Raw genomic sequence first — 72,089 nt, 5'->3', positions numbered from 1 at the left:
ATGGGATGGGTTGGGATCCCTGGGATGGGATGGTATCCCTGGGATGGGATGTGTTCCCTGGGATGGGATGGGATCCATGGAATGGGATGGGTTGGGATCCCTGGGATGGGATGGTATCCCTGGGATGGGATGTGTTCATTGGGATGGGATGGGATCACTGGAATGGGATGGGATGGGATTCCTGGGTTAAGATGGGATGGGATCCCTGGAATGGGATCCCTGGGATAGTATGGGATCCCTGGGTTGGGATCGAAGCCCTGGGATGGCATCCGTGAGATGGGATGGGATCTCTGACATGGTATCCCTGGGATGGGATGTGATCCCTGGGATGGGAGGGGATGGGATCCCTGGGATTGGATCTCTGGGATGGGATGGGATCCCTGGGATGTTATCCCTGGGATGGGATGGGATCCCTGGGATGGGATGGGAAGGGATGGGATGGGAGGGGATGGGATCCCTGGGATTGGATCTCTGGGATGAGATGGGATCCCTGGGTTGGGATCCCTGAGATGGGATGTGATGGGATCCCTGGGATGGGATGGAATGGGATGGGATCCCTGGGATGGGATGGGATGGGATCCATGGGATGGGATGGGTTGGGATTGGACGGGACAGGATGGGATGGGATGGGATCCCTCAGATGGAATGGGATCCCTGGGATGGGATGGGATGGGATGGGATGGGATGGGATGGGATGGGAAGGGATGGGATGGGAGGGGATGGGATCCCTGGGATTGGATCCCTGCGATGAGATGGGATCCCTGGGTTGGGATCCCTGAGATGGGATGGGATGGGATAGGATGGGATCCCCGGACTGGGATGGAATGGGATGGGATCCCTGGGATGGGATGGGATGGGATCCCTGGGATGGGATCCCTGGGATGGTATCCATGGGATGGGATGGGTTGGGATGGATTGGGAACCGTTGGATGGGATCTTATGGGATCCCTGGGATGAGATGGGATGGGATTGGATCCCTGGGATGGGATGAGATGGGATCCTAGGGATGGGATCCCTGGAATGTGATCCCGGGGATGGGATGGGATCCCTGGGATGGGATGGAATCCCTGGGATGGGATCCCGGGGATGGGATCCCTGGGATGGGATGGGATGGGATGGGATGGGATGGGATGGGATGGGATGGGATGGGATGGGATCCCCGGGATGGGATGGGATGGGATGGGTTGGGCTGGGATGGGATCTCTGGGATGGGATGGGATGGGATGGGATGGGTCGGGATGGGATGGGATGGGATCCCTCAGATGGGATGGGATCCCTGGAATGGGATCCCTGGGATGGGATGTGATCCCTGGGATGTTATTCCTGGGATGGGATGGGATCCCTGGGATGGGATGGGATGGGATGGGATGGGATGGGATGGGATGGGATGGGATGGGATGGGATGGCATGGGATGGCATGGGATGGGATGGGATGGGATGGGATGGGATGGCATGGGATGGGATGGAATGGGATGGGATGGGATGGTATGGTTTGGGATGGGATGGGATGGGATCCCTGGGTTGGGATGGATTCCATGGGATGGGATTTTTGGGATGGGATCCCTGTGTTGGGATGGATTCCATGGGATGGGATTTTTGGGATGGGATCCCTGGGATGGGATGGGATGGGATGGGATGGGATGGGATGGGATTGCTGGGATTGGATACCTGGGATGAGATGGGATCCCGGGGATGGGATCCCTGGGATGGGATGGGTTGGGATGGGATGGAATGGGATGGGATGGGATGTGATGGGATGGGATCCCTGGGATGGGATGGGTTCCCTGGGATGGGATCCGTGGGATGGGATGGGATCCATGGGATGGGATGGGTTGGGATTGGACGGGACGGGATGGGATGGGATCCCTGGAATGGGATCCCTGGGATGGGATGTGATCCCTGGGATGTTATCCCTGGGATGGGATGGGATCTATGGGATGGGATGTGATACCTGGGATGGGATGCGATCCCTGGCATGGGATGGAATCCCTGGGATGGGATACCGGGGATGGGATGGGATCCCTGGAATGGGATCCCTGGGATCGGATGGGATGGGATGGGATGGGATGGGATGGGATGGGATGGGATGGAATGGGATGGGATCCCTGGGATGGGATGGGATCCCTGGGATGTTATCCCTGGGATGGGATGGGATACCTGGGATGGGATGGGATGGGATGGGAAGGGATGGGATGGGAGGCGATGGGATCCCTGGGATTGGATCCCTGGGATGAGATGGGATCCCTGGGATGTTATCCCTGGGATGGGATGGGATACCTGGGATGGGATGGGATGGGATGGGATGGGATGGGATGGGATGGGATGGGATGGGATGGGACAGGACGGGATGGGATGGGATGGGATGGGATCCCTCAGATGGGATGGGATCCCTGGAATGGGATTCCTGGGATGGGATGTGATCCCTGGGATGTTGTTCCTGGGATGGGATGGGATCCCTGGGATGGGATGGGATGGGATGGGATGGGTTCCATGGGATGGGATCGCTGGGATGGGATCTTTGGGATGGGATACCTGGGATGGGATCGGATGGAATTGGATTGGATGGGCTGGGATCCCTGGGATGGGATGGGATGGGATGGGATGTGAAGGGATGGTATCCCTGCGATGGGATGGGTTGGGATGGGATGGGATGGAATGGGATGGGATGGGATGTGATGGGACGGGATCCCTGGGATGGGATGGGATGGGTTCCCTGGGATGGGATGGGTTCCCTCGGATGGGATCCGTGGGATGGGATGGGATCCATGGGATGGGATGGGTTGGGATTGGACGGGACGGAATGGGATGGGATGGGATCCCTCAGATGGGATGGGATCCCTGGAATGGGATCCCTGGGATGGGATGGGATACCTGGGATGGGATGGGATGGGATGGGATGGGATGGGAAGGGATGGGATGGGAGGGGATGGGATCCCTGGGATTGGATCCCTGGGATGAGATGGGATCCCTGGGTTGGGATCCCTGGGATGGGATGGAATGGAATGGGATCCCTGGGATGGGATGGAATGGGATCCCTTGGATGGGATGGGATCCCTGGGATGGGATCCCTGGGATGGGATGTGATCCCTGGGGTGGGATGGGATCCCTGGCATGGGATGGAATCCCTGGGATGGGATCCCGGGGATGGGATGGGATCCCTGGGATGGGGTCCCGGGGATGGGATGGGATGGGATGGGATGGGATGGGATGGGATGGGATGGGATGGGATGGAATGGGATGGCATGGGATGGTTTGGGATGGGATGGGATCCCTGGGTTGGGATGGATTCCATGGGATGGGATTTTTGGGATGGGATCCCTGGGATGGGATGGGATGGGATGGGATGGGATGGGATGGGATGGGATGGGATAGTATCGCTGGGATTGGATCCCTGGGATGAGATGGGATCCCGGGGATGGGATCCCTGGGATGGGATGGGTTGGGATGGGATGGAATGGGATGGGATGTGATGGGATCCCTTGGATGGGATGGGATGGGATGGGATGGGATCCCTGGGATGGGATCCCTGGGATGGGATGGGATGGGATCCCTGGGATGGGATGGGATGGGATGGAATGGGATGGGATCCCTGGGATGGGATGGGATCCCTGGGATGTTCTCCATGGGATGGGATGGGATACCTGGGATGGGATGGGAGGGGATGGGATCCCTGGGATGGGATGGAATGGGATGGGATCCCTGGGATGGGATGGGATGGGATCCCTGGGATGGGATGGGATCCCTGGGATGGGATCCCTGGGATGGGATGCATGGGATGGGATGGTTTGGGATGGATTGGGAACCGTTGGATGGGATCTTATGGGATCCCTGGGATGAGATGGGATGGGATTGGATCCCTGGGATGGGATGAGATGGGATCCTAGGGATTGGATCCCTGGAATGTGATCCCGGGGATGGGATGGGATCCCTGGGATGGGATGGAATCCCTGGGATGGGATCCCGGGGATGGGATCCCGGGGATGGGATCCCTGGGATGGGATGGGATGGGATGGGATGGGATGGGATGGGATTGGATCCCCGGGATGGGATGGGATGGGATGGGTTGGGCTGGGATGGGATCTCTGGGATGGGATGGGATGGGATGGGACGGGACGGGATGGGATGGGATGGGATGGGATCCCTCAGATGGGATGGGATCCCTGGAATGGGATCCCTGGGATGGGATGTGATCCCTGGGATGTTATTCCTGGGATGGGATGGGATGGGATGGGATGGGATGGGATGGGATGGGATGGGATGTGATGGGTTCCATGGGATGGGATCGCTGGGATGGGATGGCATGGGATGGGATGGGATGAGATAGGATCGATGGGATTGGATCTCTGGGATGAGATGGGATCCCTGGGATGGGATCTTTGGGATGGGATGTGGATCCCTGGGATGTTATGGGATCCGTGGGATGTGATGGGATGGGATTCCTGGGATGGGATGGGATGGGGTGGGATGGGATGCCTGCTATGGGATGGGATGGGATCCCTGCCCTGGGATGGGATGGGATGGGATGGGATCCCTGGGATGGGATGGGATGGGATGGGTTGGGCTGGGATGGGATCTCTGGGATGGGATGGGATGGGATGGGATGGGTTCCATGGGATGGGATCCCTGGGTTGGAATGGCATGGGATGGGATGGGATGGGATGGGATGGGATGGGACGGGATGGGATCCCTGCTATGGGATGGGATGGGATCCCTGCGCTGGGATGGGATGGGATGGTATCCCTGGGATGGGATACCTGGGATGGGATGGGATCCCAGGTATGGGATCCCTGGGATGGGATGGGATGGGATCCCTGGGATGGGATGGGATCCCTGGGATCTTATCCCTGGGATGGGATGGGATCCCTGGGATGGGATGGGATGGGGTGGGAAGGGATGGGATCGGAGGGGATGGTATCCCTGGGATTGGATGCCTGGGATGAGATGGGATCCCTGGGATGGGATGGGATGGGGTGGGAAGGGATGGGATGGGATCCCTGGGATGGCTTGGGATCCCTGGGATGGGATCACTGGTATGTGATGGGATGGGATGGGATGGGATGGGATGGAATGGAATGGAATGGAATGGGATCCCTGGGATGGGATGGATTCCCTGCGATGGGATGGGATCCCTGGGATGGGATGGGATCCCTGGGATGGGATCACTGGGATGGGATGTGATCCCTTGAATGGGATGGGATTCCTGGGATGGGATCGGATGGGATGGGATGGGATCCCTGGGATGGGATCCCTGGGATGGGATGGGATGGGATGGGATGGGATGGGATGGGATGGGATGGGATGGGATGGGATGCGATGGGATAGGTTGGGATGGGATGGGATCCGTGGGAAGGGATGGGATGGGATGGGATGGGATCCCTGGGATGGGATGCCTGGGATGGGATCCCTGGGATGGGATGGGATGGGATCCCTGGGATGGGATCCCTGGAATGAGATGTGATCCCGGGGATGGCATGGGATTCCTGGGATGGGAATGGATGGGATGGGATGGGATGGGATGGGATGGGATGGGATGGGATGGGATGGGATGGGAAGGGATGGGATGGGATGGGAGGGGATGGGATCCCTGGGATTGGATCCCTGGGATGAGATGGGATCCATGGGATGGGATCCCTGAGATGGGATCCATGGGATGGGATGGGTTGGGATGTGTTGGGAACCGTTGGATGGGATCTTATGGGATCCCTGGGATGAGATGGGATGGGATTGGATCCCTGGGATGGGATGGATTCCCTGGGATGAGATGGGATGGGATGGAATGGGATGGGATCCCTGGGATGGGATGGGATCCCTGGGATGTTACCCTGGGATGGGTTGGGATCCCTGGGATGTGCTGGGATGGGATGGGAAGGGATGGGATGGGAGGGGATGGGATCCCTGGGATGGGATGGGATGGGATTCCTGGGATGGGATGGGATGGGGTGGGATGGGATGCCTGCTATGGGATGGGATGGGATCCCTGCCCTGGGATGGGATGGGATGGGATGGGATCCCTGGGATGGGATGGGATGGGATGGGATCTCTGGGATGGGATGGGATGGGATGGGATGGGATAGGTTCCATGGGATGGGATCCCTGGGTTGGAATGGCATGGGATGGGATGGGATGAGATAGGATGGCTGGGATTGGATCTCTGGGATGAGATGGGATCCCTGGGATGTGATCCCTGGAATGGGATGGGATCCCTGGGATGTTATGGGATGGGATGGGATGGGATGGGACGGGATGGGATCCCTGCTATGGGATGGGATGGGATCCCTGCGCTGGGATGGGATGGGATGGTATCCCTGGGATGGTATACCTGGGATGGGATGGGATCCCAGGTATGGGATCCCTGGGATGGGATGGGATGGGATCCCTGGGATGGGATGGGATCCCTGGGATGTTATCCCTGGGATGGGATGGGATCCCTGGGATGGGATGGGATGGGGTGGGAAGGGATGGGATCGGAGGGGATGGTATCCCTGGGATTGGATGCCTGGGATGAGATGGGATCCCTGGGATGGGATGGGATGGGATGGGGTGGGAAGGGATGGGATGGGATCCCTGGGATGGCTTGGGATCCCTGGGATGGGATCACTGGTATGTGATGGGATGGGATGGGATGGGATGGAATGGAATGGAATGGAATGGGATCCCTGGGATGGGATGGATTCCCTGCGATGGGATGGGATCCCTGGGATGGGATGGGATCCCTGGGATGGGATCACTGGGATGGGATGTGATCCCTTGAATGGGATGGGATTCCTGGGATGGGATCGGATGGGATGGGATGGGATCCCTGGGATGGGATCCCTGGGATGGGATGGGATCCCTGGAATGGGATGGGATGGGATGGGATGGGATGGGATGGGATGGGATGGGATGGGATGGGATGCGATGGGATAGGTTGGGATGGGATGGGATCCGTGGGAAGGGATGGGATGGTATGGGATGGGTTTTGGTCCCTGGGATGGGATGGGATCCCTGCGATGGGATGGGATGGGATGGGATGGGATGGGATGGGATCAGTGGGATGGGATGGGAAGGGATGGGATGGGATCCCTGGGATGGGATGCCTGGGATGGGATCCCTGGGATGGGATGGGATGGGATCCCTGGGATGGGATCCCTGGAATGAGATGTGATCCCTGGGATGGGATGGGATTCCTGGGATGGGAATGGATGGGATGGGATGGGATGGGATGGGATGGGATGGGATGGGATGGGATCCCTGGGATGGGATGAGATCCCTGGGATGGGATCCTTCGGATTGGATCGCTCAGATGGCATGGGATGGGATGGGATCCCTGGGATGGGATCCCTGGGATAGGATGGGATCCCTGGGATGGGATGGGATCCCTGGTATGGGATGGGATGGGATGGGATGGGATGGGATGGGATGCGATGGGAAGGGGTGGGATGGGATGCGTTGGGATGGGATGGGATCCATGGGATGGGATGGGATGGGATCCCTGAGATGGGATGGGATCCCTGGGATTGGATCCCTGCGATGGGATGGGAACCCTGGGATGGGATCCCTGCGATGGGATGGGATCCCTGCGATGGGATGGGATGGGATGGTATCCCTGGGATTGGATCGATGGGATGGGATGGGATGGGATGGGATCCCTCTCGATGGGATGGGATGCGATCCCTGGGATGAGATGGGATGGGATGGGATCACTGGGATGGGATGGGATGGGATGGGATGGGATGGGATGGGATGGGATGGGATGCCTGAGATGGGAAGGGATCCCTGGGATGGGATCACTGGTATGTGATGGGATGGGATGGAATGGGATGGGATGGGATGGGATGGGATGGGATGGGATCCCTGGGATGGGATGGGATCCCTGGGATAGGATGGGATCCCAGGGTTGGGATCGGATCCCTGGGATGGGATTCCTGGGATGGGATGGGATGGGATGGGATCCCTGGGATGTGATGGAATCCCTGGGATGAGATCGCTGTGATGGGATCCCTGGGATGGGATCCCTTGGATGGGTTACCTGGGATGGGTTACCTGGGATGGGATGGGATCCCTGGGATGGGAGAGGATGGGATGGGATGGGATGCGATGGGATGGGATGGGATGGGATCCCTGGGATGGGATGGGATGGGATGGGATGGGATGGGATGGGACGGGATCCCTGGAATTGGATCCCTGGAATGGGATCCCTGGGATGGGATGGGATCCCTGGGATGGGATGGGATGGCATCCGTGAGATGGGATGGGATCACTGACATGGGATCCCTGGGATGAGATGGGATGGGATGGAATGGGATGGGATCCCTGGGATGGGATGGGATCCCTGGGATGTTATCCCTGGGATGGGTTGGGATCCCTGGGATGGGCTGGGATGGGAAGGGATGGGATGGGAGAGGATGGGATCCCTGGGATTGGATCCCTGAGATGTGATGAGATTGGATGGGATGGGATCCCTGGGATGGGATCCATGGGATGGGATCCATGGGATGGGATGGGTTGGGATGTGTTGGGAACCGTTGGATGGGATCTTATGGGATCCCTGGGATGAGATGGGATGGGATTGGATCCCTGGGATGGGATGGGATGGGATGGAATGGAATGGGATCCCTGGGATGGCATGGGATCCCTGGGATGGCATGGGATGGGATGGGATGGGATGGGATGGGATGGGATGGGATGGAATGGGATGGGATGGGATGGGATGGGATGGGATGGGATGGGATGGGATGGGATGGAATGGGGTGGGATGGGGTGGGATGGGATTGGTTGGGATGGGATGCGATCCCTGGGATGGGATGGGATGGGATCCCTGGGATGGGATGGGATCCCTGGGATGGGATGGGATCCCTGGGATTGGATCCCTGGGATGAGACGGGATCCCTGGGATGGGATCCCTGAGATGTGATGGGATGGGATGGGATGGGATCCCTGGGATGGGATGGGATGGAATGGGATCCCTGGGATGGGATGGGATCCCTGGGATGGGATGGAATCCGTGGGATGGGATCCCAGGGATGGGATGGGATCCCTGGGATGGGATGGGATGGGGTGGGAAGGGATGGGATCGGAGGGGATGGTATCCCTGGGATTGGATGCCTGGGATGAGATGGGATCCCTGGGATGGGATGGGATGGGGTGGGAAGGGATGGGATGGGATCCCTGGGATGGCTTGGGATCCCTGGGATGGGATCACTGGTATGTGATGGGATGGGATGGGATGGGATGGGATGGGATGGAATGGAATGGAATGGAATGGGATCCCTGGGATGGGATGGATTCCCTGCGATGGGATGGGATCCCTGGGATGGGATGGGATCCCTGGGATGGGATCCCTGGGATGGGATGTGATCCCTTGAATGGGATGGGATTCCTGGGATGGGATCGGATGGGATGGGATGGGATCCCTGGGATGGGATCCCTGGGATGGGATGGGATGGGATGGGATGGGATGGGATGGGATGGGATGGGATGGGATGGGATGCGATGGGATAGGTTGGGATGGGATGGGATCCGTGGGAAGGGATGGGATGGGATGGGATGGGATGGGTTTTGGTCCCTGGGATGGGATGGGATCCCTGCGATGGGATGGGATGGGATGGGATGGGATGGGATGGGATGGGATGGGATGGGATGGGATGGGATCCCTGGGATGGGATGCCTGGGATGGGATCCCTGGGATGGGATGGGATGGGATCCCTGGGATGGGATCCCTGGAATGAGATGTGATCCCGGGGATGGCATGGGATTCCTGGGATGGGAATGGATGGGATGGGATGGGATGGGATGGGATGGGATGGGATGGGATGGGATGGGATGGGATGGGATGGGATGGGATGGGAAGGGATGGGATGGGATGGGAGGGGATGGGATCCCTGGGATTGGATCCCTGGGATGAGATGGGATCCCTGGGATGGGATCCCTGAGATGGGATCCATGGGATGGGATGGGTTGGGATGTGTTGGGAACCGTTGGATGGGATCTTATGGGATCCCTGGGATGAGATGGGATGGGATTGGATCCCTGGGATGGGATGGATTCCCTGGGATGAGATGGGATGGGATGGAATGGGATGGGATCCCTGGGATGGGATGGGATCCCTGGGATGTTATCCCTGGGATGGGTTGGGATCCCTGGGATGTGCTGGGATGGGATGGGAAGGGATGGGATGGGAGGGGATGGGATCCCTGGGATGGGATGGGATGGGATTCCTGGGATGGGATGGGATGGGATCCCTGCCCTGGGATGGGATGGGATGGGATGGGATCCCTGGGATGGGATGGGATGGGATGGGATCTCTGGGATGGGATGGGATGGGATGGGATGGGATAGGTTCCATGGGATGGGATCCCTGGGTTGGAATGGCATGGGATGGGATGGGATGAGATAGGATGGCTGGGATTGGATCTCTGGGATGAGATGGGATCCCTGGGATGTGATCCCTGGAATGGGATGGGATCCCTGGGATGTTATGGGATGGGATGGGATGGGATGGGATGGGACGGGATGGGATCCCTGCTATGGGATGGGATGGGATCCCTGCACTGGGATGGGATGGGATGGTATCCCTGGGATGGTATACCTGGGATGGGATGGGATCCCAGGTATGGGATCCCTGGGATGGGATGGGATGGGATCCCTGGGATGGGATGGGATCCCTGGGATGTTATCCCTGGGATGGGATGGGATCCCTGGGATGGGATGGGATGGGGTGGGAAGGGATGGGATCGGAGGGGATGGTATCCCTGGGATTGGATGCCTGGGATGAGATGGGATCCCTGGGATGGGATGGGATGGGATGGGATGGGATGGGGTGGGAAGGGATGGGATGGGATCCCTGGGATGGCTTGGGATCCCTGGGATGGGATCACTGGTATGTGATGGGATGGGATGGGATGGGATGGGATGGAATGGAATGGAATGGAATGGGATCCCTGGAATGGGATGGATTCCCTGCGATGGGATGGGATCCCTGGGATGGGATGGGATCCCTGGGATGGGATCCCTGGGATGGGATGTGATCCCTTGAATGGGATGGGATTCCTGGGATGGGATCGGATGGGATGGGATGGGATCCCTGGGATGGGATCCCTGGGATGGGATGGGATCCCTGGAATGGGATGGGATGGGATGGGATGGGATGGGATGGGATGGGATGGGATGGGATGGGATGGGATGGGATGGGATGGGATGGGATGCGATGGGATAGGTTGGGATGGGATGGGATCCGTGGGAAGGGATGGGATGGTATGGGATGGGTTTTGGTCCCTGGGATGGGATGGGATCCCTGCGATGGGATGGGATGGGATGGGATGGGATGGGATGGGATCAGTGGGATGGGATGGGAAGGGATGGGATGGGATCCCTGGGATGGGATGCCTGGGATGGGATCCCTGGGATGGGATGGGATGGGATCCCTGGGATGGGATCCCTGGAATGAGATGTGATCCCTGGGATGGGATGGGATTCCTGGGATGGGAATGGATGGGATGGGATGGGATGGGATGGGATGGGATGGGATGGGATCCCTGGGATGGGATGAGATCCCTGGGATGGGATCCTTCGGATTGGATCGCTCAGATGGCATGGGATGGGATGGGATCCCTGGGATGGGATCCCTGGGATAGGATGGGATCCCTGGGATGGGATGGGATCCCTGGTATGGGATGGGATGGGATGGGATGGGATGGGATGGGATGGGATGCGATGGGAAGGGGTGGGATGGGATGCGTTGGGATGGGATGGGATCCATGGGATGGGATGGGATGGGATCCCTGAGATGGGATGGGATCCCTGGGATTGGATCCCTGCGATGGGATGGGAACCCTGGGATGGGATCCCTGCGATGGGATGGGATCCCTGCGATGGGATGGGATGGGATGGTATCCCTGGGATTGGATCGATGGGATGGGATGGGATGGGATGGGATCCCTCTCGATGGGATGGGATGCGATCCCTGGGATGAGATGGGATGGGATGGGATCACTGGGATGGGATGGGATGGGATGGGATGGGATGGGATGGGATGGGATGGGATGGGATGGGATGGGATGCCTGAGATGGGAAGGGATCCCTGGGATGGGATCACTGGTATGTGATGGGATGGGATGGAATGGGATGGGATGGGATGGGATGGGATGGGATGGGATCCCTGGGATGGGATGGGATCCCTGGGATAGGATGGGATCCCAGGGTTGGGATCGGATCCCTGGGATGGGATTCCTGGGATGGGATGGGATGGGATGGGATCCCTGGGATGTGATGGAATCCCTGGGATGAGATCGCTGTGATGGGATCCCTGGGATGGGATCCCTTGGATGGGTTACCTGGGATGGGTTACCTGGGATGGGATGGGATCCCTGGGATGGGAGAGGATGGGATGGGATGGGATGCGATGGGATGGGATGGGATGGGATCCCTGGGATGGGATGGGATGGGATGGGATGGGATGGGACGGGATCCCTGGAATTGGATCCCTGGAATGGGATCCCTGGGATGGGATGGGATCCCTGGGATGGGATGGGATGGCATCCGTGAGATGGGATGGGATCACTGACATGGGATCCCTGGGATGAGATGGGATGGGATGGAATGGGATGGGATCCCTGGGATGGGATGGGATCCCTGGGATGTTATCCCTGGGATGGGTTGGGATCCCTGGGATGGGCTGGGATGGGAAGGGATGGGATGGGAGAGGATGGGATCCCTGGGATTGGATCCCTGAGATGTGATGAGATTGGATGGGATGGGATCCCTGCGATGGGATCCATGGGATGGGATCCATGGGATGGGATGGGTTGGGATGTGTTGGGAACCGTTGGATGGGATCTTATGGGATCCCTGGGATGAGATGGGATGGGATTGGATCCCTGGGATGGGATGGGATGGGATGGAATGGAATGGGATCCCTGGGATGGCATGGGATCCCTGGGATGGCATGGGATGGGATGGGATGGGATGGGATGGGATGGGATGGGATGGGATGGAATGGGATGGGATGGGATGGGATGGGATGGGATGGGATGGGATGGGATGGGATGGAATGGGGTGGGATGGGGTGGGATGGGATTGGTTGGGATGGGATGCGATCCCTGGGATGGGATGGGATGGGATCCCTGGGATGGGATGGGATCCCTGGGATGGGATGGGATCCCTGGGATTGGATCCCTGGGATGAGACGGGATCCCTGGGATGGGATCCCTGAGATGTGATGGGATGGGATGGGATGGGATCCCTGGGATGGGATGGGATGGAATGGGATCCCTGGGATGGGATGGGATCCCTGGGATGGGATGGAATCCGTGGGATGGGATCCCAGGGTTGGGATCCCTGCGATGAGATCCCTGGGATAGGATGGGATGGGATGGGATGGGATGGGAAGGGATGGGATGGGATCCCTGGGATGGCATGGGATCCCAGGGATGGGATCACTGGTATGTGATGGGATGGGATGGGATGGAATGGAATGGAATGGGATCCCTGGGATGGGATGTGATCCCTTGAATGGGATGGGATTCCTGGGATGGGATCGGATGGGATGGGATGGGATCCCTGGGATGGGATGGGATGGGATGGAATGGGATGGGATCCCTGGGATGGGATGGGATCCCTGGGATGTTATCCCTGGGATGGGTTGGGATCCCTGGGATGTGCTGGGATGGGATGGGATGGGAAGGGATGGGATGGGAGGGGATGGGATCCCTGGGATTGGATCCCTGGGATGGGATCCCTGAGATGTGATGGGATGGGATGGGATCCCTGGGATGGGATGGGATGGAATGGGATCCCTGGGATGGGATCCCTGGGATGGGATCCCTGGGATGGGATGGGTTGGGATGGGATGGGATGGGATGGGAAGGGATGGGATGGGATGGGATCCCTGGGATGGCATGGGATCCCTGGGATGGGATCACTGGTATGTGATGGGATGGGATGGGATGGAATGGAATGGGATGGGATCCCTGGGATGGGATGGATTCCCTGCGATGGGATGGGATCCCTGGGATGGGATGGGATCCCTGGGATGGGATCCCTGGGATGGGATGAGATCCCTTGAATGGGATGGGATTCCTGGGATGGGATGGGATCCCTGGGATGGGATCCCTGGGATGGGATGGGATCCCTGGAATGGGATGGGATGGGATGGGATGGGATGGGATGGGATGGGATGGGATGGGATGGGATGGGATCCGTGGGAAGGGATGGGATGGTATGGGATGGGTTTTGGTCCCTGGGATGGGATGGGATCCCTGCGATGGGATGGGATGGGATGGGATGGGATGGGATGGGATGGGATGGGATGGGATGGGATGGGATCCCTGGGATGGGATGCCTGGGATGGGATCCCTGGGATGGGATGGGATGGGATTCCTGGGATGGGAATGGATGGGATGGGATGGGATGGGATGGGATGGGATGGGATGGGATCCCTGGGATGGGATGAGATCCCTGGAATGGGATCCTTCGGATTGGATCGCTCAGATGGCATGGGATGGGATGGGATCCCTGGGATGGGATCCCTGGGATAGGATGGGATCCCTGGGATGGGATGGGATCCCTGGTATGGGATAGGATCGCTGGTATTGGATCCCTGGGGTGGGATCGGATCCCAGGGATGGGATGGGTTGGGATGGGAACCCTGGGATGGGATGGGATGGGATGGGATGCGATGGGAAGGGGTGGGATGGGATGCGTTGGGATGGGATGGGATCCATGGGATGGGATGGGATCCCTGAGATGGGATGGGATCCCTGGGATGGGATCACTGGTATGTGATGGGATGGGATGGGATGGGATGGGATGGGATGGGATGGGATGGGATGGGATGGAATGGGATGGAATGGGATCCCTGGGATGGGATCACTGGTATGTGATGGGATGGGATGGGATGGGATGGAATGGGATGGGATGGGATGGGATCCCTGGGATGGGATGGATTCCCTGCGATGGGATGGGATCGCTGGGATGGGATGGGATCCCTGGGATGGGATCCTTGGGATTGGGATCCCTGCGATGGGATGGGATGTGATGGGATGGGATGGGATGTCATCCCTGTGATAGGACGGGATCCCTGCGATGGGATCGGATCCCTGGGGTGGCATCCCTGGGATGGGTTGTGATCCCTGGGATGGGATCCCTGGGATGGGATGGAATCCCTGGGATGGGATCCCTGGAATGAGATGTGATCCCTGGGATGGGATGGGATTCCTGGGATGGGAATGGATGGGATGGGATGGGATGGGATGGGATGGGATGGGATGGGATGGGATGGGCTGGGATCCCTGGGATGGGATGAGATCCCTGGGATGGGATCCTTCAGATTGGATTCCTCAGATGGGATCCTTCGGATTGGATCCCTGGGATGGGATGGGATGTGATGGGATCCCTGGGATGGGATCCCTGGGATGGGATGGGATCCCTGCTATGGGATAGGATCGCTGGTATTGGATCCCTGGGGTGGGATCGGATCCCTGGGATAGGATGGGTTGGGATGGGATGGGAACCCTGGGATGGGATAGCATGGGATGGGGTGGGATCGCATGGGATGGCATGGGATCGCATGGGATGGCATGGGATCCCTGGGATGGGATCTCTGGGATGGGATGGGATCCATGGGATGGGATGGGATGGGATGGGATGGGATGGGATGGGTTGGGATGGGATGGGATGGGATGGGATGGGATGGGATGGGATGGGATGGGAGGGGATGGGATCCCTGGGATGGGAGGGGATGGGATCCCTGGGATGGGATGGGTTCCCTGGGATGGGATCCCTGGGATGGGATGGGTTGGGATGGGATGGAATGGGATGGGATGGGATGTGATGGGATGGGATCCCTGGGATGGGATGGGTTCCCTGGGATGGGATCCGTGGGATGGGATGGGATCCATGGGATGGGATGGGTTGGGATGGGTTGGGAAACCTGGGATGGGATGTTGTGGGATCCCTGGGATGAGATTGGATGGGATTGGATCCCTGGGATGGGATGAGATGGGATCCCAGGGATGGGATCCCGGGGATGTGATCCCTCGTATGGGATGGAATCCCTGGGATGGGATGGAATCCCTGGGATGGGGTCCCAGGGATGGGACGGGATCCCTGGCATGGGATCCCTGGGATGGGATCCCTGGGATGGGATGGGATGGGTTGGGATGGGATGGGATAGGATCGGTGGGATTGGATCCCTTGGATGAGATGGGATTCCTGGGATGGGATCCCTGGGATGGGATGGGATGGAATGGGATGGGATGGGATCCCTGGGATGGGTTGGGTTCCCTGGGATGGGATCCGTGGGATGGGATGGGTTGGGATGGGTTGGGAAACCTGGGATGGGATGTTATGGGATCCCTGGGATGAGATGGGATGGGATTGGATCCCTGGGATGGGATGAGATGGGATCCCAGGGATGGGATCCCTGGGATGTGATCCCTCGTATGGGATGGAATCCCTGGGATGGGATGGAATCCCTGGGATGGGGTACCGGGGATGGGATGGGGTGGGATGGGACGGGATGGGATGGGGTGGGAAGGGATGGGATGGGGTGGGAAGGGATGGGATGGGCTACAATGGGATGGGATGGGATGGGATGGGATGGGATGGGATGGGATGGGATGGGATGGGATGGGATGGGATGGGATGGGATGGGATGGGATGGGATGGGTTGGGATGGGTTGGGGTGGGATGGGATCCCTTGGATGGGATGGGATCCCTTGGATGAGATAGGTTGCCTGGGATGGGAACAGATGGGACGGCATGGAATGCGATCAGATGGGATGGGATCTCTGGGTTCGGATGGGACCCCTGGGATGCATGGGATGGGATGGGATGGCATTGGAAGGGATGGGATGGGATGTGATGGGACGGGATGGGATGGGATGGGATGGGATGGCATGGGATGGAATGGGATGGGTTGGGATGGTTTGGGATGGGATGGGAACCCTGGGTTGGGATGGATTCCATGGGATGGGATTTTTGGGATGGGATCCCTGCGATGGGATGGGATGGGATGGGATGGGATGGGATGGGATGGGATGGGCTACGATCGCTGGGATTGGATCCCTGGGATGAGATGGTATCCCTGGGATGGGATGGCACCCTTGAGATGTTATCCCTGAGATGGAATGGGATCCATGGGATGGGATGGGATGGGATGGGATGGGATGGGATGGGATGGGATGGGATGGGATGGGATGGGATGGGATGGAATGGTATGGGATGGGATGGTTTGGGATGGGATGGGATGGGATCCCTGGGTTGGGATGGATTCCATGGGATGGGATTTTTGGGATGGGATCCCTGGGATGGGATGGGATAGGATCGCTGGGATTGGATCCCTGGGATGAGATGGGATCCCGGGGATGGGATCCCTGTGATGGGATGGGTTGGGATGGGATGGAATGGGATGGGATGGGATGGGATCCCTGGGATGGGATGGGTTCCCTGGGATGGGATCCGTGGCATGGGATGGGATCCATGGGATGGGATGGGTTGGGATGGGTTGGGAAACCTGGGATGGGATGTTGTGGGATCCCTGGGATGGGATGGGATGGGATTGGATCCCTGGGATGGGATGAGATGGGATCCCAGGGATGGGATCCCTGGGATGTGATCCCTCGTATGGGATGGAATCCCTGGGATGGGATGGAATCCCTGGGATGGGGTCCCGGGGATGGGATGGGATCCCTGGGATGGGATCCCAGGGATTGATGGGATGGGATGGGATGGGATCCCTGGGATTGATGGGATGGGATGGGATGGGATGGGATGGGATGGGATGGGATGGGATGGGATCCCTGGGATGGGATGGGATGGGATGGGATGGGATGGGATGGGATGGGATGGGATCCCTGGGATGGGATGGGATGGCATCCCTGGGGAGGGATGAGATGGTATGGGATGGGTTTTGGTCCCTGGGATGGGATGGGATTCCTGGGATGGGATGGGATGGGATGGGATCAGTGGGATGGGATGGGATGGGATCCCTGGGAAGGGATCCCTGGGATGGGATCCCTGGGATGGGATGGGATGGGATCCCTGGGATAGGATGGGATCCCAGGGTTGGGATCGGATCCCTGGGATAAGATTCCTGGGATGGGATGCGATCCCTGGGATGGGATCCCTGGAATAAGATGTGATCCCTGGGATGGGATGGGATGGGATGGGATGGGATGGGATGGGATGGGATGGGATGGGATGGGATGGGATGGGATGGAATGGGATGGGATGGGATGGATGGGATGGGATGGGATGGAATGGGATGGGATGGGATGGATGGGATGGGATGGGATGGGATGGGATGGGATGGGATGGGATGGGATGGGATGGGATGGGTTGGGATGGGATGGGATCGGATGGGATGGGTTGGGATGGGATGGGATCCTTGGGATGGGATGGGATGGGATGGGATGGTATCCCTGGGATGGGATCCCTGGGATGGGATGAGATCCCTGGGATGGGATCCCTGGAATGTGATCCCTCGTATGGGATGGGATGCCTGGGATGGGATGGAATCCCTGGGATGGGATCCCTGGGGTTGATGGGATGGGATGGGATGGGATGGGATCCCTGGGATGGGAGGGGATCCCTGGGATGGGGTGGGATGGGATGGGATCCCTGGGATGGGATGGGATGGGATGGGATGGGATGGGATGGGATGGGATCCCTGGGAAGGGATGGGATGGTATGGGATGGGTTTTGGTCCCTGGGATGGGATCCCTGGGATGGGATGGGATTGGATGGGATGGGATCAGTGGGATGGGATGGGATGGGATGGGATGGGATCTCTGGGATGGGATCCCTGGGATGGGATGGGATGGGATCCCTGGGATAGGATGGGATCCCAGGGTTGGGATCGGATCCCTGGGATGGGATTCCTGGGATGGGATGCGATCTCTGGGATGGGATCCCTGGAATGACATGTGATCCCTGGGATGGGATGGGATCCCTGGGGTGGGCGGGGATCCCTGGGATGGGATCCGATGGGATGGGATGGGATGGGATGGGATGGGATGGGATGGGATGGGATGGGATGGGATGGGATGGAATGGGATGGGATGGGATGGATGGGATGGGATGGGATGGGATGGGATGGGATGGGATCCCTGGGTTGGGATGGGATGAATGGGATGGGATGGGATGGGATGGTATCCCTGAGATTGGATGGGATACCTGGGATTGGATCCCTGCGATGGGATGGGATCCCTGGGATGGGATCCCTGCGATGGGATGGGATCCCTGCGATGGGATGGGATCCCTGCGATGGGATGGGATGGGATGGTATCCCTGGGATTGGATCCCTCGGATGGGATGGGATGGGATGGGATCCCTCTCGATGGGATGGGATGCGATCCCTGGGATGAGATGGGATGGGATGGGATCACTGGGATGGGATGGGATGGGATGGGATGGGATGGGATCCCTGGGATGGGATGGGATCCCTGAGATGGGAAGGGATCCCTGGGATGGGATCACTGGTATGTGATGGGATGGGATGGAATGGGATGGGATAGGGATCCCTCGGATGGGATCCCTGGGAGAGGATGGGATCCCAGGGTTGGGATCGGATCCCTGGGATGGGATTCCTGGGATGGGATGGGATGGGATGGGATGGGATGGGATGGGATGGGATGGGATCCCTGGGATGGGCGGGGATCCCTGGGATGGGATGGGATCCGATGGGATGGGATGGGATGGGATGGGATGGGATGGGATGGGATGGGATGGGATGGGATGGGATGGGATGGGATGGGTTGGGATGGGATGGGTTGGGATGGGATGGGTTTTGGTCCCTGGGATGGGATCCCTGGAATGGGATGGGATCCATGGTAAGGGGTGCCTGGGATGGCATGGGATCCTTGGGAAGCGATGGGATCCCAGGGATGGGATGGGATGGGATAGGATGGGATGGGATGGGATGGGATGGGATACCTGGAATGGGATGGGATCCGTTGGACGGGATGGGATCTCTGGGATGGTATCGCTGGGATGGGATGGGATGGGATGGGATGGGATGGGATGGGATGGGATGGGATGGGATGGGATCCCTGGGAAGGGGTGCCTGGGATGGGATGGGATCCCTGGGATGCGATGGGATTCCACGGAAGCGATGGGACCCCTGGGATGGGATCCCTGGGATGGGATGGGATCCATGGGATGGGATGGGATGGGATGGGATGGGATGGGATGGGATGGGATGGGATGGGATGGGATGGGATGGGATGGGATGGGATCCCTGGGAAGGGATCCCTGGGATTGGATGGGATGGGATGGGATGGGATACCTGTGATGGGATGGGATGGGACGGGATGGGATGGTATGGGATGGGATCCCTGTGATGGGATGGGATCCCTGGGATCGGATCCCTGGGATTGGATGGGATCCCTGGGATGGGATGGGGTGGGATCCCTGGGATGGGATGGGATCCCAGGGATGGGATGGGATGGGATCCCTGGGATGGGATGGGATCCGTGGGACGGGATGGGATCCCTGGGATGGTATCGCTGGGATGGGATGGGATGTGATGGAATGGGATGGGATCCCTGGGATGGGATGGGATCCCTGGGATGGGATGGGATGGGATGGGATCCCTGGGAAGGGATCCCTGGGATGGGATGGGATGGGATGGGATGGGATGGGATGGGATGGGATGGGATGGGATGGGATACCTGTGATGGGATGGGATGGGATGGGATGGGATGGGATGGGATGGGACGGGATCCCTGTGATGGGATGGAATCCCTGGGATGGGATGGGATGGGATGGGATGGGATGGGATCCCTGGGATGGGATGCCTGGGATGCGGTGGGATCTCTGGGGTGGGATGGGATCCCTGGGATGGGATGGGATCCATGGTAAGGGGTGCCTGGGATGGCATGGGATCCGTGGGACGGGATGGGATCCCTGGGATGGTATCGCTGGGTTGGTATCCCTGGAATGGGATGGGATGGGATGGGATGTGGTCCCTGGGATGGGATGGGATCCCTGGGATGGGATCCCTGGAATGAGATGTGATGGGATGGGATCCCTGGGATGAGATGGGATCGCTGGGATGGGATCTCTGGGCTGGGATGGGATCCCTGGGATGGTATCGATGGGATGGGATGGGGTGGGATGGGATGGGATCCCTGGGAAGGGGTGCCTGGGATAGGATGGGAACCCAGGGATGCGATGGGATCCCAGGGATGTGATGGGATCCCTGGGATGGGATCCCTGGGGTGGAATGGGATCCCTGGGATGGGATGGGATCGCTGGGATGGGATGGGATGGGATGGGATCCCTGGGATGGGATCCCTGGGATGGGATGGGATTCCTGGGATGGGATCCCTGGGATGGGATGGGATTCCTGGGATCTGATCCCTGGGATGGGATGGGATGGGATGGGTGGGATGGGATGGGATGGGAACCCTGGGATGAGATGGGATGGGATGGGAGTGATCTCTGGGATGGGATGGGATCCGTGGGATGGGATGGGATGGGATGGGATGGGATGGGATCCCTGCGATGGGATCCCTGGGATGTTTTGTGATCCCAGTAATGGGATCCCTGTCATGGGATCTCTGGGATGGGATCCCTGGATTGGATGGGATGGGATCCCTGGGATGGGATCCCAGGGATCGGATGGGATGGAATGGGAGGGATCACTGGGATCGGATGGGATCCCTGGGAGGCTTGGCTCCTGCCCCTGGTTGGGGCATCTCCCAATGGGATGATGTAATCTTATCAGTCACACAATAGGACTTAATGGCCCATTAACAGAATATATCTTCTGGAGGAAGGATGGGTTGTGAAAAGATAACGATGATCATCCCCCTAATTTTATCAGATGGCACATCAGCAGAGGATATCTCCCACGGAGATAAGGATCACCACCCCTCCCACATTTTAACAGATGTGATAGAATAGACATTTTTGCATTGTACGCCAGGACATAATCCACCCCTTATTCTATTACCATCTACATCACACCCAAACCAATACCCTCTTACAGATATATAATACAAAATGAAACCTTACATACAGTTCTCACTAAAAATTAGGTCTCCTTGCGGTACACAACGGGTTTCCCCATCTTTCTGCATTACCCACCAGGTGCAACCAGGTCCTTGAGCAAAAACAATCCCACGGGATGGTTTGCCTTTGTTTGTGGTGGGATTAATCCAAACAGTCTTTCCTAAAATACCTTTAATGTGTACCACAGGGACCTTGTCCCCATCCACTGTGTGCAGGGGTTCAGAGTGGGCAGGACCGGCTCGATTGATGGACCCTTGGGTGTTAACAATCCAGGTGGCTTTGGCCAAGTTCATTTCTCAATTTCTGAAGGTTCCACCACCAAGTGCTTTCAAAGTAGTCTTAAGGAGTCCATTACACCGTTCAACTTTCCCGGCAGCTGGCGCATGGTAAGGGATATGATATATCCATTCAATACCAGGTTCTTTGGCCCAGGTGTTGATAAGGCCGTTCTTGAAATGGGTTCCGTTGTCTGATTCAATTTTCTCAGGGGTACCATGCCTCCAAAGGACTTGTTTTTCTAGGCCCAAGATGGTGTTCCGGACAGTGGCATGAGGCACAGGGTAGGTCTCTAACTATCCTGTAGTTGTTTCCACCATGGTCAGTACGTAGCGTTTGCCCTGGCGAGTTTGGGGAAGGGTGATGTAGTCAATTTGCCAGGCTTCCCCATACCTGTACTTCGACCATCGTCCACCATACCACAGAGGCTTCACCCGCTTGGCCTGTTTGATTGCGGCACAGGTCTCGCAGTTGTGGATGACCTGTGAGATGCTGTCCATGGTAAGGTCCACCCCTCGGTCACGGGGCCATCAGTATGTTGCATCTCTCCCCTGATGACCAGAGGCATCATGGGCCCAACGAGCTAGGAATGATTCTCCCTTGTGCTGCCAGTCTAGATCCACCTGTGATACTTTCACTTTGGCAGCTCGGTCCACCTGCTCGTTGTTGTGATGTTCTTCATTAGCCCGGCTTTTGGGTACATGTGCATCCACGTGTCGAACCTTTATGGTCAATTTCTCTATTCGGGCAGCAATGTCCTGCCAAATCTCAGCTGCCCATATGGATTTCCCTCTGCGTGGCCAGTTGGCTTTTTTTCCAGCGATCCAGCCATCCCCACAGAGCATTAGTTACCATCCATGAGTCAGTGTAGAGATAGAGCCTTGGCCACTTCTCTCGTTCAGCAATATCCAAAGCCAACTGGACGGCTTTTAGCTCTGCGACCTGACTCGATCCACCTTGTCCCTCGGTAGCTTGTGCAACTTGTCGTGTGGGGCTCCATACTGCAGCTTTCCATTTCCGGTTAGTGCCTACAATTCGGCAGGAACCATCAGTGAAGAGGGCATATCGTCTTTCAGTCTCTGGTAGCTCATTATATGGTGGGGCTTCCTCAGCACGTGCCACTTGCTCCTCTTCTTCTTCAGAAGACAATCCAAAAGTCTCACCTTCAAGCCAGTTTGTAATTATTTCCAGAATCCCAGGGCGATTTGGATTTCCAATATGGGCGCGCTGAGTGATGAGAGCAATCCACTTGCTCCATGTGGTGTCAGTGGCGTGATGTGTGGAAGGCACCTTTCCCTTGAACATCCAGCCCAGCACTGGTAGTCGGGGTGCCAGGAGGAGTTGTGTTTCTGTGCCAATTACCTCTGAGGCAGCTTGAACTCCTTTATAGGCGGCCAAGATCTCCTTCTCTGTGGGAGTGTAGTTGGCTTCAGATTCTTTGTAGCTTCTGCTCCAGAATCCCAGTGGTCGACCCCGAGTCTCACCAGGCACCTTCTGCCACAGGCTCCAAGACAAACCATGGTTCCTGGCTGCAGAGTAGAGCACGTTCTTCACATCTGGTCCCGTCCTGACTGGGCCAAGGGCTACTGCATGAGCAATCTCTTGCTTGATCTGGGCGAAGGCTTGCTGCTGCTCAGGGCCCCAGTGGAAATTGTTCTTCTTGCGGGTAACCAGGTAGAGAGGGTTCACAATCTGACTGTACTCAGGAATGTGCATTCTCCAAAAGCTTATGGCACCTAGGAAGGCTTGTGTTTCCTTTTTACTGGTTAGTGGAGAGATAGCGGTGATCTTATTAATTACCTTTGTTGGGATCTGATGACGTCCATCTTGACACTTGACTCCTAGAAACTGAATTTCCTGAGCCGGTCCCTTAACTTTACTTCGCTTAATGGCAAAACCAGCTTTCAGCAGAATCTGGATAATCTTCTCTCCTTTCTCGAAGACTTCCCCTGCTGTGCTGCCCCATACAATGATGTCATCGATATACTGTAGATGTTCGGGGGCCTCACCCTTCTCCAGTGCAGCCTGGATCAGCCAATGACAGATGGTGGGACTGTGCTTCCACCCCTGGGGCAGACGATTCCAGGTGTACTGCACGCCCCTCCAGGTGAAAGCAAACTGAGGCCTGCATTCTGCTGCCAGAGGAATGGAGAAAAATGCATTGGCGATATCAATAGTGGCGTACCACTTTGCTGCCTTGGACTCCAGCTCGTACTGGAGTTCCAGCATGTCTGGCACAGCAGCGCTCAGCGGTGGAGTCACCTCATTCAATGCACGATAGTCTACGGTCAATCTCCATTCTCCTTCTGATTTACGCACAGGCCAGATGGGGCTGTTGAAGGGTGAGTGGGTTTTGCTGACCACCCCTTGGCTCTCCAGTTTACGGATCATTTCATGGATGGGAATCACTGAGTCTCTGTCAGTACGGTATTGCCGGCGGTGTACTGTTGTTCTGGCGATTGGTACCTGTTGCTCTTCAACTCTCAGTAGTCCCACAGCAGAGGGGTCATCTGCAAGACCAGGCAAGGTGCTCAGTTTTCTAATGCCGTCTGTCTCTACAGCAGCTATCCCGAAAGCCCAGCGATCTCCTTTTGGGTCTTTGAAGTATCCATTTCTAAGATAGTCTATGCCAAGGATGCATGGGGCCTCTGGGCCAGTCACGATGGGGTGTTTCTGCCACCTGTTCCCAGTTAAACTTACTTCGGCCTCCACTACAGTCAGCTGCTGGGATCCTCCTGTTACCCCAGAAATAGAGATGGATTCTTCTCCTACATACTTTGATGGCATCAGAGTACACTGGGCACCGGTGTCAACCAAAGCCTTATGTTTTTGTGGGTCGGATGTGCCAGGCCATCGGATCCACACAGTCCAATAGATCCGATTATCCCTCTCCTCTACCTGGCTAGAGGCAGGGCTCCTCTATTCCTGATCCTGGTACACGTTGCTCTCTCCCTGTAAATAGGTTCTTGAGGTTCCTTCAAGAGGATCAGTCATATCATTATTCTGATACTGTCTGGAGTTCTGTACACGAGAGACTGGAGCAGCATTGACTCTAGATGAGCTTCTTGGGGTAGGTGTCCCTCTTTTCAGCTCACGTACCCGGGCTGCTAAGGAGGAGGTGGGTTTTCCATCCCACTTCCTCATGTCTTCTCCATGCTCCTGAAGGAAAAACCAGAGGTTACCTCGTGGAGTGTGTCCTCTCTCCCTGCCTGAGGAACGCCGGCTCCTAATGGCAGAAACTCTTGTTGGTTCAGGAGAGATCTGGTAGTTGTTTTCCTTAAGTTCTTTTTTTAGTTTTTGATGGCCCTTTTCAATCAGGCTTCGGACTTGCTCCACCAGCCGTGTTTCCACGGATGAGACATAGGTACGAAATGGGGCTGTGACAGTGTCCTCATAAATTCTTAGTTTATTGGCCAAGATGCCTACCATGTCCTCACCTTCCCTCCACTGCAGCGTTGCCAGGTAACGGGAATACATCTCTGGTCCAAGCCGTGCGAATCTCAACCACATCTGTGACGTGCACCGGACACAGTCTGGGCTCTTAGGAAATCTCTCATCTTCTGAGAAAATGATCTCCAGCACGGCCAATTCCCTCAGGCATCGGATACCTTGTTCTATTGTGCTCCATTTTCCTTGGTGCACCTGAAGATCTTCTTTACAAAGGTATCTGTCCTTCACACTTGTCAGCAGTCGCCGCCAGAGGCTGAGAGTTTCTTGGGTTCTCCCAATCCCCTGGTCAATGACCACATCCCGGGACAGAGATCCCAGTTGCCTGGCCTCACATCCATCCAGAATGGTGTCATTGGCTGCAGCGTCCCAGATGCGGAGCAGCCAGGTCAAGATGGACTCATTTGTCTGGCGGGTGAATTCCCTCCGCAGGTCACGCAGCTCACCCAGGGATAGAGAGCGAGTGATGATCTCTGGCTCTGTCACTTCTGCTGGGTGCGAAGGTCCTGCCACGTCCTCGTCAGTCACTATGCGAACTGATTTGCTCTTTGATTTCTTCTTCTGAACGGGCGCAACTGCTACTGGTCTAGGCTGTTCTGGCTCAGTGATGGTTTGTGTGGAGATGCTGATGGTGCTTCTGTCTTTTTTCTCCTCTGTGGCAGTCTGCGTAGTCACGGACACTGTTGCTTTGCTTTTGGCTTTTTCCTCCTCTGTGGCAGACTGCATAGACACGGACACTGTTGCTTTGCTTTTGGCTTTTTCCTCCTCTGTGGCAGTCTGCGTAGACACGGACACTGTTGCTTTGCTTTTGGCTTTTTCCTCCTTTGTGGCAGTCTGAATAGACACAGACACTGTTGCTTTTTGTTTGGTTCTTCTCCTCTTTGTGACATTCTGTGCAGTCGTGGACGAAGTTGATTTGTTTCTTTTTTCCTCTTCCTCAAGAATACGCATCAATACGCCATGTAGTGTTCTGTTTCTAAGCATGTTGTAGGCTGTAAAGGCTGTGCAGAGGAGACAAAGCAGAACTAACAACAATATTATGCTGTCCTTAGCATCCAGCGGGAACTCAACATTTCCAAAAACTACTGTATCAGGCCGGAAAGATTGGAAAAAATCATCCTTTACCCCTCCCCCCAAGGGCTGGGTGTGATTGTTAAAACCCTGGATGTAGCAACCTAGACTAGGACAAGCAAACAAAGTCGAGTATATATTCCGGATTATGTTCATTGCCTCAGAGGTTATCATGCAGTAGACACAATAGGCCAGTAAAGCAATTTTTATACCATATCCTGGTCTACACAGGAGCATTACAGCTGGCAGATAGTTCCCCATTTGTGGAAAAATATAGAGAGCAAGATATAAAACCCATGTAAGCATGTTGAGAATCATGGTGAAAACAAAATTGTAATACTGACTTTCCTCAGTACCCTTTGTGCCCCACGTTGGGCGCCAATTAATGTGTTGGTTTGAAAGTAAAACCAGTGCGAGACTCCAAGTCAGTAATACAATTTAATAGGAGAAAAGAGAAAAAATAAAATACATGCAATAATATAAAAGAAACAACCACCAACACAGTCAGAAATACAACCTGACACCCTGTCAGTCAGGTGCTGGTAGCAGTCCGTATAAATGGTGGCTGCAGTCCTCCTGGATGACGGATGTGGTTCTGTTGAAGCAGTACTCCTGTAGAAGGTGCAGTTTTCCTCCGAAGATCCAGCGATGATGTGGAAAAGGTCCGACTTTCCTCTGGGATCCAGTAGAAAGGTCTGCCCTCGGGTCCCAAACCCCAGTTTTTTATCTAGGTAGGAAAGGCTTGGCTCCTGCCCCTGGTTGGGGCATCTCCCAATGGGATGATGTAATCTTATCAGTCACACAATAGGACTTAATGGCCCATTAACAGAATATATCTTCTGGAGGAAGGATGGGTTGTGAAAAGATAACGATGATCATCCCCCTAATTTTATCAGATGGCACATCAGCAGAGGATATCTCCCACAGAGATAAGGATCACCACCCCTCCCACATTTTAACAGATGGTGATAGAACACACATTTTTGCATTGTACCCCAGGACATAGGGCCAGTATGCTTTGATGATTTTATAAATTATCTGGGCACTGGAATCATATGTACGTTAAGTAAGTTGGATGATGATACTAAATTATGAAGAGCTGTGGGTTCCCTTGAGGGTAAAGAGGCGTTACAGAGATCTGGACAGACTAGAGAGCTGGGCAATCACCAACTCAATGGAATTGAGAGGAATGTTGAATTTGTCTTTACAAATGAGCTGTGGATCTGCTTGTAGATAAGGCTAGCACTGAGAGAAAAGAAACAATGGGATGGATTCCACTGATTGATGAATGGAAAAAGATATTTGCCTTTACAAACAAACTGTAGGGCTGCTGATAAATGAACTTGGATATCGAAAGATGAAAGAAGCAACGGGGGGAAAACTATGAATTCTATAAGAATTAAAAATTAAAAGGGAGGGTTATACATTAGAGGGGAATTTCAGGTATCAGGCGTTCCGGGAAGTCTGTGCCTCTCAAGTACCTAAGCCAATGGGGAAAGAGAGAGGGAAATGCGACCGGGAAAATAGGATAAAAAGGAGGCTGTGTCCTCCAAAAATTTGAGAGATCCCAGGGGAATGTCCCATGGCTTCTCCCTTTATTCGAATAAAGCAAAAAGGACTCCTCTGAGGGTTTGGCTTGATGTCAAGTTGAATATGAGTCAGAAGTGTGTCCTGGAAGCCAAAAGGGCCAGTCGTGTCCTGGGGTGCATTAGGCACAGTATCACCAGCTGGTCGAGGGATGTGATTGTCCCACTCTGCACTGGTGGAGCACCACCTCAAGTACTGTGTGCAGTTTTGTGCACTTCAGCATAAGAAGGTCATCAAATTATTAGAGTGTGTCCAGAGAGGAGAGGAGAGGAGAGGAGAGGAGAGGAGAGGAGAGGAGAGGAGAGGAGAGGAGAGGAGAGGAGAGGAGAGGAGAGGAGAGGAGAGGAGAGGAGAGGAGAGGAGAGGAGAGGAGAGGAGAGGAGAGGAGAGGAGAGGAGAGGAGAGGAGAGGAGAGGAGAGGAGAGGAGAGGAGAGGAGAGGAGAGGGAGGCTTCGCTGCAGTCTGCAACCTTCTCAAGAGGGGCAGCGAAAGGAGAGGCGCTGATGGAGTGAGTCCAGAGAAGAGCAAGAAAGCTGGTGAAGTGGCTGGAGCACAAGTCTTATGAGGAGCAGCTGAAGGAACTGGAGTTGTTTAGCCTGGAGAAAAGGAGTCTGAGGGGAGACCTTATTGCTCTCCACCAGTCCCTGAAAGGAAGTTGTAGTGAGGTGGGGGTCAGTCTCTTCTCCCAGGTAGCAAGTAACAGGATAAGAGGAAATGGCCTCAAGTTGTGCCAGGGAAGATTTAGATTCGATATTACGAATTTTTTTTTCACAGATGTAGCCGTGGAATGGGGTTTTAACCCTTTAAGTGTGGCGGAAATAAGATGCACAGCTACATGGTCATCTTTCATGACAGGAAGAAAGAGACAAGTTTATTCAGAAACACACTTGGTTCTATAGCATGACTCGCAATTCCAAGAGTAGAGAAAAGGTGATTGGTTCAGAGAGAAGACACCCCATTCCCAGGGCCTGGTCACATACCACAACAGGTGTTCTATCTTTGTTATTAATTCCTTTTTATTTTGACCAAATTATCACCCTGGGAGAAATTCTCCCTAGCCCTGAGCTGGACCAGCTTATCGGCTGGGAACAGAGCTGAAAAGCTCCAGCCTGGAATATTTTTCAGGCTGTAATTTTCTTACTTTCTCAATATGTGTCCCACAACAGAAAGGATTGTAAAGCATTGGAACAGACTGCTCAGGGAAGTGGTAAAGTCACCATCCCTGGAAATGTTCAAAAAACATGTGGATATGGCACCTGAGGACATGGTTGAATGGTGAACATGATGGTAGTGCTCGGTTGACAGTTGGACTCTATGATCTTAGAGGTCTTTTCCAACCTCAACGATTCTATGATTCTGTGGTGGAAGTGGTATGAAGCTGCATCGGGAACATTCAGATTGGACATTAGGAAAAGGTTCTTCACTGAAAGAGTGGTCTGTCACTGGAAGTGATCATGGCACCAAGCCTGTCAGAGTTCAAGGAGCTTCTGGATGCTCTTAGTCATATGATTTAGTTTTAGGTATTCCTGTGAGGAGCAGGGAGTTGAACTCAATGGTCCTTATGGCAACCAGCAGGAAATGGTCCTCCAAATGGCTGCTGACTCTGAATGAGCTGCATATATTCTCTCACATAGCAGCCTTTTTACAAAATCAGGCTGCACCAGTTTAAAAGGCATTTGTTCAGTATCCACATAGAGGGCTACAAAATGAATGTCATAGTATCTAAGGTTAAAAGGGTTCTCAGCATAATTGCTGCTAAAAGCAAGACAGAATAATCCTAAATTAAGTAATTTCTAAAGGTTGGCCACCAAATAATTTTTATCTCATAAAAACTGTTGCCAGAACACTGTGACTAAGTCCACAGTAATGCTTTAGAACCATCCTACCCATGATGGTTAAGAAAGCACTAACATCAGGAAACACTTTATTACTATGAAGGTGACTGAGCGCTCAAACAAGTTGGCTAGAGTGGTTGCATTGGAGATATGGTCCTGGTCAGCCAGCTCTAGGTGGCCCTGCTTGAGCAGGGATGTTGGACTTAGATGATCTCAACAGGTCTCTTCCAACCTAAACCATTCTGTGATTTGAAGGCTGTTTCTTTTTGATACTGTACTCTTATCTGTTCTGTCAAGCAACATTTGCATGCTTACTTGTTTGGAAAGAAGAACAGGATAAGCTGTGGTACGAGCCTTAAATTTGAGTCTTTATCTCAGTTGACTGGGCTGTCAATTTTTGTTCTCAAAGGAAGGAACTTCATGTGCCTATCTTTGAAAGAAAAAAATCAAACCTGTTTCAGGCCTTGGCACAAATAAAATGAAATGGCTTAAGTTCTTTCCCCGGCTCTACATATTTGTAGAATGTTTTAGAAACATCTTCAGATTATGAATATAAAATCAGCTGTTATATAGGTAGGAGGGTTGTAGCTGCCAGTGTTACAAGGAAATTGTCAAATCAGTTTAAAGTTGTAATCTTTTTTTCTATGCAGTTAATTTGCACAGATATCTTTCCACTTAGATCCATCGGGGCCTAATAGGACTAATAGAAATTAAAATAATAATAGGAAATTATACTTCAAATAATTCCAAATATATAAATTTTTCACTAAAAATATTTTTTACATGATTCTCATAGAAGATATGTCTCTTCTTAATTTTTAAAGAGATCATAATTTTTTCTGAATTTTACAATTACTCATTTCTATTGTGGAAGTAGAAATGCTAAGGCCTGGGTGGGCCTTGAGTCAATTCTCATCCTGTCTCATGGGCCTCTTGATTGAACTCTCACCCTGTCTCCTGAAACAATAATCACTGTGTAACCTTCATGATCAGTCTCTGTGCTAAAGAAAGCAGACTCTAAACCAGCCTTGAGTAGTTCTGTGGTCTTATGGATGTGACAGATATTAATAACTCACATTCTGTTATCTTTGGCACAGCATCTTTAAGTGTATAAAACTTGTATCCACTTTACATAGACAGAGTTCACATCAGCAGAGACTGTTTGTTGCTCTGTGCTCTCTCCAATAGTTTCTCTTCTGATATGATGTAAATTGTATTCCACTTTTTCCATGACAAATTTGAGGCCATAAGTCAGATTCACACACCATGCTTCACCTGGGAGGACCACAGACTGCTCCCTGCCAAAACTCCTTGGTGCCACTCAGAAGGTACAGGACCTTTTGAAATCCTTATTGGGACTTTGGGCAATGGTCATCTGTAGGCTCCTGTGGCATGCTGAGACTGCTGAATCCAAACGTTGCTGAAGGGGAAGATTGGCACAAGGCAGCTGGTAATGCACATGCTGGTTGTGAATGTGACAATTGATAAAAGATTCGTGTTAATCACAAAAGCATTGGGGTTTGCATAAACCAGAATGCTAAGCTCTGAAGTGAAGCATGGACACTAGATAAAGGAAATTACATGATTAAATAATTCTGTTTAAAATCACCTTGTTATGTTATGTTGTATTATGTTACATTACATTATGTTATATTATGTTATGTTTCCCAAATAAGTTGTATCGGCTACCAGCTTGCGAAATCGGACTTCCCAAAAAGCCCTTCCTACCTTTGTCTAATCAATACTGCCTATCCCCAAAACCAGACTCACAGAACTTCTCTGGTGGTTATTGTTGGAGGTTGGATTGCTCCCCTTTTCTTTCAGTGGAATTTTCTCCCATTGTTATGCTAAGTAACTGTGGCTACACCTTAAAACGACAGATAATGTTCTCTCGTAGGGGGGTGGCTGGAGGGGGAGGGGGGGGGAACTGGAAAAGGAAAGGTGGGACGGGGGGTCTGGAGCGGGGCTCTCTCTCGCTTGGCTCGTTGGAGTGGGAAGACAGCCTGGGCTCCGCTCTGGCATCTCCCCCTGCCATCCCAGCACTGAGATCCACGCTCCCTGCCTTTGGACATCACTCTGCTGCTCTCCCATCTCACCCTACTATCTCCGGACACTCTGCTGAGCACCACGACCGACACCGTGAGGGGGAGTCACTTTCCCATCCCTCTCATCCCTGGGCCGTGGCCGCCATCACTCCAGCCCTCTTCAACTGCGCGGGACCTGCCCTGCCCCCACAGCACCGGTAACAGCACAGGGAGACGGCCTGCGGCCAGAAGGGACTGGAGCGGAGCTAGACTGTTCTGTTGCCAATTTTTATACCTGTTGTTATTTTCTGCCTTGTTGGATGTCAGTAAAGAACTGATACCCTTATCCCCATATCTCCTGCCTGAAGGCGTCTGAATTGGACCTAAAATAATTAAAAGGGAGGGGGGTTGCACTCTGCATCGCAGAAAAGGGGCTCCTGCCTTTCCTTAGACCATACCTGTCTTTCAAACCGAGACAGTTATCTACAAAGACCAGACCTCCAGAACTTCCCTGGTGGTGATCTACAAGGACCGGATGGCTATCTGTGACTGATTATCACCCAAAGGCTTTGTGAATTTGTGAACAACGAGAACCCACAGTATAAGAAGAGGCTGCAAACCGAGGTTCAGTGGAGCGTGGAGTGGGCGGTGACCCCTCACGTTCCCCAGCGCGCTGCTTGCTCTTTCTATATCAAATAAAGCAATCTAAAATTTTGCTGAATATCGAGACTTTCGTCTCTCATTTATAACAATTTGGTGCCGAAACCCGGGACGTCCTTGGAGCCCTGAGAGGCACTGCGATTTTGGGGAGGTGCCCCACTGCTGTGGCCCCGGTTCATCAGTGATTCTCGGGACCCATCGACGTCCCGCACCATAGAGACTGAGCAAGGAAAATCTCCCCGGAAGACCGTGGCAAAATCACCTGTAATTCTCGTGCACGAAGACCCAGACAGGAGCATCGGACTGTGAGTATCTGTCTGGTTTGGTGGGGATGACTGTGTGTTTGTCTGAATGAGACGTGGCCTTTGCTGCGAAGCGAGAGTGAAGTCCTATCCACGTTTCCAGCATCCCGCGAGGGACCTGGCCGGTGACCGGACGAAGCGAGTGAGCACAAAGGGGGAGACTGCTTTTCTTGTCCTAGTCCAGGTAGAGGCTAGGTCCTTCCCATCCTAGCCCAGGCAAAGGCAGGACCCGGGAAATGGGGGGGGGGGGGGGGGGGGGGGGGGGAACGGGGAGGAAAAGAAAAGCAGATTGCAACACACCAGTCACGGAGGGAGAAGGGAAAAGCTGCTTTTCCCATCCCAGCCCAGGTAGAGGCGGGTTCCAGGTTCCATCCTGACCCAAGGAGAGGCAGGGGTTTGGGCGGAACACATCGGGGAGTGCAAACACCTCAAGACTGTCCCTTGAGGAAAAAATGGGACAAAGAAGGAGTAAGATTCTGAGTCCCAGGGACCCACGAAGAGGTTCAAGTTCATTTGGTCCACAAGGAGACTGGGAAAATAAAGACAAGACAAGTAGGTTGCCAGAAATACCACCAGGCAGCCCTTTGGGAGTAATATTAAAATGTTGGGACACAGGGGTGGTATACAGAGGAAAAAGTAAAGAAAAATTGATTCAATATTGCATGGTGGAATGGACCAGAGAAATGAGCCGTAAAGATAACCTATACTGGCCCATGTTCAGATCATTTGAGGGTTGGATTTGTCGGGCATTAAACACATATGTGGCTCATAAAGAACCATTTAACAGAGAGGAATGTGAGTATGCTGGCCTGTGGGCAAAACAGTCCAAGCCATCCTTGATATATACTTTAAAAGAAATCTAAGATGAAGATTAAAAAAAGGTTACCTGGGAACCCCTCGATAATCTCCCACCTCCGTATAATACAGAAAATACAGGAGACCCCCCCCACGCACCCACTTCTCATCCTGGTACTCCCATAGCTCTAAGAACCCCCTCCAGTCAAAGGAATACCAGGAGAGATAGTATCACCAGAGAGGAGGGAGATAACCACACAAAGGCTCGCCTTTACCCCCTGAGGGAAGTGCCATTAGCAGGACAACAGGCTGGCTTAATTGGATTTGTAAATGTTCCCTTGAACACAGGGGAAGTGAGAAACTTTAAAAAAGAAATGGGAAAACTACTAGAAGATCCTATAGGGGTATCGGAGAGACTAGATCAATTCCTCGGACCAAGTATGTATACTTGGATGGAATTACAATCTATATTAAGTATCCTATTCACCACGGAAGAACGGAAAAGGATCAGACAGGCTGGAATGAGGGTATGGGACCGGGAGCATCAGATTGGACCTAGGGGAGACCAGAAATGGCCATTAAATAATCCTAACTGGGATAATCAGAATGATGTCCATCGCCAGAATATGATGGACTTAAGATGGATACTCGTTAAAGGTATCCGAGAATCAGTTCCTAAAGGACAAAATATTAATAAAGCCTTCAGTGAACAACAAAAAAAGGACGAATCCCCGACTGACTGGTTGGAGCGGCTGAGGAAAGATCTCCAAATGTACTCCGGGATAGACCCTGATACACAAGTGGGTCAGGCACTCCTCAAAACCCAATTTGTTGCTCGATCATGGGGAGATATTAGAAAGAAATTAGAAAAGTTAGATGATTGGCAAGATCGGGGGTTACAAGAATTGCTAAGAGAAGCACAAAAAGCTTACGTAAGGAGGGATGAAGAGAAGCAGAAAGCAAAAGCAAAAATCTTTTTTGCTGAAGTTCGTGAAACACAGAAAGAAACCCAGCAGAAAGGGGGAGGGAAACCACGAAAACCCCCACCAAAACAAGGAAATGAAGCAGGAAATAATTCACCAAGGCAAACCTGCTTTTATTGTAACAAGAAGGGTCATATAAAGAAAAAAATTGTAAAGAACGGATACGGGATGAAAAAATGTTCCAGGAAGATGAATAGGGGTGTCAGGGGCTGTATGTATTAGGCACCATACCATCCAAAGAGCCCTTGATAAAATTAAGGATTGGTCCCCAGGGAGAGGAGGTGGAATTTTTAGTAGATACAGGAGCCAAAAAAGCCACAATTAAACACCTACCAAAAGGGTGTAAACCTAGTAGAGAAACAGCACTCGTGGTCGGAGCAAAAGGTGAACCATTTCGGATCCCTATTATTAAAAATGTGCAAATTGAGACCCGGAACAAAACTGAGTTAAAAGATCTGCTGTTACTGCCAGAGGCAGAAAATAATTTATTGGGGAGGGATTTAATAATAGCATTGGATTTGAAAATTGAAGTATCCCAAGGCCAGCTTAAAATTTTTGCTTTAACCCAAAAGGAGGAGGAGAAAATATGTCCTGAGGTGTGGTACACCCCTGGGGAAATAGGGAAGTTAAAAATGAAACCTATCAAAGTGAAAATCACTGATCCCGGTTTGCCTATCCGAGTTCGTCAATATCCAATATCACTGGAAAGGAGACGGGGCCTTAAGCCTCTCATCGAAAACCTTTTGCAACAAGGGGCTTTGGAACCATGTATGTCCCCACATAATACTCCTATTCTGCCTGTCAAAAAGACAGACGGGAATTACAGATTAGTACAGGATTTGAGAGCTATAAATCAGCGAACTGTTACCAAATTTCCTGTAGTAGCAAACCCTTACACTCTCTTAAACCAGTTGTCCCCTGACTACACTTGGTATAGTGTAATAGATCTAAAAGATGCCTTCTGGGCATGCCCATTAGAGGAAAGTAGGAGAGATTACTTTGCCTTTGAACGGGAAGATCCTGATAAGGGCAGGAAACAACAACTGCGTTGGACAGTATTGCCTCAGGGCTTTACAGAATCCCCCAATCTCTTTGGACAAGCCCTAGAAGAATTAATGCAATCTTCTGAGTCACCAGAAGGGGTGAAATTGTTACAATATATAGATGATCTATTAATAGCAGGAAAAGACGAGGAATCTACTAGAAATGGGACTATAAAACTTTTAAACTTTTTGGGAACACAGGGATTGAAGGTATCCAAAGCCAAATTACAGTTTACAGAACCAGAAGTAAAATATTTGGGACATTGGCTAAGTAAAGGGAAAAAGAAATTGGATCCTAATAGAGTCTCTGGAATATTAAGCCTGGGACCTCCAAAAACCAAAAAAGAAGTGAGGAAAATTTTGGGATTGCTGGGATATTGTCGTCAATGGATAGAGGGATTTAGTGAGAAAGTGAAATTTCTATATGAAAAACTTACCACTAATCGCCTAAAATGGACAGAAGAGGATGATAAAAGTTTTGAAAAGGTCAAACATGCTTTAATTCAAGCCCCTGTACTCAGTCTCCCAGACTTGGAGAGACCATTTCAGTTATTTGTAAATACCTCTGATCAAACAGCATATGGGGTACTCACCCAGGAATGGGCAGGCAGTCAAAAGCCAGTGGGATTTTATTCTAAACTGCTCGACCCTGTCAGTCGGGGTTGGCCCACACGCCTCCAGGCCCTAGTGGCCACAGCACTTTTAATTGAAGAAGCCCGAAAAATTACCTTTGGGGCACCCCTAGTGGTCCACACCCCTCATAACGTAAGGGGAATTCTGAATCGAAAAGCTGAGAAATGGTTAACCGATGCCCCAATATTAAAATATGAAGCTATTCTAATCACTTCCCCAGATTTGGAGCTAAAAACAAAAACTGCTTAAAGTCCTGCACAATTCCTATATGAGGAACCAGGAGAAAATTTAGAACATGATTGTGTGGATGTTATAGAATTACAAACAAAAATTAGACCTGAATTGGGAGAAGTTGAATTTAAGGATGGAGTAAAATTGTTTATAGATGGATCTTCTCGAGTGGTGGAAGGAAAACGAAAATCGGGATATGCCATAGTAGGAGGAGAAGAATTGAAATTAGTAGAATCCGGACCCTTAAATGCAGCATGGTCCGCTCAGGCTTGTGAACTATTTGCTCTTTATAGGGCATTATCTTATTTAGAAGGTAAAAAAGGAACGATATATACGGATTCTAAGTATGCCTATGGCATAGTCCACACATTTGGTAAAATTTGGGAAGAAAGGGGGTTAATTAACACTCAAGGACGGGGGTTGATACATCAAGAATTAATTGTTAGAATACTAGAGGCTCTTAGGGGCCCCACTGAAATTGCTGTGGTCCATATAAGAGGGCACCAAAAAGGAACAAGCTACCATACAAGGGGGAATAATCTGGCTGACAAAGAAGCAAAAAAAGCAGCATTGGAGCAAAAACCTGTTTCTGTATTAAGTACTACAGTTAAAGATCTCAGCCCCAACCAGGAATTACAGAAGCTATTTACTCCTCAGGAAAAAGAAGCGATAAAAAAATTAAAGGCAGAACAGCATGAGAATAAATAGGTTTTACCAGATGGCAGGGAAATTTTACCTAAGACCCAGGCCAGACAAATTATTGAACAATTACACCAACAAACACGTTGGGGAACCAGAGCGCTAGCAGACCAATTTTTAAAACTTTTTGGATGCATCGGCATTTTTGATATTGCAAAGCAGAGCGTACAGGGTTGTATAACTTGTCAGAAAAATAATAAAAAAGGTATGCGACAAGGTCCGTCAGGAGGACGGAAAACTGCTTACAGACCCCTTGAAAGAATAGAAGTAGATTTTACAGAATTACCAAAAATAGGAAGGTGGAAATACTTACTAGTGAGAGTAGACCAATTAACCCACTGGGTAGAGGCATACCCTGCAGCTAGGGCCACATCACAAGTGGTAGCCAAAATATTGTTGGAACACATAATCCCAAGGTATGGCCTGGTTCGAGCAATAGACTCAGACCAGGGGACGCACTTTACATCAAAGGTGCTTAAGTTACTGACCTCGGCGCTGGGCATCAGCTGGGAGTATCATACACCTTGGCACCCTCAGAGTTCTGGGAGGGTTGAAAGGATGAATCAGACATTAAAACAACAGCTATCATAATTAATGACTGAGACTAAAATGCCATGGACAAAGTGCCTCCCACTAGCCCTGTCTAATATACGAACAATGCCAAATTCAAAACCAGGGATTTCACCATATGAAATGCTGTATGGTATGCCTTACCCTAAAGGAGTACACCTTGATCCGACCTTAGTTCAGGACCCTTCTCTTCAGAATTACATAATAACAATCAGCAAAAACTTGGAAGAATTAAGAGAGAAGGGGATTTTAACTCAAACTGTCCCTCTAGGATTTGCCATACATAAAATTAAGCCAGGACAACATGTGTTAATGAAAGTATGGAAAGAAGAAAATCTAGCTCCAAAATGGGAAGGACCGTATTTAGTTCTGTTAATGACTGAAACAGCTGTGAGGACAGCTGAAAAGGGATGGACACATGTGAGTAGAGTCAAGGGTCCTGTAACCCCTCCTACTGCAGGTTGGACAGTGACATCTGAGCCTGGAGACCTCAAAGTGCGAATTCGGAAGACTTGATGTCAATATCGGATCAATTCGTCTCGAAGGTCTCCTAATCAGGACTGAAAGTCACCTGCCCCAAACCCGGGTGTAGCCTGTTCATCAAGAAAAGGTGTCCATATTGTACTGAGTTGTTGTGGTGTTATTCCTAGGGTGGGTATCCCCCATTTGCATTATGTGTCCAGTGTAGAAGAAATGAATGTAAGGAAACTATTAAGGTACGTAATACCCTATCAGCACAAGGAGAAATCGAAATTGATGATCATAAATGGTGGGAGGAATAAGGAAAAAAAGAGAGCCGGAGCAGAGGTATTGACAAGAAAGTGTCAGAAGGGTTGTGTATATGTCTTGGTTTGAAAGACAGGTATGGTCTAAGGAAAGGCAGGAGCCCCTTTTCTGCGATGCAGAGTGCAACCCCCCTCCCTTTTAATTATTTTAGGTCCAATTCAGACACCTTCAGGCAGGAGATATGGGGATAAGAATAACAGTTCTTTACTGGTATCTAACAAAGCAAAAAAACAACAACAGCTATAAAAATTGGCAACAGAAACAGTCTAGCTCCGCTCCAGTCCCTTCTGGCCGCAGGCCGTCTCCCTGTGCTGTTACCGGTGCTGTGGGGGCAGGGCAGGTCCCGCGCAGTTGAAGAGGGCTGGGTGATGGCGGCCACGGCCCAGGGGTGAGCGGGGATGGGGAAAGTGACTCCCCCTCACGGTGTCGGTCGTGATGCTCAGCAGAGTGTCCGGAGGTAGTAGGGTGAGCTAGGAGAGCAGCAGAGCGATGTCCAAAGGCAGGGAGCGTGGATCTCAGTGCTGGGATGGCAGGGGAAGATGCCAGAGCAGAGCCCAGGTTGTCTTCCCACTCCAGGAGCCAAGCGAGAGAGCGCCCAGCTCCAGACCCCCCTATCCCACCTTTCCTTTTCCGGTTCCCCCCCCCTCCCCCTCCAGCCACCCCCCTACGAGAGAACATTATCTGTCGTTTTAAGGTGTAGCCACAATTACTTAGCATAACAATGGGAGAAATTCCACAGAAAGAAAAGCGAAGCATTCAACCCCCAACAGTATACTGTGCTGTCACTGCTGTACCTCGTACTGGAATGTTAAAGCTAAAAGCTGGAACAAAATTAAAAAACACTACCAAAAGACAAAGACAAAGTGGGAGAGCCCAGGACATATTCCCTGCTGCCGAGAAGATTAAACAAACCTCGGCTACTGGCAGCAACCCCGTAGGCCTTGAGGGAGGCAGAAGGATGAAAATGGTCATGGGAGTCATCCTATTGCTAATGATGATAAAAGGAAATAATGCTGATGCTTGTTCCAAGTGTCACCAGACAATTAGGTACGGCAGACGCACGGTATCCACCCTTGCCTTCCATACACACATCAATTCGGCCTGCTATAATAAACACAACTTAGAAACTTGCACTAGTATGGGAAGAAGTTACTGGGTAGCCACCAATTTGGGAAAAGGAGGGTGGGCTCCCTCAGCATACCAAAGTTGTCCAGTAGGAGAGACACACCTCTGCTTCACAAAAGAAAGTATGTGGGGATATTCAGATCAGGGAGGAGTGCAAGATCACTACAAGGAAGAATTGATAAAAAATATAACTAAGGTGTTCAAAGGAACAAAGACAAACCATGGGGGAAATTTTAACTTGTAAGAAAAAATAAAACACCAGCTCAGTGAACGGGACTTACCCACCTTGGGAAAAAATTTATTTGTAGAATTAATGAAAGAAATCACTACTGAACTGAACTTAACTCACTGTTGGATCTGTGGAGGAATGCAAATGACTGAACAATGGCCATGGAGGGGGGAGGGGTTGGGCCCAGAGCAGTTGTTACAGTGGAATCAAACAGAAATATCGAGGGGAGTCAATAGACCTGAAGGGTGGGTTCTAAGTCATGAGGTAATAGGAGAGGTATGTATAACACGTCAGGGAACTAACTTTACCCAATATGTGGGGCACACCCCCTGTAAGACTATCCTGATTACAAATGCAAGCAGTCTTGGTGGTCCAAAGCTCCAGAAGGATATTGGGGAAAGTAAAGGTAATTGTATAAAGAACAATTTTACAGGACTATGCTGGTATAATAAAAATAGAGCCAACCCATATGAAGAAGTAAAAAGTGTAAGGACCTATTGGCAACAACCTGAATCAGTTAAACTAAGCTGGAAAGCCCCAGATGGAATATTTTGGATCTGTGGGAAAAAAGCTTATAATACCCTACCAAAAAGATGGAGAGGGACATGCACTCTAGGGATTATCCAGCCTGCGTTTTTTACATTACCAAAGGAAAAGGGTAATAGAGTGTTAGGAGTTCCCTTGTATGAAACTTTGTATCGAAATAAAAGGAGCACAGACATAGGGGGAACACAAATAGGGAAGGATGATGAATGGCCCCCAGAAGGAATTATTGAATATTATGGACCAGCTACCTGGGCTCAAGATGGGAGCTGGGGCTATCGCACTCCAATTTATATGCTAAATTGAATTATCAGGCTACAAGCCGTGGTAGAAATTACTTCAAACCGGACAGCCCGAGCAATGGAATTGATAGCTAAACAACTTACCCAAACTAGAGCAGCAGTATATCAAAACCGACTGGCTCTAGACTATCTGTTAGCTGAAGAAGGGGGAATGTGTGGAAAGTTTAATAATTCTGAATGCTGCTTAGAAATTGATGATAATGGTGAAATAATTACTAAAATTGCAGAAGAAATAAAACGAATAGCCCATGTACCTGTACAAACCTGGAACTCTATGGTTAATGAAAATTGGTGGAATAACCTGTTGGGGGGAGCTTGGTGGAAGAAATTAGGATTTATGTTAGCATGTGCATTATTAGGACTACTGTTCATCCCTTGTCTTGTTCCATGCTTCATTCGACTAATCCAGTCGGTGGTTCAAGGAATGCAAGTTGCTACAATACCAGTAGACCCTGAGAAGGCAACAAAATTAATGGCAGTAAACGAATTAAATCTAGTACAAGAGGTACTGACAAAATTTGAAACCAGAACACGAATCAATGGGATAAAAAAAGAGAAGTGGGGAAATTGTGACAATTGATAAAAGATTCGTGTTAATCACAAAAGCATTGGGGTTTGCATAAACCAGAATACTAAGCTCTGAAGTGAAGCATGGACACTAGATAAAGGAAATTACATGATTAAATAATTCTGTTTAAAATCACCTTGTTATGTTATATTATGTTGTATTATGTTACATTACATTATGTTATATTATGTTATGTTTTTCAAATAAGTTGTATCGGCTACCAGCTTGTGAAATCGGACTTCCCAAAAAGCCCTTCCTACCTTTGTCTAATCAATACTGCCTATCCCAAAAACCAGACTTCCAGAACTTCCCTGGTGGTCATCTACAAGGACCGGATGGCAATCTGTGACTGATTATCACCCAAAGGCTTTGTGAATTTGTGAACAACGAGAACCCACAGTATAAGAAGAGGCTGCAAACCGAGGTTCGGTGGAGCGTGGAGTGGGCGGTGACCCCTCACGTTCCCCAGCGCGCTGCTTGCTCCTTCTATATCAAATAAAGTAATCTAAATTTTGCTGAATATCGAGACTTTTGTCTCTCATTTATAACAGTTACGTTTTAAAAGTCCTTCTCTGCAACATATCATGATTGCAACGTATCATTAGCATACTCTGCATAAAGCTGTGTCATGGTTACATAAGAGTTTGTTGCGTTTGCGCATGCATAAATTATTTCTGTTGTGGCCATCTGTCTTCTGGTGTGCTTTTGATGAAGACTTATTTTCCAGTGGTCTTTTGATGAAGACTTGTAGTCTTCCTCATATTTGAACTTTTTACTTCTGTCTTCAGTGCATGCCCTGTGCTCTTGTTTTTCAGTCTGTTTTTAGCTAAGTTCAGTTTGCAAGTTCCGTTAAAACTTGCTTTTCTTTGCTTGCACGACAGGAAAATCACTCCACAAACACCAGAGGTTTATGTCCAAAATGGAGACAGAGGAGTCCTTTTTGCTTTATTCGAATAAAGGGAGAGGCCATGGGACATTCCCCTGGGATCTCTCAAATTTTTGGAGGACGCAGCCTCCTTTTTATCCTATTTTCCCAGCCGCATTTCCCTCTCTCTTTCCCCATTGGCTGAGGTACTTGAGAGGCACAGACTTCCCGGAACGCCTGATACCTGAAATTCCCCTCTAATGTATAACCCTCCCTTTTAATTTTTACTTCTTATAGAATTCATCGTTTTCCCCCCGTTGCTTCGTTCATCTTTCGATATCCAATTTCATTTATCAGCAGCCCTACGGTTTGTTTGTAAAGGCAAATATCTTTTTCCATTCATCAATCAGTGGAATCCATCCCATTGTTTCTTTTATCTCTCAGTGCTAGCCTTATCTATAGGCTGATCCACAGCTCATTTGTAAAGACAAATTCAACATTCCTCTCACACATTATCTCACTTGCTCTGCTCTCTTGCTTGCTTTGCCTGCACATTTACAATATCTTGTTACAATATTAGTTGTGGTTAACTTTTTGTTACAGATCATCTAGGTTTCACTTTATAGGGTCAGTCAATCCCTTTCTGTGAATAAGGAATGAATACAAGTAGATTTAAGTGAAAAAATAACAGTTTACTAACTAATGGAACAGTAGCAGGCAAAAATAACAGTAAATAAATGCTAGATACAAAATTGCTAAATCTCATGAACCCCACTGAAAGGAATGAGAAGGTGTCTTTACAAACAAACTATGGGCCTGTGTGGGACACATATTGAGAAAGTAAGAAAATTACAGCCTGAAAAATATTCCAGGCTGGAGCTTTTCAGCTCTGTTACCAGCCGATAAGCTGGTCCAGCTCAGGGCTAGGGAGAATTTCTCCCAGGGTGATAATTTGGTCAAAATAAAAAGGAATTAATAACAAAGATAGAACACCTGTTGTGGTGTGTGACCAGGCCCTGGCAATGGGGTGTCTTCTCTCTGAACCAATCACCTTTTCTCTACTCTTGGAATTGCGAGTCATGCTATAAAACCAAGTGTGTTTCTGAATAAACTTGTCTCTTTCCTCCTGTCATGAAAGATGACCATGTAGCTGTGCATCTTATTTCCGCTGCACTTAAAGGGTTAAAACCCCATTCCACGGCTACATTTGGAGGTTCACTGAGTGCTTCATCTCGGGACCTTTGCCGACAAGGGCCCCGAAGAATTCGGGGCCCGAAGCCTGTCAAACTGGGACAGACCCAATGAGGCTGTCAATAACCGGGGCTGCGCTCAGAGCTGAGCCAGAACCGTGCCAGGAGCAGGCTGGAATACCCAGAAAATCAGGACACCGGACCCTAGGGCTAGGACCGGACCCGTGACGACGGCCGGAACCGAGAGAGCCATCTGGGAAGATCGTGGATCCCCACCCGACTGCAGCGGGACGGGACATCCTACGGAATTCATCAGCTGTGCCTCCATCACAGAGGTAACGGGAGCACTTTTGCCCCGGAGCTATTGTTTAGCTCGCTTTAGGCAGCGGAAAACCCCGGATTATTCCTGGGAGGACCGGACCGCAGGGCATCGCGACCGGCTCCGGGAGCGGAGCGTCGGAAGCCGCAGGCCGGATCGGGGCAGCCCGTCACGAACCGCGAATGCAGTGCGGGGCTCCGCGGAGCTGAGCCACCAGGCACGGGACAGCGAAGGCATAGCGGAGCCCTGCGGAGCCCTGCAGAGCCATGAGGCGCACAGCGCCCGGCACCCAGCACCGAGGAGTCAGCGGAGCGGCACCGCGAGGAGACTGCACGGACCCATCGGCCAACCCGGAAATCCGGACTGCTGAGGTACTCTCTGGTTCCCCGTCCCCGGCTAAGCAATTAGTTGGGAAAGCAGTTAGATAATGGGGAACCGCTTAACTAAGCAAGAGGAATCTGTCCTCTCCATTTGGAAAGGGGTCCTAGAGAATTTGGAAGACCCGATTCCAGACAGAGATTTGATCACCGTACTGGCATGGGCAAAACAACATGGGTTTTCTGATGATCCCAAAGAAGCCTTTTCCTCAGAATCATGGAGGCAGCTAGGGGAATGTTTATGGGGTGCCCTTTTAGCCACAGATACTTCAGTATCCCCTTTGCAAACCACCTGGGGACTCATTAATCGAGTCATGATGCGGGATGCGCAGGAAATGGGGAACGAAATGTCCGAGGACCAGGAGATGGAAAATCACCCCCCCCCCCCCCCCCCCCCCACGCGCCCTGCCTGGCTGTTCCGCGGGCAGGTATTCCCCACGAAAATTTTGCCCCCCTGCCAAACTACCCATCGCCAAGAAGTTTCTCTCCGCCGGCGTATCCCTCCCCAAATGACTATATCCAGCCGAAATACTCCTCCCCCGTACTTTTAGGGAGATTAGGTTCTGAAAAAGAGAGCGGGGCTGATCGTTCGTTTCCGTCGGGCTCACAGCCGTCAACCCCCCCTTTTCGCAACGCACGGGGTCCGGACAGTCAGCACTCAGCCAGCTGTCTGACCGTCCCACAGCCCCCTCGCCGGCTGGACCAGCATGTCTGTCGACCATTTCGACAGATCTGCTGAACCTGATCACAGAACAAGTTATGCAGACAGTGCATGTAACACTAGAAAGGTTTATGGCCAGTCAGGCGGGCGCGGCGGCGGCCGCGCCCGGAATACCACAGGGTGGTGCGGGCGCGGGGCCGGGGGTGTCCGGAGATGGTTTCTTCCTGGCGGCTGAGCCTGTGGGTGGTGCGGCGGCGAGCCCCCCCCGCGCGGCCCCCCCTCCCCTCCTGGCGTGCTCAGAGGGGGCTCCCCTGTCCCCTACGGGCCCGCCCCCGGGGGCGGAGCAGGTGGCACCGGCTGCAGAGGTGGGGGCGGCGCTGCCCGCCCCCTCCTCGGTGATGTCGCAGCCTGGCCCGCCTCTGGAGGTGCAGCCACAGCAGCCCGCCCCGGTGATGGGAGGGGCTGTGACGTCTGACGTGCTGCCCCCCCCAGCCCAAGGGGCGGTGGCAACTCCCTCCTCCCCTGCCGGGCTGACACCCTCGCTCTCAGAGACAGGGGTGGTGCTGGCCCGCCCTTTCATGATGACGTCGGAACCCGACCCGCTTGCTGCTGAGAGGGGGACGTGGGCACCCTTCCCGGCCCGGGGATGGTGCCGGCTCCTCCCTTCTCCCTGGTGTCAGAGCCTGACTCCTTTGTGGGGCCTGGGTCTCTGCCTTCTTTCTCTGCCCCATCAGAGAAGGGGCTGTTTTCTCTTTTCCCCTCAGCCTCATCATTCATTCGCCAAGAAAAGACGACCTTTTCTTCGGATTTGCTGACCCCAGCACCGATCTCATCGACCAGAAGAGACCTGTCTGTCTGTCCGGTCTCAGAGGGACCCTTCTCGCCTCTCCACCGTGCCGCATCGCTCCAGCCCTGTGCTGGCAGCAGCAACAACCCTGTTCTCGTTTCGAAAGGGGAAGGGGCTGGGTCTCGGTCCATTCTTGGGGTGGGCATGGGGAAAGGGAATTCTCAGGCAGATGTTTCTGTGCTTGAGTCAATTTCTGCAGGAGAATTCCTGACAAATTGCAAGAATGACAGTCAAATGGGAGAAGCACAGGTTTTTCCTATAGCTGTTGCTGTCTCAAATGCAGAACAGCAAAATTCTGTTGCTGTCTCCAAGGCAGGACAGAGAAATTGGAAAAAGAGAAAAAGAAATCAAAATAATCCTGTTCTTGTGAATCACCTTTGCCTCATTACAGGCTTTGGATGAGACACATCCGGGTTCCTACTGTGACCTGCAAGAGATGCTCACTTTGTCCCGTGCCTGCAAAAGCAGAATGTGGTCGCTATTCAGTTTCCATGCTGCACAACAAACCAAACACCAATGGGATGATCCCTCTACATGTGGGGAATGGACATTCATCTGTTCATTGAGCTGTTGATATGTGTTTGGGTGAAATAGTCTCAGTTTTCACAATTGTATTAGCATAATCACTTAGTGGTGAAATGTCCATTGTTTTACTTCACTTAGTGATGGGATTTAGGCAGAGAAAAGACACCAAACCCCTGGCACTCAAATATCCTCAGGTCTTTCGGTTGTGTTTGTCTTTCCTGGCTCTGCTGGGAAGCACAAACACTTCTCTCTTCCGTTTTTAATATATTTCGGAAGGGGGACCTGTGGGGGACATATTGAGAAAGTAAGAAAATTACAGCCTGAAAAATATTCCAGGCTGGAGCTTTTCAGCTCTGTTCCCAGCCGATAAGCTGGTCCAGCTCAAGGCTAGGGAGAATTTATCCCAGGGAGGTAATTTGGTCAAAATAAAAAGGAATTAATAACAAAGATAGAACACCTGTTGTGGTGTGTGACCAGGCCCTGGGAATGGGGTGTCTTCTCTCTGAACCAATCATCTTTTCTCTACTCTTGGAATTGTGAGTCATGCTATAAAACCAAGTGTGTTTCTTGAGAGGAATGTTAAATTTGTCTTTACAAATGAGTTGTGGATCAGCCTATAGATAAGGCTAGCACTGAGAGATAAAAGAAACAATGGGATGGATTCCACTAATTGATGAATGGAAAGAGATATTTGCCTTTACAAACAAACTGTAGGGCTGCTGATAAATGAACTTGGATATCGAAAGATGAAAGAAGCAACGGGGGGAAAACTATGAATTCTATAAGAATTAAAAATTAAAAGGGAGGGTTATACATTAGAGGGGAATTTCAGGTATCAGGCGTTCCGGGAAGTCTGTGCCTCTCAAGTACCTCAGCCAATGGGGAAAGAGAGAGGGAAATGCGGCCGGGAAAATAGGATAAAAAGGAGGCTGCGTCCTCCGAAAATTTGAGAGATCCCAGGGGAAAGTCCCATGGCCTCTCCCTTTATTCGAATAAAGCAAAAAGGACTCCTCTGTCTCCTTTTTGGACATAAACCACTGGTGTTTGTGGATTAATTTTCCTGACATTCTGAATAAACTTGTCTCTTTCTTCCTGTCATGAAAGATGACCATGTAGCTGTGCATCTTATTTCCGCTGCACTTAAAGGGTTAAAATCACATTCCACGGCTACAGGCCTGCTGGTACATAAAGCCAGATACTGAGAGGTGAAAGAAGCAATGGGTGGAACCATAAATTCCATAGGAATTTCACTAATTGATACAGACTTTTACTCACTTGAGGCTGTGCTAAATCCCTGGACTTAGAGAAAAAGAACAGAGACACAAAGAAAAAGAAGGGTGGGAATGCACATTAGAAGGGGTTCTGTATTAGGTGATTCAGTAAGTCTGTACCTCTCAAATACCTCAGCCATTGGGGAAAGAGAGAGGGAAATGCAGCTGGGATTAGGATAAAAAGGAAGCTGTGTCCTCCAAAAAATTTGAGAGACTCCATGGGAAATGTCCCATGGCCTCTCCCTTTATTTGAATAAAGTTACAGAACTCCTCTGTCTACTTTTTGGAAATAAACCTCTGGTGCTTGTGGGTTAATTTTCGTGACACCACGGGAACAAAGAGAAACCCAAAATGCCAGAAATACCCTTTCCAAGAAGGCGCTCGCCAGAGGCAGCCACGTGGCTTGAAAGACAAAGGAAAGATGACGTCACACCTTCCATCCCAAGATTGCGCCCTTCAGACCACGTGGTCCTGGGAACAAAGGGACAGGATGCTGGCAAACCCTACCCGGAAAAGCAGAAGCCTACAGAGCAGTTCTAGTGGTAGATGAAGACTTGCCGGCTCGCGTGGGTGTCTGTGCTGCCGCTCACCACCTTCTCCTGCCGTTTGTTGGGCTCTGCTGGTGCTGCTGCTGGGCTCTGCACTGTGGCAGTGGGGGGGGGGGGAAGGACCAGTCCGTCAGTGCCAGCACGTGGTGGCCCGAGCCCAGGAACTCTCTCGTTTTTCTCACTGCCGGCATAGTTTGCAAAGTTCACTTCGAGGCAGTTTCTAATTGTGAAATGCAGTCTTTACGAGTGACTACAGCTGCAAACCCAGAACGTGCATATACGAAGTACAGCTCCCGTCTTCAGCAAAAGCTGCCATGAAAGACAGAGCGTCTGCTTCTGTAGCCTCCGCTCCTGGAGTGGGGGCTGATCGATCTTGTTATAAATGAGAGACAAAAGTCTTGATATTCAGCAGAATTTTGGATTGCTTTATTTGATATAGAAAGAGCAAGCAGCACGCTGGGGAACGCGAGGGGTCACCGCCCACTCCACGCTCCACGGAACCTTGGTTTGCAGCCTCTTCTTATACTGTGGTTCCTCGTAATCAATAATTTTTGGGTTTTTTTGCTGTCATAATTTTGCCAGATAAGCAGTGGTGGTCGAATAAACATCTTTACACAAATTCACAAAGCCTCTGGGCGATAATCAGTCACAGATAGCCATCTGGTCCTTGTAGATAACCACCAGAGAAGTTCTGGAAGTCTGGTCCTTGAGATAGGCAGTATTGATCAGACAAAGGCAGGAAGGGCTTTTTGGGAAGTTCGATTTTGCAAGCTGGTAGCCGATACAACTTATTTGAAAAACATAACATAATATAACATAATGTAATGTAACATAATACAACATAATATAACATAAGGTGATTTTAAACAGAATTATTTAATCATATAATTTTCTTTATCTAGTGTCCATGCTTCACTTTGCTGCCCGAAACCCCAAGTAAAACACAAACTAACAGAGTGTCAGTTTATGCGGTGCTTTATTCAGGGCCCGGGGACCTGCGGACTCGCGTCCAAAGTCAGGATCCCACTGGTTCCCTTTTTAGAGGGTTTTTTATACCCTTTTTACAAATGGTTTATGTGCAGAAGTACACATTCTTCTATAGATACATTCACCTTGTAGATAGCATTTTACATCATAAATCTTACATGGTTGCTTATCCTAGAACTATAGTGTTCTCCCCCTTAATCTCTCTCTTACGCCACTGCCCACCACCAGTACTTTATTTATGTTTATACTTTAACCTTATCACTAACAGTTCTGCATGCTCTCAGCACAGCACATTCCTAAGTTAGTTTCCCAGGGCCTACTCTGGGAACTGCAGTCTTCAAGCCTTAGCATTACTACTACTATTATGGTTTATACACTTTATATTCTAATATTCAGGATTTCTAGTCTATACGGTAACAACTTCAGAGCTTAGTATTCTGGTTTATGCAAACCCCAATGCTTTTGTGATTAACATGAATCTTTTATCAATTGTCACAATCTGGACTGGCTTGCTGGAGCAGGGCTGCCCTGCTCAAAATATGCTATGAATTTTGCCCCCAGGCAGCTCAAAACTGCTAACTGCAGTCTCTTTGAGATGAGGGAGGAAAAAACAAAAAGAGAACCCAAAAAGGAAAAAAAACCTCTGCCTAAGCAAAGGCCTAGAAGCCAGCAAGGCAGAAACCATTCAACAAAAGCACACAAGCTGCCTGTTGGAGTGGAATTTAAAAGCCCCCACCGTACCACCTGGCCCCAGTGTCCCAGATGCAGGGTCTTACAAAGACACAGATAAATACAGAATACAATAACCTTTTGAGTTAACCATGGCAACAGATGACCTGTGTGATAGTATCCATGGTTAAGTCCAGTCCCTGATCATGAGCCCATCTATATGTTGCATCTCTCCCTTGATGGCCCAAGGTGTTAGGGCCCACTGAGTCAGAAATAAATCACCCTTATGTTCCCAAACCTAATCCACCTGAGCCACTTCAATTCCAGCAGCCTGATCCACCTGCTGGTTGTTCCAACGTTCTTCAGTGACCTGGCTCTTGAGTACATGAGCATCTACATGACATACCTTCACAACCAGGTTCTCCTCCTAGACAGCAAAATCTTGCCACAATGCAGCAGCCCAGATAGGTTTATCCCTGTGCTGCCAGTTATTCTGCTTCCATTGCTGCAACCACACCCACAGGGCATTTGCCACTATCCATGAATCAGTATAAAGTATTGGCCATTTTTCTCATTCAGCAATGTCTAGAGCCAGCTGGAGAGTTTTCACCTCTGCAAACTGACTCAACTCATCTTGTCCTTCAACAGTTTCCACAACTTGTAGAGTACACCATACAGCTGCCTTCCATCTCCAATGCTTTCCTACAATATGATAGGATCCATCAGTAGACAAGGCATATTGCTTCTCACTTTCTAGGAATTTATTATACAGTGGGACCTCTTCAGCATGTGTCACCTCCTACTCTGGTGACGTCCTGAAATCTTTGCCTTCTGGCCAGTCCATGATCACTTCCAGGATTCCTGGCTGCCTGGCCTTGAGGGGTTAAAGAAAATAACAGATATTATTGGAGTGCGCAAGATTAAACTTCTAGTTGTTATACTTAAGTTACATTTGATTTGTTGTTTCAAATTCTGATGCTGGCACATTTACTTCGGGTGCCAATTTATGCATTTCCTCACATATTCCTCCTCTGACAGTGATCCAAAATTTCTACTTTCTGGCCACTCCATGATTGTTTCCAGGATTCTTGGGGTTTCCCATGCAAGCCCATGGTGTAATTAATACTAACCACTGGTTAGCCATTTAATAACTCCATATGTGCAGTCCAAAAGTCTAATGGAGAGTGGAGACTAACAGCAGATTATCATGGCCTGAATGAAGTCACACCACTGCTGAGTGCTGATGTAACAAACATACTAGAGCTTCAATATGAACTGGAGTTAAAGGGAGCCCAGCAGTGCCAAAATTGATATTGCTAAGGTGTTTTTTGCAAGTATGGACCATAGTTTGCTTTCTCTTGGAGGGGTATCCAGGACACCTGGAATCCACTATCCCAGAATTGAAAGCACAGCTCTACAATATGTTATAGACTGATCTAGACTGCATTGAAACAGAGTGAAGTTCCAGAACACCTAGAGGATATTGATGACATCACTGCGTGGGGCAATATGGCAGGATATGTTTTTGAGAAAGGGAAGAAAATAATCCAAATCCTTCTGAAAGCCAGTTTTGCCATAAAACAAAGTCAAGGGATCTGCACAGGAAATCACAGAAAATACTGTTTTTACGAGTAAAATAGCAAGATGGGCATTTTCAGATCCCAATGGATATGATCAAGAAAGTAACAGTAATGTCTTCACCAACTACTAAGAAAGAAAAACAAGCTTTCTTAGGCCTTGTGAGAAAGGGATAGCCTAAATTAGTCTGCCAGTCTTCTCTGTCAAGTAACCCAGAAGACAAATGATTTCAAATGGATCCCTAAGCAACGATAAGCCTTCAAACAAATTAAACAGGAGACAGTTTACACAGTAGGCCTTTGGCCAGTCCATGCAGGGCAAGATGTAAAAGATGCGCTCTATACTGCAGCTGAGGAGAATGGCCCTACCTGGATCCTCTGGCAGAAAGCAGCAGGGAGACTTGAGGTCAAACCCCAGGCTTTTGGAGTCAGGGGTAGAGAGGATATGAGTCCTGTGATACTCAACTTAAAAAAAAGATACTCATAGTAATTATGTCAAGACAGACTGGACTGACACCATCATCAGTCCTTTATTTAAAAACTTCACATGCCTTCTCTCAATAGACTCCTTTCCTCATTAGCTGCTTCACACAGTACTGACTCCCTTTCTTGCAGGCAGCTCCATACAGCACTGACTACTTCTCTCCTCTCTGCAAGTTTCCTTCTTCATGACTAAACCCAAACCTGTCCCTTACCTGGCCGCCTAGCCTTGTCTGTTCCTCACACAGCATCTTGTTACCTTATCTGTCCCTTATCTACTCACAGCACAACCAGCAGACCCTAAATCCCAAACTGCAACTTACCTAGCTAGCCCACTCTTTTATAACACCCATTCTCATTGGGCAGGCAAGGCTGTCTCCACTTCTCGGTAATCAGTACAGCTGTAATTACTTGAGGAAAAATTGCCTTGTGCACTATGCTTACAACCTATCTTCCCAGAGATACTGGTAGCTTATGAAGAGGTGACACATGCTGAAGAGGCCCCAGAAAGTGAGAAGCAATATGCCTTTTTTTACTGATGGATCCTGTTGTAGGAAAGTATCAGAGATGGAAGGCTGTATGAAGTCCTCTACAACAAGTTGTGGAAACTGTTGAAGGATAAGATTAGTTGAGTCAGTTTGCAGAGGTGAAAGCTCTCCATCTGGCTTTAGATATGGCTGAGCATGAAAAATGGCCAATACTTTATGACTCTTTCAGCCTCCATTCCTTGTCCTCTAAAATAAAGTTTAAAACATGTATGACAGAATGCAGCTTTTGAATATTGAAAATTTCCAGAATATAAACTTGAATTTCACAGAAATATTTTGATTTTTCACTGGAAAAAAAAATCATCTCAATTTATTCAGCTTATAGTAGGAGACTTTAATATAATCCAATTGGGATAAGGGTTTATCACTATAATGGTGCCCTCTAATATTGTACTGTTCCCATTTGAAGAATAAGCTGGTCCAATATTAGTACTTTCAGTTTGGCCTAGGGTCATCACTCAGGAACTACCAATTTGACTTCTATTAAAACAAAGTATTCCCCATTCCTTTGAGCTAAAGACAGCTACAGCAGAAATAAAATGGTGTGAGAAGTTAAACATGGTGTTGTAAGCCTTGTTAATATGATTATGTCTGCAGCAGTCCTAGGAGCAACTTCATTCCATCATTTCTTTTTTCCACTGGATTTTTATTGGAATTTTCAGAGCAGTTTAAGGGAATGAGGTAGCCAGGTCACTCTGAGTTTCACTGGTTTTAGTCAGTCTCATGTTGTCCATTACTGAAATATTTAGTCAGACAATTTGTATGCATAGGCAAGGCCTCAGTGTGATCACTGGCTGACAGATAGTGTAAGGGTCTGTGAAAGAGCATCTGCTCCTTTAAGGGTATCTGGTCAAGGACCTTTTCAGTGCAAAAGGGGCTAATAAGAAAAGGAGGCTGCCATAAACAAGAACGGGATGAATTTGGATCATTATTCTAAAAGAAAGATTTAAACAAGCCATAGGAAAATTTACTTCCTAGCTATACAGAATCATAGTGCCAAAACATCTCTACCACAAAATACTGGTTTTACTCTACAACCTTGTGGGTCTGACAACGTGCAACATGATTTTCTCACCATCTGGACTAAAACTTGGTGTCCAGAATCTTAGGTGAAAAAACCCAAAAAACTAAATACAGGTAAAATGGCTTCGTTTTAAACCTCTAAATAACTAGAGGCAACATAAACAAATTTAAAGTTATCTCTAATTTGTGTAAAAATGCAATGGAAATGAAAACAGATTAAGCCAGTTAGGGCCAACAGAAATCTAATATATGACCAGTATAAATTGCTTGGAAAAAAAAATATATATGGAATATATTTTCTATAAAGTTTTTTAATTTTTCCTATATAATCTTATAGAATATATATATATATACATGTATGTGTGTGTGTGTATATTAAGGTATACAATATAGTTAATATATAACAAAAAGTTTACTTTTTAAAAAATTATTTAATAACAATACTAAATATAAAGGAATTCCATGCAGCTTCTTAGCTAGCGCATTTAGAAAAGCAATGGCCATTATGTACAGCTTAAAATACAGAGGAATGGAAAAGGGAACTGTAGGAAATCCAGTGCTAGTGATCTTTGGCTCCACAAAGAAGCCACAAGAATGTCTCTGTCGCAAACAAATGTTTTAAGGTTGCTTTAAAAATCACTGGCAAAGGTATCACCAAAATCAGGTTTAATATATAAGTGACAGCACAACAAAGTTTGGTGGCAAGGTTCACTCTACTACTTCCTAGATGGTTAAGGCACACGAAGGAAAAGCAAACAAACAAAAATCCAGAGTCAATCAATCCAAACTGAAATAAACAAAAAACTATGGGGGAGGGAGGGCATGTGCATGTGTCAAAAGGATAGAAAGGGTAAGGATAAAAAGGAATATGGCCTAAAGGCCCAACAGCACTTAACAGCACCTTAACAACATCTAATTTATAATTAAAGTTAAATAATTTAGCAAAGGATTCATGTAGAATTTGCTATACCACAACAGTAATTCACAGGCCTAACTTAATTACAAATCTAAAGTACTTAAGAATCTAGGAGAGCAACATTCCTGGTACATTTGCCATAGCATATACACACTTGCATGCACACAGACCTAAAGAGTCTGTACAAGGTACCTGTGAAAAATTCCCCTCCAGTTCAGTGCTCACTTTGGATGCCTTTTTGTCTTCTCAACAGGAGAGGGGTTGAGCCTCATGGAGTGAGGGTATCAGCCCAGGATCCATTGATATCATTTGGTGATCCTCCGAGTATCGCAGTCTTGAGAGTTTGCTGGCACTGAGAGGCCCTACTCAGAGGGAGATTGCTGACCACAGCCTGCTGTGGTCCAGGAGACCTCTAAGGGTCTCAGTACCACTATTTATAGGGTTGCAAGAGAGTTGGCTTTAGTCATAATAATGTTTCATCATTAAATCAATCAAAACTGGCTCAGGTTGAGGACGAGATCCACCAGCAGCTTCTGCCTGTAGGGAGTGTGCTGGATGAAACGTTCTAGCCACAGCCATGAGCAGAGGCACCTGTGCTGAAGCAAGCAGATGTTGAAGTACCTGTGATCCCATGAGAAGCTTGAACAGAGAGAGAGGAGCGATGAAGAGCCTTTGGCCCAGCGAAGATCTCTGTTCCAAGAGATGAAGATGATCACAGAGATAGATAAAGATAACCTTTGCTTTTTCAATTGTTCATCCTTAAAAATAATACCCCATAAGTTGATATGGTCCTTGAAAACAGTTGTGGGGAAAACTGTAAGTCAAGGAAAGTGACTTTTATACAGTGATGAGATTTCCATTCTCCCAGGTGGCTGACCGCTGTGACATTGAAGCCACAAGAGAACTGTTTTCTTGTGGAGAAGTCTCCATAGACTGATGAGAGAGACTCCTCTCCCTAAGTGATCTGGAGAAAGACTATTTTAGAGATGGTAAACTGACTGATTTGTTCCTGTATGTTGTCAGCGTGAAAGAAAAGAGGGTGTAGGGGGGAGGAGAAGTGTTCTGACAGTTTTATTCTGATTCTTTTTTTTTTTTTTAGTTTCTGTTAATAAAGTTTTCTTTATACCTTTCAAAGTTTGAGCCTGCTTTGCCTTCCCTCCTAACCCTATTTCACAGCAAAAAATGAGTAAATAATTCTAGTGAGTGCACTGGCAATTTAGCCAACGCTGGACCTACGACAATAATTGGTGCATTGGCTGGGAAATCTCAAATTGGCGAACTAAAACCACTACACGAAATTGGTGTTTCTGCCCGGTTTCGAACTGAATCTGCCACAGGGAACCTGCTCATCTGTCAGCAGCCTCCATGCAGCCTCCATCACAGTGCCCTGCTAGCTGCAGAGGGCAGCCAGGAGCCATTTGATGATGCTGGCACAGCTTCGCCAGCTCTCCCCAGAGCCCAGCAGCACCAGCTCTGTCTGCAGCGGCAGCACTCAGAAGCAGCTCTTGGTCAGCTCTGCACCACCCATGTAGAAGCAGAGACGGCTGCCTGCCAAAGGAAGATGCAGCAGAGGGCAGCTCTTCCTCAGTAACCCAAACAGGCTTCTGTGGGCCCACCTCTGTGGGCCACTGCACCCGTGCAGGCAGAAGGGCCACAGTGGATCCACCATGGCCAGGTCAGGCTGGTGCCACTTCCTGAGACACTGGAATGTCATCAGCAGCGTCCGGGGGAAGAGCGCAACTCTTGGGCGATATCAGCAGAATAGGACCCTTCACAAAACGAGCAGTCTTAGAGGGTGTTGGCTGCTGGAGCAGTGGATGCAGCCGGGACTGGGGGAGTGGCAGCGGTGGCAATGTCTGCTGCCACTTCTCTATCAGCTTGTATTTGTAGCAAAGAGTCCTGAACTAAGCGTCGCATGGTAAGCGACCCTGTGGTTAGTCTCCCCTCGTAGCTGCCTCTCACAATGCATGCCCTGCTTCTTCCCATGTTTCAACAAAAAAGGCAGTCTGTGCATTCACTCTTACACCATTTTGTTTACAACAAATGAGCAAGGTGTGTAATGCCCTCTCCTCACACTTAATATTTTTCCTCTGTAATATTAGCAGCAGAATGTCCAAAATGGATTCCTCTTCTGCTGATATTTGAGCCCCCATTATTATGTTTCCCAGTCACTCACCTTGGGGTTGGTGTCTCATAAGTCATCCAGACTTTTAGGCTCTCAGGTCCGCTTGGCTTTGTTTTCAGGCTCTCATGTCCATCTGACTTTGTCGTCCGGATGTTCAGGCTCTTAGTCGGCCTGCTTTTGCTTGACTAGGCTCCACCGTCTACTGCTCTCAGGTCCGCAGTTCTCTATCCCATCACGTCAGGCTCACCAATTGTTGTCAGTAGCTCCTCGCACAGGGCATCAATTGACTGTGGATACAAGACTGACGCCGAAAATGGTGGCAAGCATCAGCACTTTATTATTCTCCAGTACAACTTTTATACCTTTTTTTACTTTTTTGTGATTGGTCAATACACATCAGCATTCCACACTTCTTCAGTACTGTTTGCCTGTCTTATACAGCTGTACTTCATTAGGGATGAGGCTCGGCTGCAGCCCCATTCCTAATGTCCTACAATCTATTCTCCCACACCCTGGGAACAGACACTGTTTCTGATAAGCTCAAGAGGGGCTTAGTCCAGGTACAGTTTGTCAAGGCCAAGGCCTAATGAGCATTTCTGAGATCATAGTACAGCTTGGGAGGGGAGAATGTACCACCACAGCCTCCAGTGGCTGATGACAGTCTGTATATATAGTTACTCTCTCCTTTTCATGCTTGTGTGTGTTTAATTTTGCACATTTTTGGTATTTCAAAAAAGCTTTGGGCCTTTGAAAATTTTATAGCATTCTCTGGCTTCAGTTCTTTTTTTTTTTTAAAGGGGTGAGGTTTTTAAAACTACATTCTGAAATTATTCCAGCAATTCAGCTTGATTAAAGCAAGCATCAGCTTGAAAGGCAGGGACAATATTACAAGAACCACCATACTGTATGCTCTTCAGATTGTCAGCAGAATGTGGGGACAGAAAGTCTGAAGCTACTAAAGAAAACCCCTAAAACAAAGAGAAGAAAGTATTTGGTAAAATATCTGAATAGAGACAAAGGATGGTGGCAGACCCAGTGAGTGAAATCTTGGCTGTGTGAAGTGAATGGTAAAAATCCCACTGACTGCAGTAGCATCAGGATTTCACTTGATTTCTGCCTATGAAGTATATTTGCTATAAAGCTCTCTGAAATGAAGCATCCTTCAAGAAGTGTTCTTTTTGCTTTTTACTCCTGCTAATTCAATTCATTTTACTGACATTATGATTCTAATATGATCTATGAGGAGGCACTTGGTCAGCTAGTAGATGGTGTTGTCAGGAAATTTCTCATGACATTGTTGAAAATGGTGGCTACCTGCCATAAAATGGTGACTGAAACAACATGGTGGATCCTGCACATTTAGCAGGAGAGAGGCTTCCTGCTCTGACATCCTTCTGGGATAAAGAGGAAGAGGTGGCTGGTCAGCCAATCACAGAGGTGCCTGAGAACATGTGGATATGACAGTGTGAAAAAATAGCTGTTAGCCAATCACAAAGCATAAAAACACATTAGGTATGATGTTTAACACAATGGCAGCTCCCTGCCATAAAATGACAAATGAAACAAAATGTCAGGTCCCCTGTGTATGTAGGGGGAAGGTACTTCCTGGTCTGATTTACGTGTAAACTGGAAGAAGCAACTGATCCTGCCATCCGATCATAACAGATCACAAGGGCAGAAGAAAAGACTGCATTCTGGGGCAAGTGGAATACATAGCTGCCTGCAACAGGGCAGTACTTCGGATGGAAATTGGTTGCATGGCACTTGTCACATCTTATATACCAGTTGTCCCTATACTCTGCCTGTGGATTCTCTATATCCATGGTTCCAAAACCCTAGAGGTTGAACTTGGGCCTCTCCAGGTGTTTTCTGCTGTCATGGTTTAACCCCAGTCAACAACTAAGCACCATGCAGCTACTCAGTCACTCCCCCCAGGTGGAATGGGGGAAGACAATCACAAGAGTAAATGTGAGAGAACTCATGTGTTGAGATAAAGAGAGTTTAATTGGTAAAGCAAAAAGCCAGGCGTGCAAGTAAAGCAAAATAAGGAATTCACTCACTACTTAGAATCATAGAATCATTAAGGTTGGAAAAGACCACCAAGATCAAGTTCAACCTTTGACCAAGTACCACTGTGTTGGTTTTGCACAGCCTGGTTTTGGGGGGAGGTGGGGGCACAGAGGTGACTTCTCAGAGAAGCTGTTAGAAGCTTCCACCATGTCTGGCAGGGCCAATCCCTGGTGGCTTTGTGGATGGACATGCTGCTGGCCAAGGCTGGGACAACTAGAGATGGTGCTAACCCCTCTGTGATAACATATTTAAGAAGAAATCAAAACAAATTAGTGGTGCAGTTTTAATTCCAGCTAGAGAAGGGAAGGAGGTGAGAATATGTGACGAAAACAACTATGTAGACACCAAGGTCAGTGAAGAAAGAGGGAGAGGAGGTGCTCCTTGTACCGGAGCCAAGATTCCTCTACAGGCCATGGTGAAGACCATGATGAAGCAGCTGTCCCCCTGCAGCCCATGGAGGTCCACAGGGGATGCAGAGATCCACCCGCAGCCTGTGGGAGAGGTGCCCATGCCAGAGTGGGTGGATGCCTGGAGGAGGCTGTGATCCAGTGGGAGACCCCGTGGAGAGAGGGGCCCCTGCTTCCAGTCTGGAGCAGCCTGTCCTTGAAGGATCACACCCCGTGGAAGAGTGACTCACACTGCAGCAGTTTTGGGAGGACTACTGCTCATGACATCGGAATCACACTGAAGAAGTTCATGGAGAACTGTCTCCCATGGGATCAGACCCCATGGTCTCACAGGGGAAGGACTTCTTTGCCTGAGCCAAACAGAAGAAAACCTTGGGTGGCGAACTGACCAAACCTCTACCCCCTCTCTCCCTGTGTTGTCCATGGGAAGAAGGAGTTGGGGGAGGCAAAAGTGGGTTATTTTACTTCTCATTATCCTCCTCTGATTTTGTTAGTAATAAACTTACTTTGTATCTCTATGTTGACCCTGTTTTGCTCTTGGAGTGTTTTCTCCCGGTCCTTATCTCAACTCAGGAAGCCTTCATTAAATTTTTCTCTCCTCTGCCCAGCTGTAGCAGGGAAGGGTGTGAGCAGCTTTTGTGGGTGCCTGGTGTTTGGCCAGTGTCGAACCATGACAGTCATGTCAATTAAACCATAGCACTGAGTGCCACATCTACTTGTTTTTTAAACACTTCAAGGGATGGTGACTCCACCACTTCCCTGGGAAGCCTGTTCCAATACTTAACCCCTCTTTGAATGCAGAATTTTTTCCTATTATCCAATATGAACCTACCTGGGCACAACTTGAGGCTGTTTCCCCTTGTCCTGTCTCTAGTTCTCAGGGAGAAGAGGCAAACCCCCACCTCACCACAACCTCCTTTCAGGTAGTTGTAGAGAACAACAAGGTCTGCCCTGAGCCTCCTTTTCTCCAGTCTAAACACCCCCAGCTCCCTCAGCTGCTCCGCATATGACTTACTCTCCAAACCCATCACCAGCCTTGTTGCCCTTCTTTGGACTCACTCCAGCACCTCAATGTCCTTCTTGAAGTCAGGGGCCCAGAACTGGACACGGTACTCAAGGTGTGGCCTCACCAGTGCCAAGTACAAAGGGACAATCACTTTCCTGGTCCTGCTGGCCACACTAATCCTGAAACAAGACAAGATGTCATTGGCTTTCTTGGCCACCTGGGCACACACTGGCTCACATTCAGCCAAATGTCAGCCAGTACCCCCAGGTCCTTTTGCACCAGACAGATTTCCAGACACTTTCCCCCCAGTCTGTAGGGCTGCATGGGGTTTTTGTGACCCAAGTGCAACACCTGGAACTTTGCCTTATTAGATGAGTAATGCGATGGTTGGCTCTCACAATTAAGGGATAAGTATTATGTGTATGTTAAGAGAAGTTTTGTAGATATAAAAAATGAGATTTGCAATTTGGAATTTTTTAAAAAAAAAGTTTAATAAGGGATAAAAAAAATTAACCAGCGCTGGAGTGCCCTTGGTGTTTGGCCAAAAAGCACGCAGGTAAAGTCAGAGAGTGTGATCTTTATACTGTTACATTACTGAGGTATATACATATTCATGTGCTTCATACATTATTCAGACATTCTTGTGAGTTTTTGATGTTTCAGGAACTCTTTGGTTTGTTTTCTTTACACTCTAACTTTTCTGCACTACAACCTGTAAAATATGTTTTATTTTTTCTTGTGTCTCCATCCTGTTGTTCCACATCCTCCGATAAGGGGTTAAAAAATTCTTCTACGATTCTTCTCCGCTGCTCTGCTTTTGTCACTGTTATCTCTTGGAGAGGTCAGTCAGCAGATGTGGGAATCAACATAATTGTTTCCCACCATTCTTTCAGTCACATAGAAGCATATTAAACATTTCGTGATTTTGCTAAGGCCTACAATATAATATATTCATCACACCGCTATTTCTATAAACAATATGGTACATACTCTGCTGGTTGTGTTCTGATTGGCACCTGGGGGAGGGCATACACGGAGGTTTTTCTCCATGAGAACTTCCTCTGTGAGTTGATGGGACCAATTGGAGGCTGGTTTGGTTGTTGACAGCCTGAGAAACCAATTGGAGAATTTAGTCCGCCTCCGTGAATTCACATTTTGGCGCAAGTAGAGCCCGGGAAAGCTCTCTTTCGTTTCCGGCCTTTCACAAGGTAACACCAGCCCGGGCAGGGGCGGGCTTGGGAGACCACCGGGCCCCATTTTCAACCGGGGGCCCCGATGGCCAGGGAGAAGAGAGGCCCATTGCTGGAATCCTCGCCCCATCCCCAGCGTGGCTGCGGCTTGGCAGGGCCCTGCCCCTGCCGCCGGCCCGCCCCGCCGCCCACGCGGCCTGGGGGTAGCAGCTGAGCCCCGTTCTGGCAGACCCCCCCCACCACCCTCCCAGCGCGGCCTGAGTCTTCTGAGACCTTGGCTCAGCTCCAGCATGGCCTGGTCCAGCCGCTGCATCTTCTATGTGAGATTTTAACCCTTCCAATGCTCAGATAAGACTTGCAGACCTTCAATCCTCCCTTGAGTGAGAGGAAAAAGAACAGAGACGATACACCAAAGTCAGTGAAGCAGGAGCCAAGTTCCAGATGGAAGGAGAATGAGGGGACGCCATGAATTTAGGCTGAAAATCCTTTTGTAAGCTATATGGATGGACTGTACTAGACTGAAAATTCCTGTAAACCATGGGAAAAGACATGAGGGTTGGAGTGTTTGACTTGATAGATCATTGAGCAGAAGCACGTGTGTTGAGGATCCTTTGCCCTGAGGGAAGAAGGGGATCTCTGTTCCTGGGGATGAACAGAGAAGAAGAGAGATGAAGAGAACTTTTGCTTTTGAACAGTTCATTCTTAAAAATCAATACCCCATGAGTTTAACATGGCCCATAAACACAGTTTGGGAATGCTATGAAGATGGGAGGGATTCGTGGAAAGTGAAGCCAGGAGAACTGTTTTTTTTTCTTGTGGGAAAAACCCTATAGCTGAACAGAGGCGAGTCCTCTCTCTCAAGTGAACCGAAAAAGATTAAGTTGGTAACTGACTGAAGTGTTTCTGTATGTTGTTGTTAAGGAGAAGAAAGTGTGGGAGAAGGAAGGAGGGGTGGTCTGAAGTTTTTATTCTGAATTTATTATTTCTTTATGTTGTTAATAAAGTTTTCCTTTACACCCTTTTAAGTTTTAGGCCTGCCTTACTTTTGCTCCTAATTCTGTCTCACAACAGAAAATTAGTATATTGAATTTGGTAAATCTAAACTATAACACAGACTAATAGATTATGTTATACTAAGAAACAGGTAAATAGAATTATACATTGTACTATATCCGAATATTTATGGTCGATATCAGCATGTAAAAGCTAATACATAAATGGGAAAGCCAATATTACATTGTAGTTTTTAACATAGATGTATAGTTATGTTACTATAATATGTCCTCCCATAGTCCTCTTTCCCCTCCCCTTGTATTGTCACAGGATGGCCTTCAGCTAATTCTGTATGAAACAGTGCCAAAATAAAAATTAGTATTTTAAATTTTCAAAATATTAACTGGTTAATTGGATCATTATCCTGTACTAAGAAATAAATCTTCCACTTCCTTTACTGGACAGGAGCTTGAACAGGGAAGACGTTTATTGGAAAAATAAATTTTGTATAGAAGACAAACTGGTGGTGCATGGAAGCAGATATGAGGGAAGGATAGGACCATTGGACTGACTTTGAATAGAGGATGGAAATATGAGAGATTTGAGTTCTGATAAATACATACCTTAGGTGAAGGTGGAAAAAGAAGAAAGGGTGAACAGGATCAAAATCTTCAGAAAAGGGGTAGGTGAAGGAAGGTATGAGAAATGTTAATTCTATGTACAATAGAGGGATTATTATCAAATATAGCAATTCTTTGTTTTTTACTAAAATGTTACAAAATATTTTTAATGAAGTTTCTTCCTTCAAAACTGTGGGTTTTAACCTTTTCCCCCCTGCTTTTCCTTTCTTTTTCTGTTTTTCCTTTTTTGAAATTGTCATGATGTACAGTAGTGCATTTTGTATGGTTCTCTCTAGTATTTCTCACTAGTATTTCTCACTTTTAATTTGAAAGGAAAGTCCAGAAATGAGGATGTTAATCTGGAGACCTATGCTAAGTTCCCTGCTGTGTTACAGATTGTGTATGTGGTCTGGTCTGAAGCAAATTATTCTAATATTTCATGGGATGGGATGTCTACCATCTCTAAGGGCAACCTGTTCCAGTGTTTCACCACCCTTACTGTAAAAACTTTTTTCCTCATATTGTGTTGGTTTGAAAGCAAAACCAGTGTGAGACTCCAAGTCAGTAATACAATTTAATAGGAAAAAAGAGAAAAAAATAAAATACATGCAATCATACAAAAGAAAAAACACTGACAGAGTCAGAATACAACCTGACACCCTGTCAGTCAGGGTGTTGGTCACAGTCTGTATAAATGGTGGCTGCATCCTCCTGGATGACAGATGTGGTTCAGTTGAAGCAGTGCTCCTGTAGAAGGTGCAGTTTTCCTCCGAAGATCCAGCGATGATGTGGAAAAAAAGGTCCGACTTTCCTCTGGGATCCAGTAGAAAGGTCTGCCCTCGGGTCCCAAACCCCAGTTTTTTATCTAGGTAGGAAAGGCTTGGCTCCTGCCCCTGGTTGGGGCATCTCCCAATGGGGTGATGTAATCTTATCAGTCATACAATAGGACTTAATGGCCCATTAACGGAATATATCTTCTGGAGGAAGGATGGGTTGTGAAAAGATAACAATGATCATCCCCCCATCTTATCAGATGGCACATCAGCAGAGGATATCTCCCACAGAGATAAGGATCACCACCCCTCCCACATTTCAACAGATGGTGATAGAATACACATTTTTGCATTGTACCCCAGGACACATATCTAGTCTAAATCTACCCTCTTATAGTTTAAAACCATTGCCCCTTTTCCTATAGCCATAGGCCCTCCTAAAGTCTGTCCCCATGCCTCATATAAGCCCCCTTTAATTATTAGAAAAAAGAAATGTGTCTACTGAATTAGCTAGAAATATGAGAATCATACTGGTATTTCCGACTGTTATTTTCTAATCTATATCTGAAAAATTATTAATCTCAAATACTAACAGAAATTGTCATAGTTATGGATCTCTTAATTGCCACATAAATCTTTATCCAAATTTTATATTCTTAGTCTGTTGCCGTCTAGCAAGTTCTCAAATGTGCTTCTTGAACCAACTTTTTCCAGAGAATTAGACCACATTTCCCTTTTATTTATGCAACACTAGATTATGTAATTACAATTTCTCTTAATAGCACTCGTGAAATATTTAGTATCTTTATTGTTGCTTTGTGAGAAAAGCTATTTAAAAAAAATAAAATTTTCAGTTGTGATGGCTATGTTATTATATTTCAATTCTGATATTAGGTTTCAGTAATTTAACCAAAATAGTTTCCTTTCTTCCGTTCTTTGGTCCCAAATCCTGGATGTTTTTTGCTCAAATATTTCATTTATTATCACTAACCAGATTGGAGATAGTCCTTTGATTACCTGTCATTTTTCTGAATTCTATTCTCATCAATAATACTTTACTACTCTCCTGTTCACCTGATTTTATTTACTTAAAATCAAAAGTGGAGATTACATGAATCTTTCTTAACCTTCTTGCCTCACTTCTTGGTTTAAAGCTCTTAAGAACCTTGGACTAAATAATGAAACACTGTTTTTCACAGATTTGGTACATAATTTGAAGAGTGATCACAGAACCAGTCCTGAAGCTATTATTTTACCATGCTTTTGGCCTTCCACTCTACAAACAAGAAAGGTTCACTTCTGTATCCACCTGGTAGACTAGAACAGCGGCCTCAACATTTTTTTTATTGTATCCCCCATCAGTACAAAAGTTTTTTGCGCATGAATCCCCACTATATGTCTATGTATTTACCTCTAAATCATATAGACACATTACTGTGCTAATATATTATGCACATTATAAAACATACACAAAAATAAAGAAAGATGAAAGGAACAATATTTTTAAACTGTTTTAAACTTTTCGTCTTGCTAAAAATACTAACTTTTAGTGAGAGCAATGTGATTAAATAGGCTTTTTTTTTTTTTTTTAATCTTGGTTTAACACTTTAGGATAGAGTGATTTAAAGGCCTGGTTCTAAGTTCAGTTTATTCTGATACTTGGTTTTAATGGCAGTCATAGATGGAATGAGACCTCACAAAGATACATGGATCCAAATGGATGGCTTGTGCTTACTAAATCATGATAGTAATTTTTCAATCCTGTCCAACAATTGTGCAAAGTTCTTTCTTGAAATTCATTGTTGCAGCTTAACCCTGGAAGGCAACTAAGCACTATATAGCTGCTCAATCACTCCCACTCCAGTGAGATGAGGGAGAGAATCAGAAGGGTAAAAGTGAAAAAATTTATGGATTGAAATAAGGACAATTTAATAGGTACAACAAAACCTGCACATGCAAGCAAAGCAAAACAAATAATTAATTCATTGCTTCTCATCAACAGTCAGGTGTTTAGCCATTTTCCAGGAGAGCTCCACTGTGCATAATGGCTACTTGGGAAGACAAGTGCCAAAACTCTGATGGTCCCCCCTTTCTCTCTGCAGCTTTTAGTGCTGAGCACAATGTCGTATGGTATGGGATATACCTTTGGTCGGTTTGTTGTCCCAAACATGGGCTTGTTACCCAGTGTGCAATACCAATTCACACACTGAGGCAAGATATTTCTATTCTAGTTTGTGCAAAGTAGGAAGCTCGGTGATAACCCCTGAAAGGCTAGCTCCCCGATCATCAAAACTTTACACTGTTTATGTTACGTGGAGTCATAGGTCGGAGACAGAGACAACACAAATTCTCTGAGAACCATGTGACAAAAGCCTCTTTTATTATTCTGACCCTTCTTATATCAAGGGTTTGAATCTCCCAGATACACACGTGATTGTTTGGGGTCCCAACACATCCATTTTCCATGCCAATGATACATCTGCATCCAGGGTCCAATGAATTGGCTGGGATTCTTTGTATGTGTTCAAATCTGGAAGGAGCAGAAACCCAAGAGAGGCCTCCGTGGAACATGATACCTTAGATAAGAAGTTGATGAATTAGAATGACTAATACTAGAAATATTCCCCTCTTTGCTAACCTTCATTTTTATCTATTAGCAATTTAATTGGTTCTTTTTTGATTCCTCAAATAATTGGTTCATTTTAGCCTAGAAGCTCATGTAGTTGGTTAACTTTTCAATCATCTATCTTACTGGTCATTTTCCAAGACCCCTTAACCCTATAAAAGTCCCCTTAGAACCCCACCCACTGGATTTGCTGGACAGGACTCTTTTCATAGAAGAAATAAAGATTCTATGGAACTTCCTCATCAGCATTTCTCGATCTCTTTCTCTGCTGGCTAAGAAGGTACTTGCAAGCCTGATTTTACAAAAGAGCTGAAAGCCTAACTCCGGGCACTGCTTGCATTTGTACCTTGTAGCCAAAACCTGCCTGAGATTCCAGGGAAAGCTGTCCCTCGTGGGATAACTGACTCTAGCTCGAACTGGCAGTTTGGGATCTACCAAAGACCCCCTTTGGCTACACAAATTCATCCTATCATCACTCATCCAGGGACTTCTAGGCTGGTTGAGTTTGGGCTGCAGCTTCAGACTAGCTGCAATGTGACATGTTTATATATTTTAATAAACAAAGACATCAGCATTCATTTGAAGCTGAGTCAGGGGAGGTTTAGGTTGGATATAATGAAAAAGCTTTTCACCCAGAGGGTGGTTGGGCACTGGAACAGGCTCCCCAGGGAAGTGGTCACAGCACCAGCCTGACAGAGTTCAAGAAGCATTTGGACAACACTTTCAGGCACATGGAATGATTCTTGGGATGTCCTGTATGGGGCCAGGAGTTGGACTCGATGATCCTGATGGGTCCCTTCCAACTCAGTATATTCTATAATTCTATGATTGCTACATATAGGTAAAGCCTTACAAAAGGAAGGCCTTGTAAAATCATGGCTCAGGCCTGTTACTTCGGCTAAGTAGAAAAGGACTATGGGAAAGTGACTCAGCTGAATTGGAAGTAGAAAAACAAGTTATATAACCATTATGTGCTCACATTGTGGTTTATGGTGGTTGGTTGAATTACATTTGTTGTGCTTAAATGGAATGCACCTGATAAAGGGCCTAACGGCTTAAAAAGGCCTGGTTTTGCAATAAGGTGGTTCTCCTTTGCACCTGCCTGGGGACTCTACATCACTCTGGACCCCCACATAGGATTGGTTACAGAACTTTTTCATTAATTAGTACTCAAACCCTCAGTTGTTAGCTGTATCTCTCTCTTATGCCAGTTATATCTCTAGCTTCTCATGCTAGTTAGTCTGCATGTGCAGTTCTTCCCTCCATTTGAGTCCAGGGTCCATTTTGAATAGGTGTTCAATGGGTTGGTGGTTGTGATCTCCCCTGCCAGAATTACCTTTCCTTCAGTTACTGCTCAGTACACCTGACTTCACTCTTGGTGGCTCTTGTCCCAACAAGCCATTCATCTTGGAATTGTTCCCTTTTCCTTAAAACAAAGGATTAGCCAAGCCTACAAGTTTCTATAACTTTCACAGTGCAATTGCTTAATCATAACTGCTATAGCTACTGATTACCAACAGCAAAAAAAAAATTGCGAAGTTTGGTTCAAATCTTGAGGGACTAGATATCAAGTTGGGGTCAACTGTTCTGGCTGTGTCCCCTCTCAAGTTCTTGTGTACCCTCAGCCTACTTGTTGGTGAGAAGACTTTCTGAGAAGCAGAAAAGGCCTTGACACTAAGTACTGCTCAGAACTAGCTAAGGCATGGGTGTATTATGAACACTGTTTTCATCACAAATCCAAAACAGCCCAATACAGCCAATATGAAGAAAAGTAATTATGTCCCAGCCAAAACCAATATATAAATCCCCATCTTCCCTTATGTCAATCAGTTGCTCTTGCAAATTCATAAGAAGGTGTTAGAGTTTTATAGCTTTAACAAATGGGTTCAAATCCTACTGGAACTCTTCATTTGGAAGATTTTTACACAGGTTAAAAAATACTGTTTCCAATTTTTTTAAGTGCGAAAATGTGAAAGTTTTTATTGGTGATGCACTTACCAACTGATTATATGGACCCATCAAATTTCATGTCCAGTGTTTCTTTTTCACTGCTGTGGTGTTTACTGTAGTTGGGGGTCGTGTCCCTTCAACCATTGTGTCCTGGGATGTGGTTTGAGTCCCTGTCTCAACCATACTCCTCTGATGGTGCTGAACAGTCTTGAGAGGCATAGTCCAAGCCCCAGAACAGTGTTAAGCACTGCTGTGTGGAGGGAGCAGAAAACATTCATAAAGAAGAAAGTTTCTCTGTGTCCCCAGAACAGGCCCCTTGGAAAACCATAACTTAAAGATAAGAAATGACTTGTTAAATGACGAATACAAAAAGGAATCCAGTTCCCCCCTTGGTAGACCCCTCTGTTATCTTTCTCCAATATTAGTGGTTCATTTTCTTTTAGTATCCATAGGCCAGCTTTGAATGTAAAATCCCTCAGGGATTGGTTAGAATGTAAAATTCCCTTGGTAATTGGTGCAAAGTGTAAAACCCTCAAAAGATATAAAAACCCCTGAAAAACCCTAACCGTTGAAAATGCCAGATTGGATGCCTTCATTGAATAAACTATGGATTTGTGCCTTTCTTCATATTCCAATCTCTTTACCCTGCTGGTTTGAGGGCGCGCCGTGAGCCAAATTCTATCTGGGCAAGGCTTGGGAGCGTGCTCTGTCGCTGAGGACTGCTGAGACAGTCTCGGGGTCCCACGGGGAACCCCAAACCCCACCAGCGACAAGTGGCGCTTGAACAGTGGTGGACTCTGCCCACGTTCTGCAAACGGCATTGATCTGATTGTATCCGTTTTCGAGTGTCACAAAAAAATTTGGCAATTAAGTCTTTGTTTTAAAAGACTTAACTCCACCGGAACAACTTCAACAATCCTGAGACCCCTCACCCCTCGGGACTGAAGTTTGCCAGCACCAAACGAGCAGCACAACGACCCGTCAAAGATAAGCTTTGTAAGTATAATTAGCTTCTCTACCCCTAGGGTCTTGTTTTGGGTTTGGTTTATTTTTTCTTTTGTTTTCTCTTTTTTCTGCTCGTTTGGCAAAGGGTCCGTTATGGGAAATCCTTTTTCTAAAATTATTCTTTCCCATAACAAAAGGGATCTATATAATATAATAAAACAAACTTTATCCGCTGACAACTTCTCTTTTTCAAAGCGCTCTTGTTCTAAAACTGTTCTAAAAAGATTTATAAAATGGATTTCTACTCACTTTTCCAACTTTAATAACCAAACTATCCTTTTAGATTCTTTCTGGGACGCGTTTGGCACGAATATTTATGAATGCCAAGCAAATGCTGATTTTTCTGTAGCCTCCTTTATTCCTCTTTTTCAACATATCAGAAGAGCAAGACGAAAACTCCATAATAATGTTGTCCCTATCCTCCCCCCACCCCCTTCGCCCCTTATCCTCTCGAATAACACACATATCCCTCTCCATTCCTCCTCCAATCTTTCTAGCCTCCCCGTTCCCACTGCCATAGCCCCCGCGTTCCGTTTCATCCCCCGCCTCCCTTATAGCTGCGCTCCCAGTCCCCATTATTAATCCTATCCCTGCCCTCCCTTCCTCACTTCCAACCCCTAAAAATCGTCTCCGTAGAAACCGACATTCCTACCCACCCCCAAGGTCACAGACACAGCCACCACAATTTTTCACCCCGCTCCGCCCCTAAACCAATACCCGCCTTCCCAAACCACACATGCCATCCCAAACATCCCCCACTCCCCTCAACCCACAGATCCCCCCAATTCCAACCCCATAACAAAGTCGCAACCCAGCGCAGGCACTCCTCAGCCCACACAAACTCACCTCCCCGCAGCTGCCTTTGTGCCCCCCCACAACGCGTCCCCCATAGCCGCCGGGGCCGCAGCCACTGGCCCTCTGCCCATCCCCCCACACACACCGGCACCCTCACAAACGACGCACTCCTTTGTTCACACCGCCGCGAATTCCCCTAGTCTTGAAAACTCTCCCCCTCCCCCCTCTACACTTCCAAATCCTCCCTCCGCACCAGCTCAACCCCCCCCGTCCCTTCCCCCTCTCGGTACCCCACCTCCCCACGAACCCTCGGCTATCTCTCTCTCCCCACCACCAGCCCTTCCCCCTCCCACTGATAACGTTCCCATAGAAACCAACTTCGCTACAAAGTTTCCAAACTCCACCCTTTACACAGCAAGTTCTCCACACCCCCAAGCTGTCACTCACCCGCCCATCACCATAGCCCAGCCCCGCTCAGCTCGCACAGCATCAAACCCTCCTCTCACCTCGATTTTCCCCGCCCCAGAACCCGTTCCCTTGGTAACCGCCTCTAACCCCTCTCTACCCCATCCCCCATGCAATGCAGTGTCTCCTTTGTTCAGCTCCGGTACTCCCCAAGTTACACAGACAAGTCTCAACACCTCCCCACATAACCCCACGTTTTCCCACACCGGCTCATCCCCATACGCTGCCCCAGGATGCTCTCTCCAACCTTCAGCCCCCGGGGTCTCCCCTGTCCCTGTTTCTGTCCCCGAAAATGTTTTACCGCCTTCTCTCAACACTACCTGGGTCTCCGCGGGTCGCTCTGTTCCTTCTCCTGTCCCAGTTCCGTACATGAATCCAGTCGTGCCCTCCAACAAACATCCCCGCTCTCCCCAAAACCCCTCTTCCCCCCAATAGCGCTGTCCCACTGCACGCCCACCCCCGCAGCCTGTCCCGCGCCATCCTAACGACTCCCCCTGCGCGGCAGCCCCACACCCACCCATTTGAAAGCACGTCTCGGATTTCAACTGCACTGCCTGTGTGGCGCCCCTGGCGCAGCAAAGGTGCGCAGCTTGTACAACTGCGATCGCTGCTGCGCCAGCGCCACCCTGTGGCCAAACCATGCAGTGCACACACACACCCCCTTCTGCACTTTGAGACCCCTTCCCCCCTCACGTTCTAAAAAGCGTCGTGCTCAAAGAAGACGCTATTCTTCCTCTGAATACAGCGGCAGCGAGTCAAACGCCTCTGATTCAGAAGAACCAGATCTATGGGCCAATGCAAAGTTACAAGCAACCCAAGATGGTAATTGGCAATTAGCCCAAAAAATCTCTGTCTTTCCTGTGATTTATAAACGAGGCCGCAGAAGAGGATCCACAAACAGATCAGAATGGCAATCAATTGACACAAAACAAGTAACGGAATTGGCAAAAATTGCAAAAGAACAAGGCAGATCAGCCCACATTTTTAGAAATTTTTTAGAGGCTCTCTTTGCTGCTTTTGTGATGGTTCCACACGATCTCAGAAATTTGGCCAATTGCCTTCTATCTCTGGCCGAATTTATGTTATGGGAAAGGCATTGGAAAAAACAATTAAAAATACTATCTGATAAATATTCTAAAGATCCTAATCGACAGAATTTTACTGTTGAACAATTAGCTGGAGAAAGTGACTTTTCTAAACCTTCAGAACAAGCTAACTCTGTACCTGAAGAAACACTGCAAGACATTGCTAATGCAGCCAAAACCTCATTCCTTCTTACCCCTGACGACTCTATTCCTAGCTTGCATTTTTCCAATATCAAGCAGGGAATAGACTAGACTTTTATAAAATTTGTAGACAGGCTCAAGGATGCTCTTGAAAAGCAAATTGAGAGCACAGCAGCACAAAAGGAACTTTTAAGAAAACTTGCTTTAAGCAATGCAAATGAACAATGGAAAACCATTTTAAGAGCTTTACCTATAGACACCGATCCCACCATCGAGCAGATGTTGGAAAGCTGCACACGCCACATGTCCACTGAAAACACAGTGGCCAAAGCA

The 72,089-nt window shown here is 49.1% G+C and overlaps 2 long non-coding RNA genes across 10 annotated transcripts; one reads left to right on the top strand and one right to left on the bottom strand.

Moving 5' to 3' along the window:
• Nucleotides 1–44,311: 44,311 nt before the first annotated feature.
• Nucleotides 44,312–47,589, top strand: LOC148220418 (uncharacterized). Its single transcript, XR_015798863.1, has 2 exons — nt 44,312–44,447; nt 45,879–47,589. It is a non-coding gene; the product is annotated as an uncharacterized LOC148220418 (long non-coding RNA).
• An 18,463-nt stretch (nt 47,590–66,052) lies between these two features.
• LOC148220417 (uncharacterized) lies at nt 66,053–71,136 on the bottom strand. Of its 9 annotated transcripts, XR_015798928.1 has the most exons (4): nt 70,444–70,464; nt 69,520–69,633; nt 68,314–68,515; nt 66,053–66,265 (listed from the first exon to the last, which is right to left on the bottom strand). It is a non-coding gene; the product is annotated as an uncharacterized LOC148220417 (long non-coding RNA). The 9 variants fall into 9 exon arrangements; XR_015798925.1 differs by lacking the exons at nt 69,520–69,633; nt 70,444–70,464 and adding an exon at nt 71,048–71,136; XR_015798931.1 differs by lacking the exons at nt 69,520–69,633; nt 70,444–70,464 and adding an exon at nt 71,048–71,135 and having other exon boundaries at nt 68,314–68,512.
• Nucleotides 71,137–72,089: the final 953 nt, after the last annotated feature.

The sequence above is a fragment of the Sturnus vulgaris genome, chromosome W, assembly GCF_052056855.1.
Source record: "Sturnus vulgaris isolate bStuVul1 chromosome W, bStuVul1.hap1, whole genome shotgun sequence".
In the NCBI taxonomy this organism is placed as follows: domain Eukaryota; kingdom Metazoa; phylum Chordata; class Aves; order Passeriformes; family Sturnidae; genus Sturnus; species Sturnus vulgaris.
This window is presented reverse-complemented; position numbering and strand designations above follow the sequence as displayed.